Genomic DNA, 72,089 nt, shown 5'->3' on the forward strand with positions numbered 1-72,089 from the left:
ACACATGAATCAAATGTGGCTCACTGAATCCACAAGAGTCTCAGCTTTCCAGTCAAACCCAATTTATGCAACTCCAAGATTGTTTAGGCCCCAGTCTGCACAAATAAACCATTTTAGAACAGGAGAAAAAAACACATTTGGACTGCAGGCAAAAAACTGCATGGTTTGGGCCCAAAACTGCACAGGATGAGCATAAGGCAGGCCAGTCTGCAAAGGGCAGACTCATGGGTACCCACAGAACCTATTTTCATTCAGATATCTTGAGGTCAGAGGTCAATGGACCCCTTTGAAAATGACCATGCCAGTTTTTCCCTCACCGAAATTTAGTCTAACTTTGGGGCAACAATTAGCAATGTATTCCTAAGGTTGTCTAGTTTCATATGACACCAATATCTTCACTCTAGCTTTAAAACCTGCTGCAGCCTCTGAAAAACCACATGTCAGCCGTGGACACTGGCATTCCATTGTTAATCAGCTACCCTTAAAATATTGCACCTTCACAGGCTTCCATGAACTGGCCTAGGCTGGATAATGCACTCCTCCTGGGTAAAATTTACACAGCCACAGCTCCGGCAAACATGATAAGGGGGCACCTGGCCTGCTGAACGACGTACGTTATCTCAACATAATGGGAGACTATGTGTGGTGTCAAACTGCCAAGGTGAAATATTTGATAGTTAATGTGTATGCTTTACATTACATGGTGTTTGCACAGTCATTTCTTAAGCAGGAATCTGACCCCAACTTAAATTACAGCTAACTGGGCTTTCTATTTGATAAAAAAAAAAAAAAAAAAAGAGAGAGAAGATGTATTATTCAGATTCTCTTGAGCAATTACACTTCTTTCTGTAGAGTCTTATATATTTAGTAGCACAAGGACACACTGCCCCATAGTCTACTCCTGTCACCTCTGGTGTTGTTGGACAAACCAGCTTTAGCGCATAATCCTGAATGAATAGGATCCTATCTAAGCTAAATATTTACTGTTCCACTGTGTTTCAGATGCTGTGCCCGCGCTTGTGATGTGAATGTTGTGATGTCTGGCATGATGACTCATCAACTGAGTTTCCTGGATAAACAGCCAGCTGAATTCACGCAGGGGGCACCGAGGAATGAGCAGATTCGTTTCAAAATGCTGCACATCCATTGTGGAAAAAGGATTGCTAGGATTATGTGCATTGTTCAATATTTGATGTGAATTGCTGTATTATTGCTTTGTTTTATTTGTCTTGTTTTTTTTTAGCGCTGCTTTCACAAGCCCCCAGGGGTTTTGGGGGTAGAGTGTGCCAAACATTTGATACACCAACTCAGTATTCCCAAATTAGATAGCTCTATTGCAGGTGAGCATGCTTGGAATGCATAAGGTTGCAGGTTTGAAGCCTGCCTGGACTGTATGCTGCAATATAAGCAGTATAACATTTGAGACATGATGTCACCCTCCCTTTGGTATTGAAATGGCATTTCAGACTTTACCTCATGTGCTGGGAGGGAAAGGTATGGCGACTCATGAGAATTTTGTCACCATAACAACATTGTGAGAAAGACATATAAGTCACTGACTTGCACTTGAAAATGTTTTTTTTTTTTTTTTTAGCCCTGCAAGGGGAAATAGATCAACAGAAACATTTCTATATTTTTACATACTGCACTCTGAACATGAGAGATGAAGCAAAAGACACACAGAGAGAAAGAAAACTGACAGGAGATAATTGTGATGTAATGATTTTATTTGTTAAGCCATCATCCTGACTTGAACATGTCAGATCCATTCTACTGCAGGCTATAAAACCGGGGCTAACAGTATGACATTGTTTGAAAAGCCTGCTCGCGCCAGGCCAATGAGGTCTCTCTCCTGTGCACAAACACACACACACACACACACACACACACACACTCACACAAATTAGCCTGGCTTAGACTTTCTTAGGCTTATCCTGTCCTTAATACAGCAGAGGGAAAGGGAGCAAAAGTCATTGCATGTTTTACATACACTATATTATATAGATGCTGATTATTAGACATTATTGTACAATATATTATATGGACACTGATTATTATAGATTATTGTATATAGATTACTATACATATATTCAGAGGGAGAAAATGAATGAATGAGAAAATGAAAGAATAAAAAGACAGAATAAGAAAAACAAATGTTGCAGCCAGACAGAGGACACGATGTCTAATATCAAGCTTTAAATCAGCCACCAAACAGCACACTTCACCACATTGTCATCTATTTCAGGTCCCTGCCATCTTTTCCTGTCTGCATGCTCTAACTGAGATGTAGAAAACTGTGTGACATTTCAGTCCCTGAATCCATTTTTAAGCATCACTCTCTACAATGTTGAGCATGATGCTTAAAATGGATTTTTTTTTTTTGTAGATGTAGAGTCTAGATCTACAAACAAAAATGTCTGAAGCCGTCTATTGATAGCTCACTCTGCATCTTCCAGGGCACTTTTCATGTCTATTCTAGGCACCTGATCTGGATGAACACCACTGAGTGTATGTGTGTGTGTGTGTGTGTGTGTGTGTGTCTGAGACGTGTGTGATGACTTGTGTCCCTGCCTCTGTTTTAAACTCGGCTGATGAGCCACAGTTGTAGAGACAGTGGAAAACTTGGTATGGTGGAATGCTGTCCTGCAATGCTGGGCTTGTACTGACACACCTGTAACACATACACACACACACACCAGGCTATCCCTCGCATTGAGAAATAAGGACATGCACTTACTTGTGCAATAAGCCTGCACTTCTTATTCTCTACGCCTGGCCACCACAGCCTTTCTGCGCCAAAAAGAATGACTCAAGATGACAAGAACCTGATTTATCTGAGAGGATTGTTCAGAATGCAATGGCTTAAAGAAAATTCACAATGACCAAGGAGGGAATGATTTTGTTGACATACATCTTAGAATAGTATTACTCTAATTTCAGTCTTTGAGCTGATCATTATGGCTGTTAGGGTCAAGTCATCTACCCCTTATTAAAAAGCAACATACACAGAGATTTTACTGGTCTGCATTGTTAAATTCTCTTACTGTTCCCGCAGTCTGCATGCAGATTCATGCAGGACATTTGTAAGCTCTTGTACACCCTAATCCCTTGGTTGCAGATCAGTATAGGACATAGGTAATAACAGGTACAGGTTGGGAAAAAAAATGTTTCACTTAGTTATTGTGATTCTTTTTATTTTATTGATTTATTTTTACTGGTACCACTTGTACCAAGCATGTCATGCTAGATTGTTGGCAAGGGAGCTCTAAATATTGCCCCAAAGTAGGCCAAAATGTTTGTGCATATCCGAGTCTAAGCAGTCTTGGAGTTGCATAAAGTGGGTTTGACTGAAAAGCTGAGACTATTGTGGATTCTGTGAGCCACATTTTATTCATGTGTGATGATGTTAGCCCCCGTATAACCATTTCATTATAGTGAGACCATTTTTGGAACTTGACATTGTATAAAATGACCCTTGTATATCGCAATAGAAGACAAAATGAACTTAATCAGTTGGATAAAATGACCTACTGTGACCTCTTGGGTAATCACAGCCTCATGACACTTTATAACCACAAACCAGAGGATTATCCCAAACACAAAACTCACAGTACATCGTAATATTGAATCGCAATACTTATCGAATCGGTACCCAAGTGTTGTGATGGTATTAAACTGGGAGACAGGCATGAATGCCGTCCCAGCCCTAGTCACAGGCCCACCCTGTTGCATGTCACCTATTTCCAAAACCTTGGATGATCTGTCACACCACCCCATGTATCAACAGGAATCCGATTGTATACGGCACTCTGACTCAGAAGACTTGCTCAATTCGTTTACAATTGTAGGACGTGCCCAGTGACATGAATGAACATTTCTCCAGGGAAGGGAGAGAAGTCTTTTTGTCCTCTCGGCGAGTCGAGCCGCCTTCGGTCACACCCTTCCCCGCCTGGCCCCCTCCCGCTCTGCCCGCCATGTTCTGGAGGAGGGGAGCTCGGTGTTAGCTGGCTTAGCATAGCAACACATAGCTACGCGGAGGCGCAACAAGCTCGTCCCGACGCCAAAATAAGTACATTGTGTTAACATTTTCCTTGGAATCGCAGATTCTCACATATGGGTTTACAGCTCGGGATACACAGGAGACCATAAAGTAACGCGAAAGAAGTGGTAAGTTGCCGTCGGCTACCAGGATAGCAGAGTTGTTTTGTTTTTCCAGGGAGTCCTGTCTCCAGCTCCGGTGATGTCTCCGCCAAGTACTCGTCTTGGCTGGCTAGCTAAAGCTTTGCTATATAGCTTAGCATGCTAGTTGGCTTACAGACCTTAATATTGGCTAGCTGAGCAAAGTCATTGTGTGTCTAACTAAACGGGTCATTTTTTAAATTTCCCACGAAACAAGATAAACTTTTATCGCCGCTGTTGGTCAGGGTGATCAACAGTTGACTGTTTAACGCTAGCTGAACTAGGGATGGCGACAAGCTCCGCGGCTGGCTAACCTAACATAAGCTTAGCTCGCCTTGGTTAACTTTTTCTTTAAACCAAGTTTTGATCTCGCACTAGTAAGCTGGTAATCGGTTGATATCACAATTTGAACACCAGAGTCATTGGTAAATCTGACTCTCTCCCAATGATTGCTTGAATAAGCGTGATTGTGATTGCAAGTTTGGTCGCAAGCTGACTTAATTCGCATCGATGTAAGCAAGTTAACGTTGGCTAGCCTAGTTAGCTAGTCGTTAGTTGTCACAAGTTTGAACTCAACTAGCAGGCGTTAACCGTTAACGCTGGTAAGTTAGCTCGCTAGTTTGTATGGCACGGTTAGGTATTCCGCCGGCTGTATTCAAGCGACTTCACCCAAACCCAGACCATTGCCACAACACTAGAGATGATTAAGTAAATAATGTGGACTTGCAGCATTGTTTAATAGATTAAAATATAGTTTGAGTTATCCTGTTTAATTTACATTTAGCACGGTTGCTAACATTAGCTAAAAGCTAAGTTAGCCGACCATCTATCAGTCACATCAGTTAAAGGAAGCGCAGTGATTTATTTTCCCCCCACATCAATTACCGTGGTACTGTGCCAGCATTGGAGTTCCCAAACAAGGCAACAAAATGTGAATTAACTAGGCAAACGGGTTTATTTATTGCTAACTACTTTAAGGACACCGTCTCACGTTGCTCGGGTGCTGTCTGTTTACTCGTCCGGTCCCTTGTTACCGGTGCATGAGGCTAGCTAAGTAAAACTAGTCTTCACTTGGGGCATTGGCAGTGCTTTTCGGTTTTGTGAGACATAAGTATTGATGTCGACCCACTAATGAAAGCTAGTGTATTCCTGGGCAGCGCCGAAGCCGTATAAACGTGGCCTGGAAGAGGGGCAGGGCTTTGTCCATTGTCAGGATGATCAGTCAGTCACAGTGGGTGACAGATGCATCATCACCGTCCTCCTCCCGTTCCTGGCTTGCTTTGTCTCCCTCTCTCTGGGCCAGGGAGGACAAAAGGCCGGATGACGTGTCGATCAGAAGAGGATGTCTTGTCTTGTCTCCTCTCCCTTGCTCCCTCCCAAGCTAGATGCTCAGCATAGTTTAAATAGACTCACAGTCACTGCAGGGGCTTTGCAGACACGTGTTAGTGGCTTGTTTGTGTTTTGGTCAGGCTTGATAAGATTCTTAGTTTGCACTTGTAGAAACTTAATCCTTGCACTGTGCAGTCATTTAGGATTGTTTACACGTTGCAGGCGGGCACCGATGCTTCACTTGTACTGGTGAGAGCATAAAATAATGAAATGGATGCATGACCTTTTTGCCTATTGCAGATGTAGTCAGAGTCCTGGGAAAGAACCGGCTGGATGACTTTGTCATGCTCTCTTGCACATTGATTCTCTTTTTCTGTCTCTCACTCACTCTCTCTCTCTCTCTCTCTCTCTCTCACACACACACACACACACACACAGGTAGTTGGTTGCACAAGCTTTGTATCTCTACATCAGCTTTACCCTTGCAGTGTAAGCCTGGCAAGGTAGACCTGTTCTCAGGGTACTGCTTCTCAACCCTTAATGCTAATCACAGTTTACCTGCACTCTGCCAAGACACACACAGACACTCACGCAGCCACACACATGAGCAGTTTGGCTTGGCGCTGTGCTGTGCATTGGACAGCTGACTTCGTCCTCTTTTTGTTGGACCTGAAGGAACACTAACTTTGTGGAGGTAAAGTTCCTTTGAAAATGCCGAGCTGGGAAAATCATACAAAACCCCTTAATTTAATGGCCTAATCAAGGCGGATCCACTGGGTCAAAAGTCCGGCTGGACCAGGATCCTTGGTCTGGTTATGTAGCAGCTTTTCAGGTGTTTGTGTTTTATAGAAAGCCTTTAGGTTGCAGCCCAGCATGCCCCAAGTATTTTGAAATGTATGCCATTAGATTGTTTAAACTCTTACTCATTTTTCATAATTTTTCAAGGTGTCAAATGTAGCTTGAAATGAACTTCTTTGCTGTTCCAGCTGACAAAGATGCCCCAAATCAGAAGACAGAGATTTGACAATAATGTTTGTAAAGCGACATGTTTTTGAGGGATTATTTCCCAGCTCCAAGTTCCATTTCTTTCTGTGGGTGTCAGGTGATTGACAGTAAGCAGAGTGTAGTAATGCGCGCACTGACATGAAAACGCTCAAGTCGAGAAGAAATAATGACAAAAGAGAAACTTTGACTAAAGACAGAAAAAAAACAAAACAAAACCAAGTCATGGTTTGTATTTACTGTGGGGGGATTAAACAGCTCTGTCAAAATTACATATGTGCAACTTGTTTTCCATACTTAATAATAATTAGACAAATGGCTTCTTCTGAAGGTAGGAAGACAGGCCTTGATATCTTCAACAACATATGATTTGTGTGCAGACCTTAGGAAGAACAACAGAAAGGAAAGGGGTAACACCCACAATCAGAACACAATTTAAAAACAGTCATTCTTTAAAGGCCATGTGCGTCAATAATGTTTTGAAGATGCAGCCTACTCTACCTGTTTAATATTACTGAAACAGACCACAACTAGGTTTTTCAGTATGATGACTGAAAGATTAATAATGTGACACCTTATTCATTCCCTCAGGAAATTTTTATTTTTGCTTTCCAGCCCCCACAGGGAAGTTAGAGGTCACTGATAAGGATTCAGTGCCTTGATCAAGGACACTTCATCAGAGTAGATGCTTGCTTTTACCTGGGTCCTGAACGAAGTGAGGTCTCTGCTAACTGCACCACTCTACTGCCACTAAGCCTAAGCCGGTACCTCTGACCTACAATTGAAAGTTGAAAAGAAAATTCGATTGCTAGCAATAAGCACAGCGTTTTGAGTTAAGTGTTGAATGGCAAACAGTAGCACATTTGATCCTTAAGCATGTGGTTTGGTTAAACAAGCTTCTTTTGAAATAGGTAGGGCTAATTTGGATTCCCTTTCTTTGCATGAAACTGAGCTCACTGCATGCTGCTTTTTTGTTGGTCTTGTCCCCTTTGGAGGAGGTGTGGTGAGGTTTTGGTTATGAACAACATTCACAGGCTACTTTCTCTTTTCTTAGCCATTTAAACAACTCCACGGCTGAAGAGACATTCAGTGACTGTAGATACACTCAGGCCATCTGTGAATTTGCTGGGTGCAGCTTATTTGCCAGTGTTGTTACCATTCTCTCTACACCTCTTATCAGCAAATGAATTCTTCACCGTTTTACCGCCTGTTGACAGTGGAGACAGCCGAGCATATCTAACACCATAAGAGACAAACACGAATACAAAGTGAATGTTAAGATCCGCACACTGTCTGTATCTAACTCTTAGATGCAGACAGCCAGAAAGAGGATGAGACAGACGGGGTGGCAGCAGCAGATAAGGGTGTGAGTTCAAGGACTGAAGCTGCAGGAAGCAGAGCCTGGTCTCCCTGCTGTAAGTTCATTAGGCAAAGGCTCTGGCCTTCTGTGGCTCTGTGTCACCTGGTTTTTGTGTGTAAACCAGCAAAACAGCTTGTAAGTTATGAATGGCATGCATGCCTTAGTAGCTGTTGCATATATGAGTAGTGTTCTGTGCTTCAGTGGTGACCAAGTCAGACATTGCTTACATCACTCTGAATCCACATGTATTTTTTATTTGGGGTTGTCAGGCTGTTTGTTAACAAGAAAATGAATCCAGCAAAATCTGGTTGAACTTGTAGGCATCAAAACTGCTTGGAACCATGCAAGTATATGTTTTTTTGATACTTAATGTGAAGTAATGGGATTCTGGAAGTGTCTTTCTGTCAGTTTGCTTTCCCTCACAGGAATCATCACAGTTGAATGTTATTTTAATAGCGATAACAGTAAGAGCAATAGTGACCCAAGATTTAGGTGAATATATTGGAACCTTTGCAAAGAGTGCGCTGTGAGAGCCCCGGTGGCCTCTTACTTCATTTGGCTAAAGTGAAATTAGCTGCAAATAAGAGATCTGAATTTTGTGTTTTTGACATTGGAGCCACAGGGATAGTTAATGTGAGGTCCCGTTTATTGGGCATTGTATTTAAAAATGCTGGGAACAGTACGCTTTTGATTTGCAATCCACCAGCCACCAGTAACATGGCCTTCTTACGTGTATATATGGGTGTTTGTTATAGTTACACTGTCAGTCATGTCTAATCATATATTGCAGTTGCAGTTTCTTAAATAGTAGTGTAAATTGGTGTCAGGAAAATTTAAAATTCAGTCATTACATTTAGCACCTGAAAATAGTTAACTTTGTTTATCAATTATGATTAACATGACAAAATGATTGGGGTAATCTTTTTAAACATAACTGTGCAGCTGTAGTGTGTTGTATAGAGTGCGTGTAAATATTGGATCCTCCTGTGGTGAAGGCAGGTTCAGCTGCCAGTCAGCAGCAGTGAGTTCAGCATCAGGTCATGTTCAGGCAGGGAGCGGTATTACCTCTTTGGGGTCTGTACTGAACTGATGCACCTTTTCATTTATATGCTTTTGGCACCTACCAAAATTAGGACTGATATGGAATATGCAATGATTTTGACAGATACTGTGATAGCGATATGATACACAATTGCTAATTTTTGCATCATAATTCTAATTTTCACTGAAAAAAGTATTAGAATGATGATGATGGTGTGATTTTTTTTTTTTTTTTTTTTTTTTTTTTTTTTTTTTTTTTTGCTGGGGTCTGCACCAAACAAACATATTTTCTGATGTCTGGAGAATGCAGTTTGTAGGCTAGGGCATCTCTGTAGTGCCACAAATATTTCCTCTAAATCATAAAGTTGCAGCTAATATGATTTAGATATTGCACTCATTCATATTGCAGATTCAATAGTATTTCAGTTAATTGTTCAGCCATCACTGAAGTGGTGTTTCTTTGGGAAGCATAACTGTAGATTTGTCTTTTTTTCCTTCATATAGCCTAGTCGTTTTTGTGTGTGATTTTCTGGTTGCACTGCCATACTAATGGGGTGGAGGGAGACTGGCTATTTGACAGGGATATTGAGGGGCTCAGGACTCTCTGTCATTTGGTACATGATTAACTTGCATTGACACATGATTATGCATGCTCACACACACACACACACACACACACACACACACACACACACAGTCTCTGCCCTGTGTGCTGTCTTCTATGGCTTGGGGCTTGGGTGATATAAACGGGAGGAGGATTGAAGGAAAAGGGGCTGGGGGGAGGGTTTGTTCCGGGGGGAGGGTTGGCTGGGTGGCCTAGCGGGGTAGGGGGGTGGACAGGACAGACTCTTCTCTCTTCTTCCTGTCTACCATGGGTGAATAGGTGATTATAGCAGCAGATGTGTCATTAGGTCTGAGCTGTATTCATGCGGATGCAGGGAGGAGGAGGAGGGGGCCAGTGCTCCACAGGAATCACATTTCACCGGCGTTAAGTGAATTTACGGGATGTGCCAAGTTGTTTGCTTACCCCTTTTGCCACCCCCTGCAATCCCCCCCCCCCCAGCTGTCATTCCACTGCACGGTTAAGCAGGAAGCTCCATAAGCTACACACACAGACAGAGTGTGCACACACAGGGACACTTGCTGCTGTGGAAATCAAAAAATTGTAATTGTTGCGTTTAAAGATAGAGGCTACATACACAGACACCCAAACGGTTTTAACACTCTCCCTGAGTTGTGAAAGTACTTGGTTGTGGGGCATGTCAGTGCATGCTTTGTGCTGGGATCAGATTTCTGAATAGGATAAGTCATCATGGGCCAGGCAGGGAAGCAGTGGGCGAGATAGCTCTGAGAAAACATAAGCTGCCTTTTTTTATTTCCAAGGACAACCATTTCAAAGCTAAGAGATTTGGTAAGTTATTGGTTTATGTGTGAATGTGTGCAGTTCTCTAGATGTGACACACGATGGTTACGGGGGTAAAGGAGTGTGCACGCTCAACAAGCTTTGTCTGGATAAATAAAGGTTAAAAATTAGATCAGCATCTGGGCTAATCTGGCTGAATGGTCGGTGCAAGGAGACGCTGTTGTGGTGTGTTTGCATCGCAGCCTTAACACTACTGTAATATCAGATTTCGCCGAAATTGATCTTGTTCTCTAAGAAGACCCATTTCACGTGATAATGGGGCTCTTGGACTGTAGGAAAAAATTGTTTTAGAAACATTTTGGCTGTGTATAGTATGTCAGTCTGACATTGGTCCTTTTAATGTGTGCACCTTTAAGTCAGATCTCATATGAAACTTTTAGTGACGTATGTTAGACAGCTGTAACGGTCTGCACCCTTTTATGTGATGTGATGTGTGTGTGTGTGTGTGTGTGTGTGTGTGTGTGTGTGTGTGTGTGTGTCAGGAAGTGAGTACCAGCTGGGCTACTGATTTGTTAGAGGCAGGACAGAGTAGTCATCAGTCTCCTCGTCATCATCAGACTGGAAATTGTTTGACTCCCCTGCTGCCCATCAAAGGGTGGAAACACCTTTTTACTCACTCAGTGCCCTGATGTCTCACAGGGATATCTTGGCCAACAACATATTGAATCTGCTGCTGGGAAAGAATACAAACAGCGTGACCTGAGTATGTTTTTCCCCTTTTTCCTTGTTCGATCATTAGTTGCACTTAAAATGTGGCTCTTATTTTGACATACAATGACATAAGGTGCACAGAGAACTGGTATGAGTACTTTATTAAGCAGACTGGCAGGTAAAGGTCCATCTCAGTATTAGTCAGTTTACTGTCATTGGTGCCAGACAGCACTGAACAGGTGCATCAGTAGCATTCAGTGTCATAATTAAATATGTACATATTGCATAAACATCAACCATCAAATAAAACCATGACATGAGCAAGTTGACATAATTCTCTTCTTTTTTGCCACTTGTTCAGAATGGGTCACCAGATAATAAACAGTGTAGGAGGGGCCTAATAAAACAGAGCCTCTTCCGAAACAATAGGTGCTGTACTTCCACAACTGGCAGCATTTCACATGTCAGGTGATATTTTCCTCCTGTTGGACAAGTTTTATATTGTGTTGTCATTAATACTGAATGAAGTGATGGCAAACACTTGTGTAGACATAGTTGGCTCCAACTTTTGTTTTCTTTATTCATTTGTTTATTTTAGATTTATTTTTTGACCACCAAGTATTGTGGGAAATGTACACCAGTCACTGGTAAAGGTTTGACTGTTGCTGGTTTGTCCACTCAGTAAGCATTTTGGGAGGTAAACCGCTATTATTCATACTTCAAGCTTGACTGTAATTGTTTCCTAAAGTCCATTTGCATTGTGAAATACTGAAAATGACAATGAATAATTCAGCCAGTAGATTGAAAAGTTTAGTTTCCTCCCCTATCACCTAGTACGTGACCTAAATATTCCCACATATTATGTAAAGTGTTTTGTATTTCCTCTTCACAAGCTTGTGAATGAGTTCTTTGAATGTTTTTTTTCCATGCATACAAGCACTGATTGGTTTCCAATAACCTTGCTGTGTTCTTAAATGTTTTGTGTTTTCGTAAGAGGTCACATTTGTCTTTTTTCACTGTACTCAGAGCCCACCCAACAAGCAACTTCACCACCTTATACTGTGGCTCCACAGACTCTTACTGCCCTGACATGATTCACTCTCATCGCCCTGCCTTGTAATTTGCAGTTGAGTCAGGTTACTGTAAACTCAACTAAGATTATCAAAGTGGAAACAGCTCTTAGTCACACCACCCTGGCCTTGTATAATATGTGGGAGGCCGGCTTTCTTTAACACAGCAAAACTGAGATGTTTGAGTGAGAAACTATGAAACATCTTGTGCTGTCTAGTTTGTAAAAGGAAGACTCTGCAGTGGATGCAATAAATACAGATTGTTCTACATGAACCTATCATTCAGGTGTGGAGACTGAGATGACAGTGACAGTTGTCTGTCACACCCCAGATATGACCATCTTTCTAGTTAAGGTTAGATTAAAATTAAAGGTCACAAAGGTATTCTGGAAAAGATGGATCTTGAATATTTTTTTTTCTTCTTCATAAGTGCCTGTAATATAAGGTGGGCTGAATTAAATATGGCAGACATTGGTGGTGGATTAATCGATAAATAATTTCTGTCAGATGAAGTGACTTATTTAGAAACTGATTACAGTGTAGAGGTGCTACACCCTTTTGGAAATGTCATAATTTTTTCCAACTATGCTTTGTCTTTTAAGTGTATTTGTTGTTCCTTCCTGCCAGTAACCTGTTATTTCTCCATCTGTCCTAGGTGATGGCGTGGTGTTGTGTGCAGCCAGCACTTTGTGTGTGGAGATGGTTTTAACAGACGCTGTTGTGGAGGACTCACGAACACCACTCTGGGCTGGAGAAGCCTCATAACCACAGAACACACATATTCAAAGAACACACACCTTCACACATACGCCCATTTACACGTATGCACGCCACTGCCGTGCCGTGAAAACGGACACAGACGCACGGACAAAAATCAGAAGCCTCATCTGAAACACACACACATTTACACCCTTTGTGTGTGTGTGTGTGTTAGACTCTCTACCCGAACTCTCGGGAGTCCTAACTCCTCTGCTGTGTGAGAGTTTACAGAGTGTTTCTTCCCTGTGTCTCATCGCCACACTGCCACCATGGCAAGCTCCACCATCCGCCGCCAGATGAAAAACATGGTCAACAACTACTCGGACGCCGAGAAGAAGGTGCGGGAGGCCACTTCCAATGACCCCTGGGGCCCTTCGTCCTCGCTCATGTCCGAGATCGCCGACCTTACCTACAATGTGGTAGCCTTCAGTGAGATCATGAGTATGATCTGGAAACGGCTCAACGATCACGGCAAGAACTGGCGCCATGTCTACAAGGCGCTCACCTTGCTTGACTACTTGATCAAGACAGGCTCGGAGCGTGTGGCGCTGCAGTGCAAGGAGAACATCTTCGCCATCCAGACACTAAAGGACTTCCAGTACATTGACCGAGACGGCAAGGACCAGGGCATCAACGTCAGGGAGAAGAGCAAGCAGCTGGTTGTCCTGCTCAAAGACGAGGATCGGCTCAAAGGAGAGAGGTCAGGCATTTCTAATAAGATTACAAATCGGATTTTAAATAGTTGAAATGACAAGTGTAGATAAAACTTTGGAGTCATCATGTATTTATGCATTTTAGGAGTGCTTTGTGGTAGAAGCTGAAACCTGCTATCATGTACTGCCAAATATCAACTATAGTAGAAAGTTGGACTTTTTCTTTTGTTCTTTCCGGTCTCAGTCTCGAACAGTTAATCAGATGTGTTTTGACCTTTTTAGTTTCAACCTTGAAGATTGTTAACCTTGTATTGTGTTCAACTGAGAACCTGTATTGGGGGAAAAAACAGTGGCATCTGCATTAAGAAGTGATGCAGTGCAAATGTTTATACAGAACCAGTGCTTTATATTCTAGTGATTCATTTTACTTTTAGAAATATTACACCAGGGAATATTTATCCTCTAGTAGCACACACAGATTCGAGGGACGGTTCACCTCGAACGTGTGCAATCACTCGTGCTGGTATCCCTTGATTCAGTCATGAAAGCACACTTTTGAATCATTTCCAACATTTTGCAAACATTCATCTTTAAGAAGACTCAGCCGACTCAAAAACCTTTGCTATCTGTTTAATGTCATGGTTTTATTCATGAGTTGAATATGGTTAGTGCAAAATTTGGGCGGGAGGAAGTATGAAGGTTTATTTTGATTATGTTCTATTTCCAATATGGACCTTTTCCATCACTAAGTGATTGCATGGCTTAATGAGATATTGATAATGCTGCATGAAACTCTGTTTGTTGTAGGAAACAGGAAACCTGTCTACTCTCAAGGAGATAAGTAATTAATGAAAATTTAGCCTTTGCTTTAAGCTTCCTGTTTTTTTTTTTTTTTTTTTTTTTTTTAATAGAAAATTATGCTGCTGTGTGTTGCCAGCAGGGTTATGTGCCAGCAAAATATGTATTTCTTATTAGAAAATTATATAGTTATTTACAGTGTGCCAACATGAACAACACCAGGACCCTGGCTCTGTTAGATCTAAATGGAACAGAACCTTCTTTAATGTCAATAGTAACTCCTGGGTTTACCTGCTATTATGTCACCAAGGCTCCTGTGAAAACAGTCTGTTACCTCAATGATATCTGGGTTGGACCTGTTTATTTGTCCGCCCACCTATCTTTTTACCACATTTGATACCTCAGACACTGAGTGGGAACTGGGTGGCCCTTCCATTTCAGGTCAGAGCAAGTTAGCAAAGTTGTCACTAACCAGTCGTGGGCGGACTGCATCATTCGTAGGGGTACATCACACTTACTGTTACCATGTTGTTATTCACTCTAATATTTTTTCCTGTGGTGTTTTCAAATCAAAACTATGATGCATCTCATCCCCTTACAGGCTACAGGTATGATAAAGTATTGTTTTGCCCATTTAGTTGTGGCTGTGAACCACATGTTTCTTTACCATAAACACTGAGAATCTTCTCATGCACCTTATGGTATGATTCTGTGGCAGTTGATTTTTTGGGTTTGTTTTTCCATCCTACCAGGTCTCAGGCTCTGAAGACCAAAGAGCGCATGGCCCAGGTGTCCACTGGGGGCAGTCAGATGGGATTCGGACGTGGCTCGTCCCAACCTAACCTCTCCACCTCCTACAGTGAAGAGTACGGCCGGTCAGAGGGCTCACCTGCTTCCTACCACGGCTGTGAGTATTGGCTCTGCCAAACATAAACACACACCAATGCTTGTTTTATATGTTAATGCAACACACAGTCCGTTCCTCTCTGCCTGTCCCACTTGGTGAAACTTTGGCCTACATCCCGAAGCCAGCCCCTCCCCCTGCTCCATCTCTGGCTTGCAGGCCTGCAGTAGGGCCACATTCCTCAGCGCACACACACACACACACACACACACACAGAGAAGAGGAAGTTGAATTCACCCCATCCCCCATTGCTTTGACATGACAGAAGAATCTGCTCCTCTTCCCAGAGATACACTCATCCTGAGAGAGAGAGATGTGGAAACAGAGAGGAGGAGAGACAAATTAGAGAGCCATGGGGAGAGGGAGACAGCTGAAAGAGAGAGGAGAGACCATGCTGAGACAGAAAGATGGAAAGGGATTTAAAACCTTTGAGGAAGAAAGGTTTATGAAAGACTGATTTCTATCTGTTAATGAACTATGTACATCCTTTCATGAATTTATCAGTAATGTAGGAATATGCTGAGACTTGTGGTACTGATTTCCTACAAAAGCTCACTACTTTAGCATTTAAGTATTCTTAAAGTAGGCAGCATGGTTGATTGATAGATCACTGACATTTTTGATATTTCAAGAAGAGGCTCATGTATTATGCCACGTTGGAGTCCATATAACAAATGCAACTTTAAAAGAACTATCAAAGACATAGTATTTCTTGGAAAAATCTTTGTTGCAAAGAAAAACACCACACTGTTGTTGTATTTCTACACTGTGCTTCCTAGAGATGACCTGTCAAACAAACTGTGGGCGATACTGTAATGTCTTTTTCCTTGGATTTTCTGTTGATGGAGTTTGAGTTTCTGCAGGTGATAACCCAACTCTTGGCGCAAAACACATCACTACCAGTATAACTGACCTATATTTATTTGAAAATGTCACAAATTATTTCTTAAAGGATCACACATTACAGCTCCTTAGCTTGTTTCTGTTGCAATTCACTATTGAAACATCTTAAAGCAGAGACCTTGAAGTTTCACACTAAACAGAAGTTGAAATGGAATAAGAGAATGATGACATGAGAGGAGGGTGGAGTTGAAAAGAAGCAGAAGTTACGGACTACGGTTAGGAAATGGGGTAAAAGATACAGGGAAAGAGTCGGAAGAACAGAGAGGGGAGGAGGAGAGGTTGAAATGAGAGAGTGAACCCTGTGCGCCTTTCCTTTTTATCCTCACACAGACCCACACTGACCTTTGACCTCCCACCTTTAGTGCACAGCGGGGTGGCTGTGTGTGAGTGAACGTGTGTATATCTGAGATGTCTGCTTGTAAGTTTGGTGTGTGTGTGTGTGTGTGTGTTTTTTCAGCCTGTGTGTTCATGTTTCAGTTTGTGTGTGTGGCCCGCATTCCTGCGTATGAAAATGATGTTTGAGCGTGTGGCTCTGAGGAGGAAGCTCCAGCAGCTGAGTCATCAGTTGAGAAAAGGGAAGAAGAGACCGGTCAAATCAGAGCAGGGCTGGCCCGTCGCTGGGGGCGTTGTTGCAGGGATTGTTGGGATTCCAGTGGAACTTTCCGGGTATTGTTGCTCAGCATGGGTGTGAATGAACGGCCATCCAAGTGTGACTGTCGCTGCTCAACCAGAAGTCTGAAAAGTTCTGATTTTTTGAATCTTAGACTTTCAAAAATAATAAAGCATCTTAAGTGCAGTTGTTAGAAGTCTTAGTTTTTTCAGCACTTGTTGGAAACAGGGTTTGTCAGCTTCATTTCAGTTTTTCAGTGGTATCAAATTCAATTTTAATTCTAAGTTTATTCTTTTCTAAACAGAAACAGGATGGAAAATTTTCACTATCTATTGATGGATCTGCTCTTGAGAGGGTATCTGAATTTAGATTTTTGGGTGTGATTAGGGACGAAAACCTTACATGGAAATCTCACATAAAATATATTAAAACAAAGGTGTCCAAGAATATTTTTGTTCTGAACAAAGTAAAGCAGGTAGAGGCAGTGCGAATTCTGCATTGTTCACTTATTTTGCCTTATTTGAGTTATTGTATTGAAGTCTTGGGAAACACGTACACCACTAATATCAAGCCATTGTTTATTTTACAGAAAAGAGCAGTACAAATTATACATAAAGTGGATGCAAGAGAACACACCAATGGATTATTTGTTAAGTCAGGATTAAGAAAACTTAAGGACATTGCTGAGTTACAGACTTTGTTAGTTATGTTCAAGGCAAAAAACAGAGCATTGCCAGAAAATATACAAAAAAAAAAAAAAAAAAAAAAAAAAATTCAGAGAAGCAGGAGGACCATAGAAGGAAATTTGATTTTAAACATCCATATGCACCAACAAATGTCTATATCTGTATGTGGTGTCAAATTGTGGAACTCTTTAAAAGTTGATTTAAAAGTATGTACTAACATCCATCTGTTCAAGAAAATGTGTAAAGAAAAAATAATTAGACAATACAAAATTGACAGGTAAAAGATCTGTGGTTGTTTTTGATTTAATTTATTTATTTTTTTTATTATTATTATTATTTTTTTGTTAATGGTGAGTTGTTGTGTATGGTTTTTTTTCTTACTCTTGTATTTTCTATAAGTAAGGACTATTAAATGACTGGCGGAGAGACCATCCATTTATTTTACTGCTTTATTTTTTTGAGATAGGGGCTGGTAAGATAAGACTTTCTTCTTCCTGCCCCTTTTCGATCATAGATTGGAACAAATGTAACAAACTTGTGATTGATTATGAGCTATTGTTTCCATGATACGGAATTAAAAAAAATTAAATGAAATGAAATTTGATGTCTCAGATTTCTCTGAAATCTGCAGATATCCCGTCACCCCACACACACCCTGTATGTGTGTGTCTAACTATTTTTAGGCTGTAGTTTCCCAGAGGTTAACCAGCCTATGCCAAAGGCAGCTTTCCCTCGAGTTCCTCGGTCTCAAGTTTAATGATGGCTTGTTGTTTTGGTGGTTCGGTTCAGTTCAGTGGCTATAAACCTCAGTGTATCTCTCTCAAGACTTCAACAGAGACAAGCACAAGTGACAAATCAGAAAATAAACAGACTTTATTTACATTTTGTATGGAAGCAGTGCCTGTTGCATGCATAATATACAAATACAGAACAAAAAGGTCTCAGCATTCATGACCCCTTAAAGTGAAACTAGAACCCCCCCACCCCACCCCCCATGTACGCACACAGCCGCACACACTCAAACACACACTGCACTGCTTTTGAGTGGTGAAAAAGTTTAACCAGAAAATGACTTTAACTCTTCAGGTTGTCATTTCATTATTAGAGGGGGTTTGGGAGCTTAAAACTGTTGAACATTTCACAGCGAAAAAGCAGAAATTGGACAATAATCAGAAATTATTTGTATAGTAGACCTCCAGGTTGAGAAACTCTGCTGTAGTCAACCAGCCTGCAAATCTCATGCTTGCCAGTCTTTTCCCCATTGCACACCAAGGGGTGAGTCTAGAGCTTCAACTAATGATTATTTTCATCATCAGTCAACCTGTTAGGTACTGTCTTGATTAACTGATTAGTCGTTTGGCCCATAAAATGTCAGAAAATGGTGAAAAATGTTGACACAGTTTCCCACAGCCTAAGGTGCTGTCCTCAAATGTCTTGTTTTATCCCAACCAGCAGTCCACAACCCAAAGACATTTAGTTTATTGTCCTAGAGGCCTAAAGAAACCAGAATATATTCACATTTTACAGGGAGAGAATTTATTTTTTTTTCCGTAAAAATGACTCTGAATGATCAATTGATTATCAAAGTAGCAGCAGTTAATTTAATAGTTGGCAACTAATTGATTATTTGAGTAATAGTTGTAGCTCTTTGTAAATGCATGAGAAGGTTTTGGTTGTTTCATCAGGGTGCTCACGGTGTCTCTCCTCCCCCTGAACATCCCTAGGCATAGCGCCTGCCCTTACTTGCAACACCTAAACATTCCCACGTATGTCTGGGTAAAGTATACATTTTCCTTTTTAGCTAAATGTCTGGAAAATGTATTTGAAGTGCAGTCGGAAATCCCACGAGAATTCAGCATGCTCGTGTAAGAACCGGCCTCAACTCACTCCCCAGACTTCTAGCAGCCGCTTAATTCTCCATTTAGAGAGACAAGAGACTGAGTGTCTGTGACTATGGTGGTAGTTAGTGGTTGACACCCTGAGATAAAAATCTAATGCATTATTATCACCTTGTAAATCTGCTAAACATGACACTAGCGATCCTCAGCCCACTTCACTTTCTCCAAAGCAAAATTTTCACAGCTTAGTGTAGTGATTTATGTTGCATGTTAGCGGAGGCCTAGGCTTGGCTTAAGGCTTTTGTACGCAGACGTTTTAGTTTTTAATTCATTTACACAATCATCAGACTTAGCATTGGTATGAAACACTCTGTAAGGGCTCATTAAAATATCTTCACAAAAAATATATATTGGCCAAAAAATCAAGATGACAAGCTAAGAAACAAGTAGACTGAATATCAGAAACAGAAACTGTGTGGTGGGAAATGGCTGAACAGTAAGGCCCATAAAATATCAAAGGTAAAATGACATAAGCTTTTCTAGCAGGAGGCATAGTTGTTGTGTCTGTGTGTGTGTAATGCCAGCAAATAGCGAACATCCATATATGGCAGATTCCCACGGCGGTAGGCAAGATACTGGTCTGCCTCCGTTGGCTTTGACTTGTGTTTATTTGCCTCTCTGCTTCCAGCTAATATCAAGTGTTGCACTGTATATTATCGTGCTGCCAATTTAGTCTCTGTTTAGGCTTAGTGGCTGTGAAGCCTGGTTGTTGTATAAGCTGTCTGTCGCTCTGCAGTTGACATGGGAGAGGTTTAAGGAGAGCTCAAGGAGGATAAGATTCTGTTTGATAAAAGAACCTGTTACATGCATCCCACATGTTAATTATAGCCGTGGGTGAAAACGTAAAGGAAAGCAGCAATTTATGTGACCATCATAAAGGAAAACAGCAATTTATCCACCCATGATTCCGTGTTGTTAAATGTGAAGAAATCACCTCCTGCTGCTAAGTAGACGTTTTGTGCCCTTGTGTTTTGAGTTTTGAGAAATTGAGTGTTTTGAGTTTCTCACACCACGGGGCAAAACTAATGTACCTTTATGATTTAAACAAACATTTTCAAAAATTTGTAAAAAATCAGAAACATTGAGAGGCGTGTTTGTACAGTCCCATTATATGAATTATTATGTATTATCCAAAAACACCACATGGAACCTTATTACTTGAACATGTTGTGTGGACTGGCACTGGTCCGTGTCCAGTGTCCATTTAAGGCAAGCACGGTGGAATGTAGGCGATGTGCAGACCGTGGTTCATGTCCCAGCAGCTAACCAAACACACCTCTACCCCGGGTCATCCTCCCTAGAGACACACAGCCAGGGAAGCAGAGAGTGACTGAAGACCTGGAGATGAGGAGAGGCTGGAGTTGCAAGGCAGATCCTCTCCAGTTACAATGATCTTCAGTCCTAAGACATTAGTTTTGATTATGCTGAGTAAATTGATGTGAGTTATGGGAAGGCTGAGCCACAGGTTTTTGTGCGTGGGTGCGTCACTTCAAGAGTGTGCCCATACATATGCGTGTTTTTGTGTTTGTGTACATTGTGATGCATGGTCATTATCATGGATCAAGACTAGGCAATGGGCTTCTATTGCACCGTGCCCTATGCTGAAAATTGTGCACCTTTTTTGCTGTCATAAAATGAATTAGTCAATTTGGTCCAAGTATGAATTGTGTAGACCAGGGCTTCTCAAAGTTTTGATGATTGAGAGCCAATTTAGTGACCCAACATTGGATTGAGGGCCGTCCAAGAAAAATGGAACACAAAATAATTCCCGAACAAATCTTTTCTCTCATAATGTATTCTAGCATTGGAATTGTGATAGCTGAATTTTCCATTTTGAGCGATATCGTGCTCGGCGTTTTACCAGACCCATAAATAATGTTTTTGACGGTCCAAGTCAATTATTCTCCATTATGGAACACTTATAAGTGACGTGTAATGTATATTTAACACTGATTATATCTGAAACACATAGTTTGCTGACAAATAAGGGCTACTGTCATATTCTAGCTGTCTAGGCTAAATTCTGTCAGGGCTCACATATCCTTCGACATATCTTGCGAGTGATGTGCAGTCAGCCACGTCAATTTAAAAAAAAAAAAAAAAAAAAAAATGAATGTGGCGGACACATAGAGCTAAATCTGTTTTACAGATCTGCTGATGAAAGCCTATTCAAAGACTTCCTCAGAAGCGGATATTAGTCAGAGTGAGAGGTTTTAAGGGTATCAATGTCTAATAGTGAAACTACTTGCTGGTGTTTCCCCAAGTCGTCATCATGTCAGTGAGGTTTCTTGGGTTGTTTGGTCTCTGTGCGACTGTCTTTACATATGTCTCTCCGGTTGACATTTTACATTTTAATGGCAATCATAATGTAAAATTATACACTATATTTTCTTATTTTGTAGGAAATAGGTGATGATAGCCAAGTAATTCTAAATATAGAGAAAGGGAGTAAATCAAAATGCCAATAGAAAAAAAGGTCACGGGACCTACACAATGTGGAACCAAAGTTTGTAATTGAGCACAACCTCTTCCACAAAGATAAAGAACATCCTCAGTGAGTCACTGGTACCTTTTATGCATTTTAACATAGACCAGGCTGCTCTCTTGACATACCCAGGTGGGGATTAGCCCCAAGATAATACGTTGTTTCCTACAGGTTCATATGTCATATTAGTCCTGGAAGGGATGTTGCCGAGTCGGCTTACAAAATACTTAGCGGCTGTTATCTCCCCCTGCTTGTGTTGTGGTGTGTGTGTGTGTGTCTTTGGGAGTGTTTGGGAGTGTCCACGCCATCAGAAGAGCATGTCATGACTAGTCTTTTTTTTTTCTTCTATGGAGCAAAAAACATACAAGAGTAGAGACGGGCAGAGAAAAAAATACAGATGAAGAATATATGGAAGGAGAACTGGAAAGGTGTCGTCGAGGCGGCTAAAAAGTGCAAGAGTCGCTGGCCGTGAGAAGATTTGAATTGCAAAAGACATGTATTGAAAACAAACCACGGGAAAGCGGCTTTGTAATTGAGGTGTACCATATTCAAAAAGCATGCTTTAGATTTAAATGAGGCCCATGCAAACCCCACTCAGCCACCACGGAAAGCCCTTTGCTTCCTCTCCCAGCACTCTGTTCATTTACTTACATTAGCTGGTTAGTTAGAAATAAAAACAAGCAAAGGAGTGAGGCAACAGAAAGGAGATTATATACAGAGAATACAGATGGGACGGGAAGCATGAAGTGATGATGTCACTGCGCTTTGTCATCACCTCCCCCACCACGGTTCCCACGGAAACAACAAAGTCCCTGTTTCCAGACGCAAAAGACGCGCACAAACACACACACACACAGTCATACTCTGAATGAAAGAAAACACTTGAGGCTGCCTTTGTGATTGCCTCTTTGACATCCACTCGCTACGATGTGTGAACTCCTTCCCCATGGCTGCATTGCCTCTGTGTGTGTGTGTGTGTGTGTGTGTACATGCTCCTACCCACAGGCCACATGGCTAGTGAGTGTGTGTATTTCTGTGCTGCCACATGGCCTGATCTAATCCAATAAGCTGAAGGGAAATGTTCCCCTTCACAGGCTCACCAAAGGCCCGTAATCGCACACATGCACACACACACACATATAGGCTGTGTTTGAGTATCAGCAGAAATGTAACTCACACTCTTGACAGGCTTTCACTGTCCTCACCAAGTTCCTTGCCCTCTTGTTCTTGTGTGTATTGAACAGTATTTAATTGCAGGCCATTATATTTCATCAGAAAGGCCTATAATGTGATTTGTGTATCTGTTACACCGGTTTGCACCTAATGGATCCATTGTTATGTCTAATCTTGTTGTGTGTTGTAGAATCCCATGTGGCAGTGATGCTAACATGCTCTTGGTGTGTGTGTGTGTGTGTTCCAGCCACGTCTCCCAATGCGGGCTCAGAGCTGGAGCAGGCCAGACCTCAGACCAGTGGAGAGGAGGAGCTACAGCTGCAACTGGCCCTTGCCATGAGCAGAGAGGCTGCAGAGCAGGTACACACACTTGTACCCAAGATAAGCTATGCCTACATGGAGATGGATTTTTTTTGTATGTTTGTTTGAAAACACAACCTTTTCTTTCTGTTTCAAACTTGTGTTCACACGGAAATGATGTTTCTGGCACAGAAAATGCATCTTTAGGAAAACGCTCTCCAGAGTGAAAACAGCCTTTTCCTTTTGTCATGTGGACAGGTGAAAATGAAACAATGTCACTGGTGTGACTTTACTACTTTGCACATGCTCACAGCGGGGATGCTGAGCTTGCACAGGTGCCACTTTGACCGTGCAGTTAATTTCAACAACTTGTATTCATTTTTGATTTTGAGGAGGACTTCAACCTCCTTCTCTGTCCATACAAATGAGTCACCTTTTTTTTTATCATTCCACTTTGTTTTAATTGTATTTGCACTCGCATTTGCAGTTAACTCTGGGATGTCAACAAACAGCTCCAGTCCCCAGCTTCCTTGTACAGCTCGTATTGCAAAAACATATGCATTTTTGTGCATTTTATAATGCTTCGTTTTCAAAACATCCCACCCTCGTTTGAACAGCCTAATACTAACATAGTAGAGCATTAAACCATATCAAGTCAGAACAGAGCAGTTCAAATTTGCAAAACCCTGGAAATATCAGTAAGAACATCATAAATAAGAGTGTAGACATTGATAGAATGTGAGCTGTCTATTTGCTCTTGGTGATTTAAAACAGTGATATTCATTGTTGTCCAAGACACACTGAAGTGATTTGCTTGGACAGTGAAGCACTTCTGGCTCAGTCAACAGGACACCCATTTTGTATCATCATTATTCAGATTTGTGTGCATTCAATATTGTGTTTTTAATAGTTGAGTTTGTTCAAGACCAACACCTACTCCAAAGATGTATGAATTTACATGTTATTAGCTTTGCCAGCTGTCATTAGTTGACCAGCTAAATGGATTTGTAGAAGACATGTCCTCTTACCTGACAGACTCTAGATAAACAGACTTAATGGTTAAACTGAGCTATAAACCATCCCTGGATAAATAAAGGATTAAAGAAACACCCTGCACAAGTGCATTGGATGCATTAGATCAATCTGCAGATGTCATCATACCAGTAAGTGTAAGGCAAATCTAAACATTTCAATGACCCTCTCTAGGCTCCACAGTGACATTTTTTTTCCCCAAGGAACACACTTAATCCTAAAAATTAGTTATAAGTTTCATCACTGGGGTCCTGAGTTTGGAGTTAAGTTTGTGAACATGTGGAAAGTAGAAAACAACCATCGCAGCAATGATTCTCAGTTGCTGCTGTCTCTGATGATCTAAGCGACTTGAATTTACTTTTAGGATTTCCGCAGCTAAGATGGCAGCAATGTCCTGATCTTCAAATATCTGCTCATCCAGTTCTTGTGCTAACCGATCTGTGTGTTCAGGATGAGTGCGGGTTTTACCACTGATGCTGATCTGCTTGTATGTTCAGGACGATCATGGGTTTTTCTGCTAACTTTGATCTGCTTGTATGTTGCACGTTGAGGATGTGAGTGGGTTTTACTGCTTATTTGAGTCTGATTGCTCAGGGTGAGTGTGGTTTTTTTGTGCTCATTGCGTTGTTGTGGTGTGTGCAGGAGGAGCGTATGCGCAGAGGAGACGACCTGAGACTACAGATGGCCCTAGAGGAGAGCAAGAAGGAGGGACCAGGCTCGGGGAAACTGGCCAAGAAGAAGAAAGAGGTAACACACAGACACTGGAGTGACTCAGTTGTTCCTTTATCATGACCGTAGTCTTGAAATAGTCTTGTCTCTCCCTATCCTGTCTGCCCGGTCAGTAGCAGTAATGAGACCGCTAACTGGCAATAGACTGCCTAGATTGCCCATCATTATCCTGCCTGAATAGCTGGCAGACTGGACTTGAGGGCACACAGAGCTAAACTGAAGCTTATGTGGGCCTGCATGATAATGGCTAAAACAATAATGCTGATTGCTTTGCTGAAAATCGGGATCAATAATTATTCTTGACAATTGCACTGCACTTAATGGTGCCTTATGGCATCTGCATTAGGTTTTCTTAATTAAATGTTTCAATATTGATGCAAACGTGTACTTAAAAATCAATTTGCACAAATACTAATGCATTTTAGTCATTCATTTCTTTTTGCATTTCATTCTGAATTGCTGTGACATTGAATTGTTTAAGAAGCCAGTTTCACGGACTAACACTACACACACGCCCATCCACCATAAGCAACAGCAGCATACCTCAGGCTTGCTAGCATGCACTGGCAAATGTTTATTGTTGCCTCAGCACATAATGGCATTTCCACCCTCAGTCTATTAAAACTAATTCTGCTCTACATCAAAACTAAGCGGTGTGGTCCTGCTGTGTAGCTCATCGGGCGGACCATGGCTCGAATACTGCCAGTCTCAAGGGTTTAATTTTCCCAGGAGTCACCCATATGCATTCAAACTCTTTGTTCTGTGGTGCTTTGGATAGAACACTGCAGTAGTATTATGTCATGTCAATAATGCAATACAGTCCATGGACTGCTCAGAAACACCTGCATCTGTCCCTAGATCTGGGTTTCATAATACTAGTATGTAGTATATTAGGACAGCTTTGATTCTGCAGAGTCTTTGTTACAGGATACTTGTGCTTGTTTTGCCATTTTCCACTATTTAGAGTGACTATCCTCTGAAGGCCAACGGGTTCACTGTTTAGAGATCATTGTTTATCAGTGTTTATCGACCTATTCCTACTTCCTGTGAAACAGAGGATCTTAAATGGTGACATCATCCTTCACTAGTGGTGTAAATTAAAATTGGTTTACACTTGAGAATAATCCTTTCCCTGCATGATGTCCTTGCCAAATATCCTGTTTCAACAGGAAATACCTCAAATCAGGAAATTTAAGAGTCTTTAAAAGACATCTGATTACTGTGCTTGTCTTTGCTCTCCAGTGCTGTTTTGGCTGTTGCAGTTTGGGGATGGCATACGTCTTGACCTTGAGAAAGCAGTGGGAAAATGGTCAAGATACTAGTTAGTTAGAATCAATCAATATGATGTTAAATCATGTAAATATACCGTAGAGGAAGATAATTAGCCAGCAGATAAATTGCTGGCCCTAAAAAGTTTTCCCCTCACCTACTCCCTCTGTTTATTTCCTCCACCCACTCTTCTTTTTTCTGTCTTCCTTTTTCTTTCCATGCTTCACCCCTCCTCCCTCCTTTACCTCCTCCACACTTGTCCTCCCACTCCCTCCTCCCTTCACACTCTCTCTTTCTTCTCTGTCCTCCCTTGTCTCTTTACCCTCCTCCTCTCTTCTGCCTTTCTTTCTCCAGCCTCAGTCCTCTCTGATGGATCTGATGGACGTTCCGGAGCCGGGCTCCGGGGCCGACCCCTGGGGTGCTGGGGCCGCTGCCGGCACAACAGACCCCTGGCAGTCTTATGGTACTCACACACACACACACACGCACATTAATGAAAACCAATGACCTTTATGTGGATGCAAGCACAGGGAAATGTCTGTGCATTGAGTCGACTGTTGGCTGCGTTCGTTTCTCTCTGTGTGCGAGTGAGTTTCCCGTATCTGCTCTCTCCACCTGCAGCTCAGCACTGTGACTCTTTGTTAAGTAGGAATGCTGCTCCACTGGCCCAGCAGCATTACTCCACACAGGAGAAGGGGTGGGGTGGAGGGGATATAGTGAAGAAATGGTGTGTGGAGACACAGGCAACGAGGGGAAGCAGGTGCTGGGGAGGAATGTGTTGAAACATTTAACATGAAATGAAATGAACACGGAGGGCCGTTGAATAGTAAATGTAGATTAGATCAGGCAGCCTTCAACCTTTATCATGTTCCATACCCCCGAGCTGACTTTAATTAAGACCCCCATATGAAGTGATTTTGCGGTCAGGACCTTGGTATGAAAAGATATTTTGGTTTGTGTTAAGTATTGAGTTGTTTAGATGTCAAATTCAAATTGGTGAGATGAAACTCTTCCTTGTTCCGCGCCCCACTTTGAAAACCACCACGATTAAATCGCATACCTGACATGCAGTGCAACACAACTGCTTTTTTATGCATGTTTTGTATCCTACGCATTCATTCTCTCTTCTTGTCCCATGTTTCCTTCTCCGTCCGCACATCTAACCCCACCTCTCCTCCTCCCTCCCAGGGGCTGCCCCTAAGCCAGCAGTGCCAGTGGATCCCTGGGGCGCTCCTCCTTCTGTTCCACCCATTAAGAACAATGATCCTTGGGGGTCCAACTCCACTCCTGCCTCTGATCCCTGGAGCTCCACAGCCACCCGCCCCAAGACCTCCAACACAGGTGACCACAAGGGCAGGGAGAAAAAAAGCTTCTTTGGTGTACAGTTGCTGGTTCATCCACAAAATCCACTATTCCTGGTTTGCCAGCTGTATTTACTTGCACCAGCTCTGTTAGTTAGTTTCTGTCACCAGGAAATCTCAATAGCTTGTGTCCATTAAATAAACCAGACAGATAGGCCTGGAGCCAAGGAACAATTGATTAGATTTTGGCAGTGATCTAGGATTTCTGCTATTAGATGATTATTGATTTTTAGCTATAGCCATAAAACTAGCTGCCGTACAGACTCGGAGCTCGGATCTTGAGGGTATATTTGCTGGGTCGGAAAATCAATTTAACAGTATTGCAGTGATAGGAATGATGTCTTTTGGTGTAACGGCAAGTTTGGAGAATTGTTCAGCAGAGATTTGCTCTCTCGAAGCACCTTGTAGTTTTAGAAGTGAAATAGACTTCAGATGATGGCTGGCTAACTGAACTGAGAAACACACACTCTGAAGGCCCAAACGCACTTTAACGCACGTCAAACCCACTTTCCAATCGAAATGCATTGTTTGCAGTTGCATGACACACACTGGCTTCAAAGCACCTTGACGCGTGGACTCGGTGTTTCAATTTAGAGACGTCAAAGCAGAAGCAGACAGACTGGATCTGCTGTTATTTTGCAACAGGCGACAAAGTTAATTGGAGAGGGGAGGCGAACAGCTGTCTGGTAAAAGCCTCTTCTTTCTGGTGGCTGGGTTGCCATGAATCTGTCACCTCCCCAGTGTCTCACATTATTAAAAAAAGTAAATACATTAACATTACCAGCTGATAACAGGGGAAAACAGCTGTTGGCCACAAGTCCCCTGCAACAAACTGGAGCATCAGGCAAAGATGGGATGACAATAGTAATAATAACAACAATAATAATAATAATTATTATGATAATTATCTCGTGGAAATACAGCATAATTGCACTCAGCTGGAGTTTTTTTTTTTTTTTTTTTTTGGTGGTCTCAATATGTCTTAAGGCCCAAAATTACTAATACTATATAAAGTCTAGAAACTTCCTCCTTAAATACTGCTGCTTCTGTGATGGTAGCATTTCAAATCATTGAATGCTACCATCAGTTATCGTTTTCAGTGCGTTTGGGCCTCGACAAGCACACATGAGTACACGCACATTAACATGCTTATTTAGATATGGATGCAAATACATATTCTTTTACATCAGTGCAGCTCTTCAAAATTGTGTTCACCTGTGTCAGAGTTTCCATGCTCAATCATACTCATGTTTGTCTGTTTCCATCTGTCTCCGTGTGTGTGTGTGTGTGTGTTCCTGTAAACATGTGTGCGGTGTGTGTATTTTTGTGTTCATATGTATGTATGTGCGTGCGTGTTGTCCCCCCTCCAGGTAGCTTTGACCTGTTCAGTGCGTCCAACGGTACGTCTAAAGAGGACTTCTCAGAGTTTGACAGCCTGCGCTCTTCCTCCTCTGTCCCCACTGGTACTCACCCTGTCTTCGTCTTTCTAATGATACATTACGGAGTCAGTGTGTCAGTGTCCTGCAAAAAGAAAACAATTTGCATTTTAAATGTTGAGCTTAACATTTTCATCCACAGTTACTTCAAAGTAGTCTTTAACAAATCAAATTGTTACATTTTTTCTTGGGTTTTCCTGAATTCCTGAAAAACAGATTTTTTTTTGAAGGTTTTTGCAGGACACAGACACACTGTTTGTCTTGTCTTTCTAGTCACATATCGCCAGACTTGAGCAAAGAACAAGTATTAAAACAACTGCAATGCTTTTTTTTTTTTTTTTTTTAATAAACGGTGGTGCTTTTCCACTGCAGATCAAATTAAATGCTGTTGTAATCATGTAAAATCACTTTGAACAAAAATAGGTTCTTGCTCTGGTCTGGTCCCATGTCACTGTGGTGTAGCCTAACGTTGCCTTTATGTATCGCTTTGAAGTGCTGGTCCTGGGTCAGCCAGCTTGTGAAACCTCTTTCAGATCTGTCGTCCATGCTTATTGTCTGGTTTATTACAACCTACAGATTCTCCTCCAGTGTTCTCCACCCTCTTTTCTGTGTATGAAAGGGTTTCTGGAAACAGTCTTACTCAGGTGTGAGTGTTGGTTGTTTTTTCCCATGTGGTTTGGCAGCCTCCGCTTTTTTTGGGGTGGGGGGGCTCCAGCTCAGTGCAAACACCTCTGATATGGCCAAGGGCAAGGGGACAGGGAACACAAACATGGGGATTCAAGTTTTCTTTTCCCAGAGACAAAAAGGACGCTTCTCCCAACCCAACGACAACCTCGCTCACTTTATTATCTGCCAAGGACAGAAGCTTCACCGAGGGCAAGGAAGCAGAACGCTGCTGAATGAGCTGCGGAAGAAGCATTACTGGTTGAGCTGGCACTGAAATTGGGCTGAAATGTGCAGGAGCCATTGGATTTTCAGGGACACTCAGTCTGTCTGATCCTGTCAGAAGCTTTTTCAGCTCCTGCATATTTCAAGCTCCTGTTCTGTGACAGTTTGCATCGCAAGATAGTTTCCATGTCTGGCATTTCCTACTTGTGAAATTGACCACCCGTGTCTTGGGCATGTGAGTGTTTGAGTGCACTTACAAACGTCTCCGCTGCAAAAATGGCTTGGCAGTCTGTCTCTGAGGTGCTCCCATAACAGCATCTTCTGGTTGTTTTATTGGAGTTAATTTGTATGTGTGTGTAAGTGCATTTGACAGAAACTGTAGACCTGTGAGAGGTTAGATTTGTGGATATTCTTACATTTTAGAAGATTATCTTGTGGATAAACTTGGTTTACGGGTGTATTTTGTGTGTGCACATAAGAATCTGCATCAAGCCTTACACTGTGAAATTCAAGATGACAGTAATTGCTTTCATTCTACAAAGAACTTTATTGTTCTTCCCTAAATCAAAACATCAGACATGGCATAATCTCTCCTTGTTGCGAGTGATATTCCATGGATTTTATCCCCCCCCCCCCCCCCCCCCCCCCCCCCCCCCCCCCCCAATGCACAGAGGAGGTCAGAGAATAGCATGATATACAACTACCAGTGCTCTCTGTTCCTCAGGTGATGTGGGCGTAGCGTCGTCTGTCCCCTCCCAGGCCAGTTTAGCCAGCAGCAGCAGCCTGGACCTGTTTGACCCCTTGCCCACCTCCAGCAGCACCACCAACCCCACCAGAAAGACCCCCGAGTCCTTCCTCGGTCCCAACGCAGCCCTGGTCAATCTGGACTCTCTGGTTACCAAACCAGCCCAGCCCGCACCGGCAGTCAACCCTTTCTTGGCGTCAACAGGTAGGGGGAGAAGTGGAGGGTGTGCAAAATACGAGATATGTCATTTGGTGAAATTTGGTGTCCTTACTCTCTGTTTATGACACGTGTTTGCATGTTTATAGACTGTCATCTATATTTCTAGAGGTTTATAGAGATACTGAATGATGAGACTGAAGCAGTGTTTCAGTCTCATCATTTTAGTGTTTTAGTGCATATGCTCAGGAAATTGACTTTTAATAAGTATGTACAAACACATACTTATATAAGCAGGCAGCCAAATTAACATCAGCTATAACTATTCAATATTACATTCCTAGCTTCAGCACTGAGAGAGGGGTCATACACACAGTCAGGCATAGAGTCTGTACTCTGCTAATCTGTAGTGATTAGACGGCAGCTCTGACCAGCCAAGGCCTGCAGTTAACTCCTTCCTGGCTTCATCTCAGCGCCAGCAACCACTCACATATACATACGGCCAAGAACACACACACTTCCATCACTCATACCCTCTTCCACCAGCAACCCTAGTGCTAGTTTGGATTAGAGCTAGTGCCACTTCACACTTGGCTCAGTTTATGAACCTTGAAGTCATTATGTCACTGCATGTATGTCACCTCTCCGCTTTCCCAGCCACTCACATTTACATTAGGCATTAGCATCAGGCTAGTGTTGCCGGTTAGGCGCGTTTCTCTGAGACAGTAGATCGCGGCGCCGCTCACTCGTCGGTCTTGTCGGCCAACGAGTTCACATTCCCCAGCACCGCCGTGACAATAGATGGCTTACATATCCTGTGTTTCCAGTAGCCTAGCCTTTAGCTTTAGTGCTGGCTCTGCTTCCGCTGTACCTGACAATCTGCTTCCTGTTTACAGCGGCATGTGCATGCCCAGTGTACGTGAATGGTCTTGTGATGTGCAATTTTGGCATGTTAGTATGGATGGAGATTATTTCTGATGCAGTGCCGAAACACTCATGCAGACATGGATTGTTTTAGTTTTAAAATGCCATTTTAAAAGATTCATCAGTGTGGATGTATTCTCACTTGTCACCACCCCTGCCCCGCCCATCCTAGCTATGAACTCCTGTCTGGACTTGAATGGGGAAAGAATGGCATAATAGATATTCAGGCCTTGGTATTCCCTTAAACCAAAACCACAAGAGTCAGTAGTCAAGATAAGGGCAAGGGAAAGTTGTAAAACTGCTGAATTCAGTGTTTTGGGCCATATTCGCTGAAGCAGTGCCAAAAATGGAACAAATGTTACAAAAGGCTAACAGTGTAAGCAGTTGGCCCTCAGCAGTCATGCTTCCAGAAGAGTCATGGTGTAAAGTAAAGCCTGTTGTGGCTTATTGCTAGCATAACATGGCAGTAACACACCATAGTGATATATATAAATAAACAAAATTGAAACGTTTCTTCTTTCATTAAGCGGTGTGGTTCTTCAACTGTTTATGGTCCCCAACGCATCATCAATTATGCTGATTTCATTCTGTGAATTTTCATCTCTGAATGTCATCTCTCTGTGTGTTTGTTTATTTCCTACCATGTCATTCTTCCACTGGCAGCCCCCAGATAAGGTCAGAGTCCCTGGTATGAATGGGGATTTCCAGGTGGTGTGTTTTAAACGTTCAGATGTCCTGTTGCTGGGTTGCAGGTGTGACTGCACTGGGTATTTTACACAGGCTTTAACAAGTGACTCAGAATCAGAGGTGAAGACCGGAACTGTCAAACGTATGATTTCAGTTTACGCTGGAAGATGTTAGGCTGTGTTTCTGTCAGAGCCTCAGCTGCAGACAGCTTCCTCACGCCGTCCTCGTTCTTGCTGTTCTCACTCACATTTCCTCTCTGTCTGTCTCTCTCTCTCTATCCAGGCAGCTCAGCTCCAGCAGCCCAGGCCAACCCCTTCCAGGTGAGCCAGCCGGCTCCCCCCACCCTGAACCAGATGCGGGTCAGCCCCATGCCCTCAGGCTTCATGTCCTCCATGGCCGACCCCATGCCGCTTGCCTCCATGCCCCCGCAGCCCATCACCGTGGTCCCACTGGCAGGGCTGGCCCCCATGGGCCGCATGATGCCCGGCATGGGGGTCAGTGCCACAGGAGGGATGGGAATGGGTGTGGGCATCCCGGCCTCCATGCCCCAGCCGCTGGTCAGCACCGCCATGCCCCCCCAGGCTGGGACGCAGCCCCCCGGAACCACCAACCCTTTCCTGTTGTGAGGGGCTGAGTAGAGGGACGACTTGCCCCGCCGTTCTCCCCCTTTCTCTCTCTCTCTCTCTCTCTCTCTCTCTCTTTCACTCTCTCTCTTCCACTGTGGCTCCCGAAAGAAGAAGCTCTAAGACAAACAGGGAGACGTCTTTCCTGTTCCTCCTTTTATAACCGACCCCCAGCCAGGCTGTAGTCCCGAACTGGCCTCCCCTTCCTCCTCCTCCTCCTCCTCTCTCTCTTTCTATGCTATAAGCTGCCTAGTCCTGTGTGTTCCATATCGATCTGATGATGATCTTGTTCTCGACGACCACAAAGAACGTTTGCGTCTCTCTACAGACTTACCGGAGTAGCAGTGGTGTTTACAGTTTTTACATGGAGGCAGCACGGGACCTACTCTCCTGCCCACCCCCCCCTCATTCCCTAACCTCCTCTCCTTTGCTCTTTCTCACCTCCTCCTCCTACTCTTCCTCCGGTCCTTTAGAATTGCTCCTTTCTTTTTCTATGGAGGAGTGTAGACATTTGTGACAGGAGAGTCTGACTCTACTAACGCCAGGAACTTTATCTCTTCACTAGAGCTAACCTTTTATAAGCCCTGTCAGCTGGTGTGTGTGTGAGAGTGTGTGTTTGTGTGTGAGCGCGTATCTGAGTACTTTGACACTGTGTATATTCCAGCGGGTTTCACTTAACCTGCACTGGAGTAAGGACGAGAGAGACGGTCAGATACGCGTGTGTGTCTGCTTTGTGTGTGTGTGTGTGTGAGTGTGTGTGTGTGTCACAAAGCAGGGATTTTGCACACTTGGCTTTTTTTCTCTCTTTTTTTTTTTTTCTTTCTGTGACTGTTGGGCTCACCATTAGACCTTAGCTTTGGGGAGAGAGGCTCGCCGAGACGCCACGTGCCACCCGCCGCCTCGGTTCTCGGTACCACTTAGTCACAACTCTTCGTCAGGTCGCCTCCCTTTCACCCTTTGACCTTCTCCGGGCCCCCCCCCACGTGAACTTTGACCTTCAGGGGTCGCGGGATGAACTCTGGTCAAAGGCGAGACCGCTGTCCTTTAGAGGATGTGTGTATGCAACTTCAGTGTGTGGGTGCGAGTGTGTGTTTGCTGATAATATCTGTCAGTCTCTCGTCTCTCCCTTTGAGAGTGTTTTGAGAAGACAACACATTGGCCAGAATTTTTTTTTTTTTTTTTTTAAGGTTCAAAGGGAAGAGGGAGGGGTTGGGGTGTGTGTGTGTGTGTGTGTGTGTGTGTGTGTGTGAGAGAGAGAGAGTGAGTGATACATTTAGCTTCCAAGTGTACTTTAAATTTCTCCTACAGCAAAGTGGAAGAGAGAGTTAGAGAAGACACTGTTTCACTGGCACACACACACACACACACACACACACACACACACACACACACACACACACACAAATCACAGGGGTAGTGTAGGTATTTGAAACCTTGAGTGTATGTGTGCGCGCAGCCACATATTGAGGGCCGTTACCACGGCGACAGGGTTGCAAAGAAAGCTTGCGGTTTAAAGGGCACGTCAGCCCGTCAGCATCATGGGAGAGATTTCTGCTCCTGGTGGATTTACTGTGGCTAATCTGCCTGCAAGAACATTAGCCAGCGGACACACACACACTCACACACACACACACACACACACACACACACGGAGTGAGTTGCTTTGAATTGGTCTATTGATAGCACAGGGAATCCCACAGCAAACAACCTGGCATCATGTAAACAAACATTTGTTTTTTTTTTGTTTATTATTATTATTATTATTTTTTTTGGTTGATATTTTACTCCTTAGATGTAAATCCATAGCCGAGCCCTTTTCTGAGTTTTGGAGCTGTGTACTAGCTAAACCATGTATCACCTTCACCCTCTGTCTTTGTTACGTTTTTCTAGTTGTTTCTCCCTATGGGTAGCCTTTCTATTTCTCTCATCTAGAAGCACAACTGTTACCAAAGTCATAGCGACTGTGAGTTCTGAGACGTCGTTCTGCGATGAGGTCACACTGAAATAAAACTTGTCAAGGTTTTTAGGTGCTCTTCATATCAAAGAGTCGCCTTTGGGTTTTTTTTTTTTTTGTTTGTTTGTTTTTTTTCCAGCTATTTCGCAGTTGCTTGGGGGTTCATGTAAGGTAAAGCGAGGCTCGTTTTGGCTGAACATCAGAACGGCGGTGGCACCAAGCTGAGCATTTCTGTCTGGTCTGTGAGTCGATAAAAGTGGAATGATGTAAGTCACGCTGCTTCTGATGATGAAATGGCCCCGGCTGATAGACCCTCACCTTGTTCTCTCCCCCTCTTCCGTTCATATCACTGCCAATGTTGTAACTGTGGAAAAGGGTGTGTGTGAAATCAATGTTTCCCTCTTTTGGTGTGAGCTGGCGCCCTCTCCTGGTCTGTTGTGGTATGATAGCTGCGCCGCAGGACCCTTCATATTTCCGTTTCTCTCAGGCAAAGGGAGGGGCAGCTTGAACTGTGTGTATGATGATGATGATGATGCTGAGGATGATGATGATGATGATTCTGTGTGGGGTCCTGAACGAATGGATGCAACACTTCCTCGCAGACCAGCAAACATTTTATTCTTACCTGAATATATGCAAAAATTGGAGTTTGGAAAAGCAAAGGAAAACGATAAAAAAAAAGACTTTAACGCTTGACGTGTGTTGTTGTGCAAACTTAGTTTTGCTGATACAGAGTCTTGTTTATTGAGATGCTACTATGATATCCTAGCTAAGACAGTGTGTCTGTTACTTCCTCACTGGCCTTGATTTCACTGCGGCCTCACATCCCAGTTTCACTCCAGCGGTTGTGGAACAGCTCATGTTGCCACCCAAGTAGCAGAAAAACAGATGACTAAAAACAACTACCTTACAAACTCAGCCAACTCTAAGCACTCTGAAACTGTTCGGAGGACACTTCACTTGAAGCCTCACTCCTGGTCCCGGGGCAGCAGTTTCACAACCGTGGCATCTGGTGCAGTGAAAACGTGGCCTGTGTGTAGCTAGCTCCTCTCCGTGTTACTATGTATTCACTATGCTTTTATCAAGAGGACTAACTGACATTATGGACTGTCTCTGTCTCTTCATATGCATAAACAGCCTCCTTTATTTTTTTTTTTTTCATGTTTCTGTCTATTTACCCTTCTCATAGTACTGGGAGCAGGCTGCTTTTTTTTTATTGGATATGTGCTCAACTCGTTGGCATTATAACTGTATAATATAATTTATCATTTGTACTATTGTAACATACTGTTCTTCTGTATACCTTATTATTCTGTGTAATGGGTTTTTGTAGGAAATTCACCGTGGTATTTTAACAGCATCTAAAAAAACCGAGCGCAGCGGGCCACAAACAGCGATGGATGACTATGACAACTGTAGCTGCATTGGTTCAAAATAAAATGTGTATCACTTCAGCTCTGTTACTCCTGTCTAACTGCTCATGCTTTTGTTTGTATGCTGTGGTGTATTTTTTTGACCAAATGTTAACCAGTTTGGATTATACAGTAATTACAATTATTGAAAAATTAGTCACATAGTGTGTAAGGTGTGTATTTAAATTAAGCCTGCCCACAGTGCAGATTACAATAAGACAAGTAAGGAAAACCATTTGAGGTTAGGTACAAATTTATTAAAAAAAAAAAAAAAAAAGTAAAAATATCGTAAAAAATACAAAAATTACAGCACATCAGCCCTTGCCAGTGCATCAAATTCAGAGGAAGTCAGTGATGATTTTCCATCTTACGCAGTCGGTGTGTGTCGCTCATGTTTTTAGCGGGGACCAGCTGTCCTCACAGGACAGAAATGAGGAGAGTCCTCCTGACCAGCACATTCTGCGGTGTGGTTTCCTGAAGGGCCTCGGGCGTGTGTGTGTGTGTGTGTGTGTGAGACAGTCTGTTAGGCCGCTACGTGCAGAAGGGCTGCTCGTCCAGTGTGAGGCCGGACGAGGCCGAGTGTGACAGCGTGTTCCCGGGCTCCGACGGCATCGTTTCATAGCCCAGTTTCCTCATGTCTTTGGTCACAATGTTGAAGGAGAGAGTGACGAAGCCCTGGGAGCAAACCCGCGTCACTGAAAGAGGAGGGGGAAAAAAATCAGACCTGGTGTATAGGGCTGCACCTACCCAGTATTATTGCATATTCATCTATTTTTTTGATTAATCATCTACAAAATATTAAAACTGATAACCAATGCCTAGTGGCCCAAAGTGATGTCTTCCAGTTGCTTTTTCATTCTGACCAGCAAAATGACATTTCAGCTATTTTTGCTCCTGTACACCTGCAGTAAGAGTCAGACGTGCAGATGGTGTTTGCATTTTGTAATATTAAACAGAGAAAACCAAATATGATTCTTGAGCATTTGGGAAACTATAACCAGCAAATGTTTGGGATGTTTCTAAATGACTAAAATGATTACTCTTACCAAAAAAAATTGATTAATAATCAGTTAACTGTTCTAGATCGACTGGTGTGAAACAAGCTCGGATTATTTATTACATCTGACAATGCGTGCTTTCTCCTGCAACCGTGTAGCAAAATACAATGTAATACCAGTCATTGTTAATAACTTAAAATAATAATTAAAATGTTACGCACTGACGGACACTGTAACTTCCTTAAACTGCTGTTTTATTTTTCCCCTAATATTATACATTATTACAGTCACTAGTGATTACTGTATCTTTGAGATGTTCAAGAAGACCAAAGATCTGCTGTTTGGATGCTCGTTTTTTATCAAAGTGTGTTTCTTGTGCTGAAAATTACTGTCTGTGGAGGCAATAATCAAGTAAATAAACAACAAACAAATAAACAACAGACCGTCTCTCCCCTCGCCCTGGGCCACAACTTTGGGATCTGTGTACTCGGGTCGACGTCCCAACAACCAGCTGAAGGAAGAGAGACGAAATATAAATCTTAAAGCTGTACAGAAATACAAGAACACAGACACGAGATCAAAAACAATGAAGATCTTGCAATACTGTTTATTGTTGCTATAGAAATGATTCAATGTATGACATATCAGAGGGAGCTGGTGTGTGTGTGTGTGTGTCTGCATACTGATGACAGCAGCCAACAGATAATGATGGGAATCAGAAGAATATTCTCATTGTGAATCACTAAGTCTGCATTCTCAACAGCCCAGACACACACACTCACACAGACAGCTGCAGTAAATATTTGATAATGTTGGAAATCAGCGGCTTCGCCGGCCGCTCCTCTTCATCTTTCTCTCCGCAGCTACAGAGAGAAATCGACACACACCGGCTATCAAAGGCCGCTCATGCGTCTCACCTCGTGAATTTTTGAAGTCTGGACGTGGATTCAGGAACAAACATGGGGATGGTTCTTGTATGTCTGGCAGGAAAAAAAAAGCAAATCAAGGATTCCTTTATGTTTTTGTTTGTTCGGCACCACAAACAGCATATAGTAAGAGACAAAGGTGTTTTAGTTGGAGAGGTGGTTGAGGATGGAGAAAGGAAAGTAAAGATTTAATGCCTGTCTGAGTATGGAAGGGTGAAGGGAAAAACTCTTGAATTTGACAGTTTATGGTGCAAGCAAAACACTAGGATCAGGGTTTAATTTCTATTTGGAAAACATGTTTGAAATAAAGAATTTGCTCAGTGATGAAAAACTGCTTTAAATGAAAATGAAGGGCAAATGATGGCAAAATACATAAGAAAAAAAAACTTATGCCCTGGGTAAAGGATGACAGTGACAGCGAGTCAAATTTAGTGACATAGTGAATAAGATAAAGAATCAAATCACTCAAAATGAACCGCTCAAATCTCATAACGTGCATCTACATTAAAAAGCTTCACCACATTCAAAAAAGTTGGCTGTAGATGAAGGTGATACTGACTGTCCGGGCGTGAACGGGATGTGTGTGGCTCCGTAGCCCCTCACCACATCGTTTCCAAATGTGTCCGGACCGTACACACTCACCACAATCTGGGGCCCTGGAACACACACACGAGACACTTGTCAGCATCTGCTTCTTAATATATGAATCTGAATTTCAGTGGTTCCCTCAAAGGGCTCCAAAAGGTTGTGTTTGAACCTCAAGGATTATTTAGCAAATCCATAACGGGATAAATGATTGTGTGTGAGTGTGTGCACGGCTCACATCCAGACGGGTTGGTGCTCTTGAAGGTGATTTCCAGCGGGAAGTTCCATATTAATTTATGAGACGACTGTCTGCCTTTTGAAGTGATCTGAGAGATTCCTTCCTCCAGACCCTGGAGTTAGAGAGAGAGAGAGGAGAGAGAGAAGGACACTGGCTCACAGGATGTCGACTAGACACCATTTCAGTTGTTCCATGCTATCACTTAATGAGGAAAATAATCAATTGTTTGATTGATCGAAACAGAGTAAAGTTGCGGGAATCTTAATCATCACCTGGAGAACACGTCCTGCTAGGTTGTTGGCAAGGGGGATAAATATCACTCCAAACCTAGGCAAAATTTTGGCAGGGGGAAATCTGGTGAGGGGATTTTCAGAGGGTTCCTTGACCTCTGACCTCAAGATATCTGAATGAAAGTGGGTTCTATGGGCACCCACAGGTCTCCCCTTTGCAGACATGCCCACCTTATGCTATTCCAATGCAGCTCTTTGCATGCAGTACAAATGTGTTGTGCCTACTGGGGTCCTAAACAGTCTTGGAGTTGCATAAATTGGCTTTGACTGGAAAGCTGAGACTTTTGTGGATTCAGCGAGCCACATTTGATTCGTGTGTGATGACGTTAGCCCCCATAGGAGCCATTTCATTGCAGTAAGACAACTTTTTGAAAGTTAACATCTCTGTATAAAATGACCTACAGTGACCTCTTGGGTAATCACAACCTCATGAAACTTTACATCCACAAACTAGAAATCCAAGCCATTCAGAGGCAATCAACAATAAAGGGGAGTTTAAGTGCAATGTCCAGAAAAAAAATTCCCAATAAAATGTAATACCGAATCGCAATACTTGTAGAATCACAATACATATGAAATGTGAGCCCTGAGGCCTGTACCATAAAGCTGGATTTCGGCTTAGCGAGCTAACTTCAGGCTTAACCCTGGCTTTTCTGTACCATAAAGGTGGCTTACTTTTTATCGGGCTACGTTGCCGTGGTAACGTATGCTGAACACCTAACCTGCTCCGGAGCAGGTTAAGTTCAGGATAAGAGCTCAGCAGGTAGAAAAGCCCCACCTACTGACCAATCAGCTCTCTTGGAAAATGGCCTGCCCATTTTCCCTTTCTTCTTCTTTTATAAAATTAAAATTAATACATTTTACAATTCTTCTTGTAGGCTATTTTTTTTTTTTTTTTTTTTTTTTTTTTGTTACTCATGACTGCACTGTCCAACCAAAAATTTATCTTGTAGACTGATGTAGCCTAATTTTTTTTTTTTTTTTTTTTTTTAATGTTTATGAAAATAAATTAGGGGAATTTAATTCAGAGGGTTAAATAAAAGTTTAATAAAATACACGCCAGCCTCTGGGCTCCTATAGGTTTCCATTAGTTTGCTCATATTTAGTATTTAGGGAGTCTGCCCTGAAAAGTCCACATGGGAGTTGATGCTAAATGTTTTACTGTCTTTAAGTGACAGTGAAATAATATTTTAACCAGCAGAATAATCACGAGGCGTCAGATGCTTTATAAAATGAAATATCAGAATCAGTTGAATCAAAGTGACGATTCTGACGAAACTCAAACTGAAGGCAGCGGTCCAGCGAGGGTCGACCCTCACTGTTAGAGAGGGCCAGTTCCTCTGCGGGAGTGTACGGCTGAGTGGGAGACACATTAATTTACTGAACACACACGTTACTGTAGTCACTTCTACTCGTGCCGTCATGGTGGGGAAGTAATATTATAATCGCACTAATTTACGCATTGACACAGTCGGCGATTTTTTGCCACCATTCCTTGCGGCTTTTGGCAGCTGCAACTGTGTTGCTTTGTGCCTGGATTATTGATTTATATTTCTCGTATTTATTAATGATTATTGTCTACTCCTCGGTTGTGACGTATGTGGCTCGGGTAGATTTTTCCATGTCTGCGATTGGTCGCATGCAGCAAACTCCGCCCTTTTTATGTGAGCGCGCACAGATCTAGATTGGAAAGCCTGGGTTGAATTAGTGAGTTGATAGCCGGCTTTATGGTACCGAAAATCCTGAGTGCTGATGTCTCGTTAAGTGAAGCCAGATAAGTAAGAGAAAGCCTGACTATGTTCATCCAGCTTTATGGTACAGGCCTCAGGTGTGGTGACAGTATCCAACTGGGAGATAAACATATTGTCCCAGCCCTTCTATCATTCATTATGGCCCTGAAAATGTTTGCAAAGTGCTATAACTTCCTGACAGTATGCCATGAAGTGTTTGTATTCTGTGAATGTTTGGCTGTTCATAATGATGCACACAAGACAAGTAAGTATGGTAAGTGTACACGTGTACAATTGGATTTAATGTTGACAGCTACGTCCAGATTAGCCTTGCGTGAAGGACCCACAATAATCCTACAGTATACTACAGAGGGATAATGATAATGATAATGATAATGATATACAAAACCTGCGGAACTATACCACAGAAAAGCCTTCAGTGATACAAATAGGATTCTGCAAATGGGGAACGCAGCTTCTTGTGTGTCGCTGATAAAGTCAAAACGTGTTATAGCAATATTACAGTGATTTTATTCAGCAGGTTAAGACCTTTAGCTACTCACCGACGTCGGAGCCCAGTCGTGGCCGTAAACGAAACAGTATTTACAATACAGGTCGTCGTATTCTGGAAACTGAAACACAACACAGTGCAGCAAGACAGTAAAGCGGTTAGTTATGTGAATCTCAGACACAAGAGCTCCGGGTAAACACAGTAAACACGGTACCGGACCCTGCTGCTGCTAACGCCAGCTAGCATCACAGCTAACATCACAGCTCCACTCACATGCGCTCCCTCTATTTGTCCGTTGACCATGAGGAGAAACACGGACGGGCTGTTCGTCGCCATTAAAGCCGCATGTAGGAAACAAAGAGTCAAAGGCGCCGGTTGCTATTCGACGAAGTCAATCCACTTTACGTTGCTTTTCTGCTTTCGATAAGAAAAACCGCCGCTAAGAAGTGGCTTGTGCGGCTAAACCTTTCTCGTTGCTAGGGCGACGCTTGGTCTTCTCTACGGCTCCTCGCGGAGTCCAAAACAGAACGTAACGCGCTGATGAAATGTGGCGTGTAATCCACACGATGGCGCCAGTGATCTTGGACCAACAATTCAAAGTTAACGGCGATTAACTGCTGGCTGCCACCTTAATGTGCTGTTCTCTTAATAATGATTTATGGCGTCGTTATGTGATTTTAACCGAAAATAATATCGACATGAGCCGCATGAGAGAGTATTTCTGAGAGGCCTTTTTAAAATCACTTGCTTAAATAACACTTTACTAATCAATTGTTTAAAAAAAATCTTCTTCTTCTTCTTCTTCTTCTTCTTCTTCTTCTTCTTCTTCTTCTTCTTCTTCTTCTTCTTGCCATGCAAATACTGATGTTTTAAGTACTGTTTCGGTCAAATATGTACACATAAAGATAATGAGCACAGGACCGTACAACATTTTTGGTTAACTGTCAATTACCAGTGATAATAAATCCCTTCTACCCTGTGTTGTTGACATGCCTCCTCTGATCTGCCTGGGAAAGTCACTTCCATCAGCTTCACGGGTCTGTCACGCATGTCCTGCCCATGATTAAAATATTTGCAAGCACACTTGAGGGCCAGCTTTACACTGAAAACCTTACAAATGTCATTCCCAATTAAACCCGTGACGAGCAGCCAATTAAGGAAGCTGGATTGCAGCTATTTCCCACCGGATAGCTGTGTTCCTGATGTGTGCAGCCATATCTTTAGGGCCACTTAACGTGACATGTTGGAACAAACAGTAATTACGGCATGCGTGAAGTGGCCTACAACAGAGCATGGAGCCTAATAATAAAGGACTCGGGTTCATCACAGCGTAGACTTTAATTATGTGGCTGCTGATCATTAGCTGTCTTTGTTCAGAATATTATGTTTCAGTATTAGCCGTGAAACCGTGACTTGTTTTATTTCGTGATCTATTCCTGTCTGTTACCCATTCTCTCTCTCGCTCTCTCTGTGTCTCTCTCTCTCTCTCTGTCGCTCACTCTCTTTTTTTTCTCTCTGTCTGTCTATCTGTCTCTCTGATAGGTTGCATGTCCTGCTGTCAGACAGGACCAGGCCCCTGGAGTCTCTGACCTTTACCACAGCTCAAACACCAACTCTCACCCCGTCCTGCATCCTTTTCTCTCTGCATCCCCCCGCCTCTCTCTCTCTCTCTCTCTCTCTCTCTCTCTCTCTCTCTCTCTCCCTCTCTGGCCAAGCCTGTCTATAAATTTGCCTTGGTGTCTGTCTGTTAGTCTGCATCTCTGATCTGTTTCCTTCCTCTACTCTCTCCGTCTCCCTCTCTAATGAAGTGATGGAAGCAATAACTTGTTATTAGTAAACAGGCCACCGCTGCACAGGCAGCAGACAGACAGCCGTCCCACGGGTGCCAGCGACGTGAAAGTAAATAGCAATCAACTACCAGAAAATGAGAACTTTCAGCCAAGTGTATATGTGAGGTTGACACTGCATGGGACAACACAGAAACATACAACCGCAGATTTAAAAAAAAATGTCATGGTTAAAGAATGTGACTCAGAAGAACACCGTGCCCAACTGTTCAATGAGACAGGTGCGTAGGAGAGGGACAAATGGATGGAAATTTGGATTCTGCCGTTGCCAGTTGGGAGCCGTCAGATTGAACAACTTGACTGACTCTTCATCCTGATAAAACAAGCATCTGGACACACTTACTGCATCCTGTCACTTAACACAGCAGCCACAGCAGAGAGACACCAGTCACTACCGGACTAGCTCAGTCAGGTGACATTAAAGGGATCATAAAAAAAAAAAAAAAAAATTAAAAAAAATACCATCATTGGGTGTAGAAAACATCATGAAACAGAGAATCCTGAGAAGTCCTTTCTATGCAGAGAGATCTATCAGCTGGGCTCTCATGTGTCTAACCAGCATTGTCTTTGGGCATTAAAAGCTATTTTCACATGTAAGAATGCAGCGATCTGATCAGCTGTCTCAGCTCCAACAAGCAGGATATTTTCACTTTGCTGGACAGCTGGTTGATCTTAACAGAGTCCAGACAATATTGTTACCCGACAAGAGGAACCAAAGCCCGCCCTGCCCTGCTTGAATGGATTACTGCTGAAAACGAAGCTCCTAAAACTTTTATTATATTGATTGAGGAAGTCTGAACTCTTGGTGGATGATGGAGATAGTGCTTGAGAATAATATTACATAAGAAAATGTGTTTTTGACTGGGTTAAAGCTGCTGCTTTCAAAACCCTCAAATACAAGAGCCACAAAGGTTATTCTTTGCTCAAATTCTTGGAGTTTTGTGGATCTTCAACAAGCTCGCTGCCTTCGAATGACACAACTGTCGGTGAGGGGAACCGTTCAGAAATACACCGACCTGCCGTGAACCAAAGGCGCCGTGCCAGATCTGTTCAGTTCCATTTCTATGACAGCATCAGCCTGGAGCAGCGCCGCTCCCTCTGCAGGTTCCCCTGGCGAAATTAGTGTCTGCCACTGAATTAGCGTGGTGTTTTTACATCTGTTTCCCTCGTAATGCATTTTGCCATCCACACCTTGCGCCATGCCTTCTCCTACCTGCTGTCCATTTTTCCTCTCCCTCTCCTCCTCCTACCAACCCCTGATTCACTTCTTAGCTTCCTCCCCTCTCCCTCCCCTCTCCTCCTCCTCCTGCTTCATCACCATGCCACCATCACTGTCTCCAACCACCTCCCTATGCCTTATTTTCCTCCTGTCCCTCTCTCTCTCTCTCCTCCTCAGCTCCCACCACATCCCCACCCCTGTTTTTTTTTTCATCTCCTCGTCTTGTTCCTGTTTTTCCTCCTTTTCCTCCTGCATGTCACCCTAATCCCTTTCTCATTCCATTTCCCCATTCCGTCCGCTTTTCCTCCAATCTCACTCCATCTCCTGCTCCATCTATCTCCCTGTCCCTTATTCTCTACCTCCCACCCACCTTCCTATCTCCCTTTCTCCTCCTCCTCGATCTCTCTACTCCACTTTGCTCCCAGCCAAGTCCCTGATTTAGAGGCGGACAGCCCCTTGGCCCGCGGCCCATTTAAAGCAGAGAACGTGAGAGAGAGAGAGAGAGAGAGAAAGAGGGGTCATCAGGGCCATATGGACTCCATGGACGCCGATTTCATATTTTTTTAGCTGAAAATCTGTGGAAAAAAAAAAAAAAAGAAAAAAGTGTAAACGGCACTGATTCCCTTTCATTTCCACAACTAGTATACGTGCACATGATAACACATTTTCGGAGTGCACGGAGATTGGGCTTCATCCCAGCACCTTAGATGTTTTTCTCCATTGAAAACCTGCCTGGGAAGCAGCTAAGAGAGGCAGAAAACACATAATAGCAGTGTTTCGAATCATATTAGACACTTTCTCGGCTTCCCAGAGGCTTTGGCAGTGTCCTTCACAGGTCCCAGTGGTTGGAGTTGACTCGCTATATGTGTTATCTATATGTCTCCCATCTTTTTAAATCGTCGGGCGCATGCATATCTGATGCCAGGGGGCTGCAGCATTGTGGAGAAAATGTCTCGCTTCAGAGGCCTTCGCAGCTCTCTATTGGCTGACTGTAATAGATATAGATATAGTATGGAAATGAGAGGAAGATTGAGAATGAGATAGGTAGCTTGATAGATCGAGCAAGCGAGAGAGAAAGAGAGCGAGAGAGCGAGGGAGAGAGGACAGGTATATCACTCTCCAGTCTCATAGCTTAAACACACACACATACACACTCAGTTTGCACTCACTAACAAACAACTGTCGCAAGACATTAGGAATGACAAGCATAATTCAGTGACTCATATTTATCTAATTTACAAATGGGTACATACACACACACACACACGCACACACACACACACACACACACACACACACACAGAGGACTGAGGCTGCAGAAGTGAGGGATGCTGATGGAAGTTTGTGTTACAAACTGCCTGGGACTAATGAACTATGACCACTGGATCACTAGCCCTGCTCACGAGGAGCCCAAACACTTAACCTGACACACACACACACACACACACACACAAACAGGTATCCACACATAGGCAAAGACAGGAAAGATGACGGTGGGTGATGACAGGGAGGGAAGGAAGACTGTAGGGGGATGAAGAGAAAGGAGGAAAACAAAGAGGAATAAAGAGTGAAGACTGTGGGTGAGCAGGTGGGGACGGAGGGAGTGTGGAGGGGAGGGGGAGAGGAAACAGTAAGGAAGGGAAGAGTGAGGAAGGATGAAAGTGAAGGGGATGAGAGGGGGAAGGAGTGGGAGATGCAGAGGATAGAGGAAGAGGGGACGAGGATGAGGGAAAGGGTTTAAAGAAGAGGGAGAACAAGAAGAGGTGAAGAGGAAACAGACGGTAAAGAAGGAGGAAAAGAAATACTGAGGGAAGGAAGGTAGGGAGGGAAAGAGAGAGAGAGGAGTAGGGGGAAGACGGAGGAGGAGAAGACAACACAAGAGAGGAAAGAAGGAGGATAGAAATAATGAGAAGGGAAGGAGCGAGAAAAGAGGAAGGGAGCGAGGAGGAGGGATAGAAGGAGGTGATTTTAGAGGATTAGCAGAAATGTTTGCTGACTGTCTGGTTGTTCTGGATGCTGCTCGGCTACTGACGCCTTCATGCCAGAGCATCTCACACTGCCTCTGACAACAGCAGCACACCCTCTCTCTCTCTCTCTCTCTCCCTCTCTCTCTCTCTCCCTCTCTCCCTCTCTCTCTCTCTCTCTCTCTCTCCTCTCCCTGCCAAGCATGTGTTTTGGGGTTAGTAGTGATATTATAGATACACTGTAACCGTAACAAAGGAGCTCTGTATCCAGTCCTCGCATTGTGATTGGACGGCTGATAAATAAAAAGCAAGTGATGTCACATGACATTTTTCCGAAAAGTTGTTTGAACATGAGCATCTAATTTATATTTGTTTGTTTGTTTTTTAGAGCAGCTGCTTTCTGACTTTCTAACAGCCGCGTCCCATAGGATTCTATGTAAAGAAAGAAACTGAAAAACTAACAGTCATCATTATTCAGGACAGAACCATGAAAAAAAAAAACAAAAAAAAAAAAACAATAGAATCTGGACTAGAACCCAGGACTTTCGTGATGTGAGCTGACAGAGCTGACACAGGTCATGCTACCACCCTCAATAAATTATTACCGCTTTCATTTTTTTCATTTTTAGACATTACTATAATTATCATTAACGAATAAGACCATACCACTTTGAACTCATTAATAAACAATGCTAAAACTGGCCTCTTTACGCTGCATTTCACATTGTGTGCCACCCAGTCAGAGTCTGGAGGTTTTGTTGCTTTATGGCACAAAGGATAATTGCCATAAAGCAACTTCCCTGTTCTCCCTTGCCACCAACGTTCAGACGTTCTTGCAATAGCAACTGGACCAAGAGAAACCCCAACAGAAAAATCACTTCACTTCTCTTGTATCGAACATTGTACAGTCCAAAGTATCAAAATGAATTCTCAAGATGTTACAGATTATTGATGAATGAAAATGTCACAGCGCTTTTAGTAATCCACTGAATCTGCAGAGAAAATGACTTGCTCAAAGACACTTCAGCAGGCCTGATGCTTGTTGACACAGGGACTGAAACCTGAAACCATCCCCTGGTGGGAGGGCAATGCCACTATATCCACTGTACCCCCCGCTGCCCCGTACTGCGGTGTCTGCCTGATTTATTATAGGAGGGAGTGCAAGTTCATTAGCTGATCCATAAAGCCTTTGCCTCAGTTTGCTGGCTGTGAAATTGGAAACTATTGCTGGTTGTTTTTTTTTTGTTTGTTTTGTTTTTTTCCCTTAGCTGACTTTGTTAAGAAATGGAAACTGTTGGGAAGGTGGTACATGTCATTTTGAAACTGCAACAACAGTGTCAACAAAACCTCTGCCTCCACCAACTTTAACTACTGAAATACCTAAATAGCTACCTAACTAACTAACTAACTAACTAACTAATTAACTGACTGACTGGTACTTGAACAGACAGACAGATTGTATTCTTGCTGTTTAAGCACATGGAGGGAGAGATCTCTCCACTAATACTAAATCAGCTTTTCTCAGATACTTAACTAACTGTGTAATGATAGCTGCTATAGTTAATGCCGTCTGCCTGTCTAACAAAAACCCCTCACAACTGTCTGGTGCCGCACTTCACATTCAGTTTAATGAGCATTTTCCTCTGGCTCTTCTCTCCCCTGTCTTGCCTCTATATGTCTCTCCCTCTCGGCTAGACTGTCACCAGAGGTTTCTTGTCTAACTTTTCTTCCAGTCTACCTCTCTTGGACTGCTTTTTAGCATGGTTAACTTCCACAGTTTGATGTGTGTGTGTGTGTGTGTGTGTGTGTGTGTGTGTACGAGTGAGAGAGGGGTATGCCTGTGTGCGTGCATGCATGTCGTCAAGTGTGTGTGGTCCGTCTTTGTCCCAGTTTGAATCTTGTCTTCCCTCTGGGAGAAGCACCATAACTCCACATCTTATTTTTGCTCTCCTTTCCTTTCCTTTCCTTTCTTTTCCTCTCCTCCACCAAACGCCTGTCTTCCTCAATCTTCACAATCTTCAAGTCCTCTTGGATCCCAAGGGCCCATCTGTCCAGAATCACGGTGGCCAGTTTAGGTCAGTAGCAGCGTTTCAGCTGTCGGGTGCACAGCTTCATTGCATTCGGTTTCCTGTTGAAGAACACACTTCATTAACACTTTTAGCCTTTAAGCCTTTGTGGGGGGGGGGGGGGGGGGGGGGGGGGGGGGGGGGGGGGGGGGGGGGGGGGGGGGGTCACTTAGGTCATCATGTTTTAATAAAACAGTCACAAAACCAGAAAAAAAACACTTGCAGGCATTTCGCTGACACTATCGGACATTTTGACAGGACCTATCATAATGAAAGCGCTCAGTGGGCTTGTGCACAGATCAGACCTGCCACCTTTTGAGTTCATAGTCGGGCCCTCTGCCACCCCTGCCAAAAATAAATAAATAAAATAAAATAAAATAAAATAAAAAATCAGTCCACAGCTGTGTGACAGTGAAATCAGCTGTTCAAGCTCAGTGACGAGGAGGCCGGCGAGAAAGGTATCAGAGTTTGCAGACAGCACCGGCCGTCTTCCTTGCTCTGCCCGCTGGCTACCAAGCAGCTCCGTAACCTCCACCGTCCTTCACTGATGAGGGGAAGGAGAAGGAGAGGGAGGAGGGGGGGAGAAAATAGAGGAGAAGACAGGAATGTATTCAGACAGAGAGGTCACGGGAGGGAGAGAAGTCACTGAGAGAGAGCAGGACAGCAAATGAGGCCAGGGTAAGAGCATTTTAAAGGAGTGGGAGACGGACGATGTCTTGGATTTGAGCGGTGCGAAGTTCAGAGAAGAAGAAAAGTACGGGGTTATTTAAGGCCCTGTTCACATCACAGCTAAACAGTGTTGTCACTCCTCATTTTAGCGCGTAATCAAGTCAAGTTCACACTGGCTTGGACTCTGGTTACTGTGTAGATGAGCCCGGCTGTGCGAGCTTGAGAATGCTCCCTGAATGCAACACCAGAAACACACAAAAGTAGAATAATCCTCAAAGCAGTGATTTCGCTGCGACGAAATCCTTTTCAGCATTGTTAATGACCCTTTGCAGCTGACTATATCTCAAAGGGGGAAAAAATAAATGGGAATAAATGAAAGAGGTATTTGTGTTTTTTGTCTGAAAGGATGTGTAAGCAGTGCTAGACAAAGCCGAACAACTTAATTTTTTTAAAGTTTCTTTGATGATTATGCATATGTTGAGTCCATCCTAAGATGCCATTGTTTTATGGCTGCACCGTCACACTGAATAGAAAATATCTACAAAGACAGAACTTGAGGGAGTTTGATTAATAACTTCAGTCGAGCCACAAGATGGTAATGTGAGCAAGATAGGGTTTTAAACTGGCATTTCAAGAGAGCGAGTGGTGGTGTTTGATAGAAGAAGAGCAGAGGAAGGCGAGCAGACAGTATGGAAATGTCATAAAGAGAGGAATAGGAGCAGGAGAGAGAGATGTGAGGAGGCCGGGGAGGGGTTATTCAGATATTCATGAGTGCAGTGGCTCTTTCTGAGGTCAGTCTGGTTGAGCTCGGCTCCCTAATGGCAGAGTGCTCAGGCAACATGCTGCTGGCCCCGGCTGAGGAAAGCTGCTAAGAAGAGCCCGCTGCCATGTCCTGACCTCGGCGCGGTCACCAGGAAAAAAAAAAAACGTTGGTATTTTATCTTTCTGCAAATGAAGGATACATTGAAATGTCACATTTTAAAGTTTTGTGAAGTAGTATAAAACGACCAAAAAAAGCTGTGTTAGCAAGTGTTGGATGGCATAATCAACGAGACTTTGCTTCTGCAGACTGAGGTTCGAGTCTCCTGTCAAGCAAGAGCTGTGGTTGTTTTTAGCGAACGTTAGCTGACATTCCATAATGTTAACCATGACCTCTTCCTAACCTTAGCCATGACGAGGAACATTTTCCTAAACTCAACCATGACGACGAATCTTAACCTAAACGCAGCCATGACAAACATTTTCCTAACCTTAACCATGACAGTGAACATTTTTCCTAAACTTAACCATGACGATGTAGATTTTCCTAACTTTAACCATGATGATGAACATTATCCTAACCTTAAACACAATGACAAACATTTTCCTAAACTTAACCATGACACCAAACCTTTTCACACTGATGCAGGCTCCACCACATTGACTGTACATCCAAATGTTAATATGCAATGAATTTTTGTTTTAGATATGTTGCAATTTCAACATCTTTGTTGGTTTGCAGAGACATAAAATGGCAACAGTTTGTGTTGCAGCAGCCAACCTGACCTACATGGGGCTCAAGACTTAAGAAAAAAATGACATCTCTTTAATTCTTTGACTCGCACTTGTCTTATCATCAGGGGCGCCACCAGGAATTTTGGGCCCCATGAAAAAAAATATACATATGTATATTTACTCGATGATGGTTTAATAATTCTATATTAGTTTTTACCTATTTTTTGGGGCCCCTGTCAGGCAAGGGCCCTTGGAATTGTCCTAACTTTTCCCCGATATACAGCGCCCATGCTTATCATACCTGATTATTCAACAGCCACAGGAACATTTATCAGCTGTCCTGGCGCTGCAGCTTTGACCCTTTTGCCAGTTAACTTTTCACATCAGTTAGTGGAAGTCACTCTTGATAACAGTGTCAGCCAAACGCCTGCAGTGTAAAATATAAATACAAAACAAGGGAGTGCAGGGAGGGTTATTTTGAAAATCTAATCTGTTCCAGTTCACTCGTTTATTTCTTATAACTATGATCTGGAATGGAATCCGCTTAAGGGTGTTTTGAGTCATATTGCAGACAAAACACATTATAATTTGCACACTATAATCTTATTGTTACTTGTACAATCACTGTCTCACTTACTTTCAAACATATTTTTTGTCAAATCCAGTAACTCAGTACTATTCAAAGGTATCTTTAATCTGATTACTGTGGCGTATGGTGAGAATGACAGATTACCTTTGCTGTTTTTGTGATGATGTTGCTGCATATCCATCATGTGTATAAATTTACCAATTTAAGATAAAACAATCTCAAATTATCAGGATTAAATGATTTCTATTTTTGAGTAAGGCAGGCCTATAAATATGTATTTGTGATTTGTGATATTTGTAGTCTCTGCTGTTCATACTGAGACAAAGAAGCAGACAACAAAGAATACCAAAAAAAAAAAAAAGAAAAAAAAAGTGATTTGTCTAGAGTGGACATCAGCTTTTTTTATGTAATTTTTTTTCCACTATATTATTTTCAGAGTATTGCAATTCTCCATTATCAGACTAGGCATTTTGTGTGTATATAAACATATACACTGCATCTTTTGTATTGTATTTAAAAAAGTAAAGATACAATGAAAGAAAGAGTCATCCAGCCTCCTAGACTCGTCTTCCTTTTTTTCTACTTCCATCTCTTTATTTGCTGTCAGTGGCAGGACTGCCAGGCTGTGATCTACTTGTATATTTTCACCTAGTAAACTCCCACATCTGTTCCAACACCTGGCATTTCTGAGATTGAGGTGAAGCCATCGATGGAGCCGACGCACAGGCAGTCAACTGTGGACAAAATAAATGAAACGCCACATCAAAAGGCAAATTAACTTTGAAGGAATTAAATCAAAATGACATAGGCAGCTACACGGGCGAGTCGCGGTAAGTGGAATGCCAATTAATAGCATGTGTCAGCTTTAAAAGAGGTTTGACACTTTACATGCAGCCGATCAAAACAACACAGCTTGTCGAGCTCCAGAGAGGCCGAATAGATGTCCAAGTGACCGGGGCACAACAACACCAGCATTTTTAATGGCGGTAAGGGCAAAAGTCACGGCAACAAATGATTTAGTTTGCCAAACTTCGACAAATTACACTGAAACAGAGGAACGGGAGTTAGGACTCACTGACAGGGTGGACAGACATCACAGAGCTAACTACTTCAAAACTGACTACAGAATCAAGTCAATATTTCTTTGACCCAGTGGGAACAAAAGCTATCATCTGTGAGCTTTACATTCATGGGATTTGGAAACCACAAGGCCAACCTGCCAAAACACATAATCCAGTCTGAGAAAAAAACAAAACCTGGATCTCTGAGCAGTGGTGAAACCCAAATGACACAATGAGTTGCCTTTCGCCTTTTTTTACTAATTCCAGACGTGTTTAAATTTGGAGAAAGGAAGCTTTCTAGTCAGCAGCCGTCTTGTGGGAATCATTCAATCCAATTATTGCTCTGCGCGGCCAAATAAAGGCCGAAAAATATGAGGCCATTTTACAGAAGCAGGTGCACCATGTGGTGCAAACGCCTCTCCCTCATGATGTTCCCGTATTTCAAGATGATAATGCCCTCATGCTCGCTGCTAAACAAGTTCGGCAATGGCTTCACGAACGCTGCGGTCGAGTCAGAAATGTTCTGCATGGGCTCCCAAATCACCAAATCTGAGCATTGCTGAATGTTTATGGGACAGTCCGGTGCCTAAGGTGCTTTTCTTGTGTTATTTTTCCTCATCTGCTACATATGTCCTCAGAGGTTTTTATTTAAAGTAAATGTGTGCAGGAGTTCCAACTTTTATTTAACCAGCAAAGTTGTCCAAAAGTGAGTTTGCACAGCAGCAGCCTGGAGGAGGAGAGGTTTGGGAGGGGGGGTTGGATACATTTACACACAGCACAGCCTCACAGATGGAAATTCAGCAACTTGCTCAAAGGCACCTTTTAAAACTTTCTTCCCAGATTTCCCCAGCCTGTCTGTGGAATTGAACCAGCAACTCTTCTGGCCACTGTCCCCCCCCCAAAAAAACTCTCATTGTGTGTATGAAGTTTTCTTCTTATGAATATATCATTGTCAAGCCAATTCCAGTGACAACTTCTGGCACTACATTCATTTTCCATGAGCTACTTTTTTTTCAGAATAATTCATTATCTCCCTTTCCTTTTCATTCTGATGCATAAATTGCCTGTCTGATCTAACAGAGTGATTTTTTTATTTTTTATTTTTGGGGTTTTTTGAGACAATCAGGGCAGCACGTTCCTTCACTGCACCAAATGAAAGGAGGAAGCGGATCATGAGGGTAATTTGTCACTCTGACAGCTGTATTTTCCCCTCATATTAAAGTGTGCCATCCCACGTTATTAAACGCGTAACAGTTAGCCATTTACCTGGCACTCATGTCCAAGGCGATTTGCAGTGATTGAGCCGGCATGGCTTTAGTGTCTCACTTGAGGACCTCTGATCATTTTTTGATGGATTTATGACTGCTGAGGGGAATCGTGACCTTTAGGTTAACAAGGAGTAATCAACCTCAACCTCCTGCCCCCGCAAGCAATATAATCATAAAAAACATCCAGCATGTAACAAGTAATGTCTTTAATAAATTATGATGACAGGTGAATGATAATTTTTGTGCAACTCCAACACAGGAACTCATCATTTTCACCTAAAAAGCACATAAATCAGAATTGAAACACACAGTGTGATCATAAATCTGAAAAAAAAAAAAAAAAAAAGTTTGACTTTGTTGCAAAGTCAAACGTTTTCAGGCAGGTCTCAGGTGTGTGAGTGTGTAATTGTATGATGAGAAAACCTATTACCTAGATAAAGGTTAGCCTATGACCCAACCCCCCCACCGCCATCACTACACGCACACACACACACACACACACACACACACACACACACCACCCCCCAGAAAGCTCTACATGGCCCTTTCCCCTCATCTCTCTGTCATCCATCCATCTCAGTGGCATGTCTTTTCCACTGACATCTCTCACTCCACACTCCGCATTATCATCACACACACTCGCTTACCACATGTACACACACACACACACACACACACAAACAAACACAGTTGCTGTTTACTGTCATTGCTTTGCTCGTTAGCATGCCTGGTAGCATGACAAATATGAAATCATGATCCGGTTGACAATTATTTCCATCTGCTCTGTTTGCATGTGTGTGTGAGTGTGTGTGTGAGTGAGTCACAGATCATGTCTGCATTTTGCTTCACGCCATAGGAGGACAACTCATCTCGATAAAACTTCAATCAGTGGATGAAATGACTCCAGTAAAGAGGCCCGGTGTGTCTGAGTTGGCGTGATCCTGTCTGAGTGTGTTTCGGTAAATGAGTAAAAGAATGCAGGTCAGGTAAGAGTGTCATCGATTTATGGCTGGCGTCTGTGGAAAGAGGACGCCATTTGTTGTAGAGGCCCATTAGTAATGTATGCATATCTGTAGTGTAGTGTGTGTGAGAGAAACACGGGGGGCAGAGCATCATCATTAATATGGCTCCTCCATTAGCCTGAGTGCTCGCCGTGACAACATAATGGCCGTTTTCCAGACAACGGGGTCATTGTAGTTACACGAACACGCCCGGCAACCGATGATGTCAGCGCGGCGAAGTGGCTCCCGAATTCCCAACTCGTCTGAATGCAAACGCTCGCGCACAAGTGCACATGTGCGAGCGCGCACACGGCATGGGAAGGGCATCTCTTGAGGATTTGAAAGGTTTTTGAGCTAATCAATAATGAAACAGGGGATGATGGAGAGTGACAGAGAGAGCGGTGAGTGAATGAGGAAGAGTTGGAGGGGGAGGGGGGGGCACTGAGTGGTTGAAAATGAGAGACGGCGAAATGGAGGGTCTTCCCTTGGGAGCTGCTTCCAGTACAGAGCAGTTACAGTGGAGTTTTATAGGCCCAGTTTCCCAAAAAGCATCTCAGTGGTAAGATTATCTGTTCCATTATGAACTGAAGGAATAAGATGTGCTGAGTACTGAGATGCTTTTGACTGGGATGTAGGGCCTATTTGCTGTAAAACAGACAGGTCAAATGGTCAAGTGGGGAGGGGGCTGAAAGAAGAAGATGGAATGGGCTAAGAGGTAAAATATAGTAAAAAATAAGTATAGGAACGGGCATGGAAGGGAGTGGGAAAGTGGGTTTGTCGTTTCTCAATGAGAAAATGTATCCTGGGCTTCAGGCACAATCTACCACAACTAGATAACAGTTATGTTTCAGAAGTGGAATTGCTCCTGGATCAGCCTGTGATGTGAGGATAAATGTGGATTCAAAGGTTGCAGTGGTTTCGACGATGTATTACGACTGTGGTCCATTTTCACAAAACACATACCCCTTTGCCCGCAAAGGTCCTGGACATCAAGAAAAATCCAGTGATCTGACCCTCAAAATAATTAAAATTCCTCCGCATGTCCTGTCTTGTAATGATTTTCGCCCGTTTGAGAACTTTTCATTCCATCCTTAAAGACAGACCATAAAGCTGAGGTGCTTATAACGTCAAGTAGCTTGCTAGCCAGCAAACAGTTGAAAAAATGAAGATAAAAATATCATTTGAGACAGATTGTGAGAACAATTCTTATTGTAAGATTGCATTACAAAGCATAGCCAGATCCAGGGATCGATGGCAAACCACAAATCTCTGGAGACAGTGAGTTTCAAAACGTGGAAGTGGCAACATGAACAGGGACATACACTTTCCAAAACCTGGGACTTATGCACCTTCCTTTGATATTCTGAGCTGGCATGCAGGGAGTCTGGGTGATAAATGTGTAGGAAGAGCTGTTTTGAAATCCTTGGAATGGTTGGAAAAATGGGAAGCGAATGGGTAACATTCCCTTCTCACTCAGCTACTGGGCTCAGGTTCAGGGTCCTGCTCACCTACCCAAGAGCGAGACGCTGGACTTTACACTGCTCCATAGTCCTGATTCTCAGCAGCCATTTTGTTATGACATAGCAGGGTAAACACAGGTGTTCATGTCATCAGTAACACCTGTGTTTACCCTGCTATTTCATGTCAAAATGGCTGCTGTGAAAATAGTGGTGTTGGGGTTCACAAATTTGACCCAACCACAATACAGTGTGAGAAATAAAAGTTCCACGACAACAAAGTATAACTGTGCATTATTATGTCTATTTTTTAAGAAAAAAAAAATCTGGTCCGGGAGCTGGCTTGCTGGCATGTCTGCAGTTAAAAATGCCAAACAATATAGTTTCAACGGTGAGCTTGTGAAATTATGATGGACAGCCCATCACGTTTGTGGTCACTGGCAGAATAAAATGTAACTAATGTCACGATTATATGCACATTTGTCACATCTTTGCATCATAATACACTGAATTTCAATACACCGTCCAGTCCCTTGACACAAGTGTGCACATGTGACTTTCCCAGGTTAACCTAACCTAACCCTAACCCAGGAAGAAACGCTGACAAAATGAAGGAGAGAGGTGAGGAAAATCCTGGCTCCCACATTGTGGTATGCCCTAAACCTAACCTCCACATCACCACCTCCATAGTGTCAATACCTAAAAACCCTGCCAAATCCGAAAGATCTTGCTGTGGTCCTGATTGAAAAAGCATTCCCCAATATTGCCCTCTCTGCAGAGGTGAATTTCACCTCACTTTTCTCGCATGAGTTTGATCGCCTAACTTGAAAGAAGAAGCGGCAAAAGTGACGTGACAGCGTGCAAGCCCGTTTGACACCGCTTACCACGGTGGGAAGCAGCCGGGGCGACAGTCACACCCATTAGGATTAGAGGTTTTGGATGACACGTTTTATTACTTCTTTATTTTTTTTTATTTTGTTACAGTGAGGAGTGATGACATGAAGTCCGTTACTTGATTACTTTTCAGTCAGTCTTGCTTACATTTGGACTTTTTTGGAGTTGGAGCAGTGTCCTCTTCAAATGATCCAGCTTTTATAGACTTTTTGTGCAGATGTTCTTGACCACAAATGCCTAGAGGACATTTTGCACCCAGTGGTGGAGGGAGAAATGAAGCGGTACACCAGACTGAGATTGATTTATCCATATCGCATAGATTCCCATCGAATCCCAGAGTTTTTTACAGAGTTGGAGGTGGAAACACATTTATGGGGTACACCTAGATAAACGAATCATATTGGTGATTTTTGTCTGATATATTTGGCTGTAAAACGGTAAGAAACGATAACAGCATCATAAGAAACTTAGCTACGGGGAGATGATTACACATTATGATCTAGATAGAGGGGTTGTAAGAGAGCAAATAGAGAAAGGCATAAGGAGGTAGAGAGAGAGAAAGAAGTTAGTAAAGCTCAGCCCATTCCCTCTATCATATCACTGAATCGCTGCCGGACCAAGAACATTATTACAGCCGAACAACATAGAGAGCAACAGAAAACTAGTCTGGAGAAATGAAAGCTGTAAGTGTCAGTGTGTATGTCAGAGAAATTGAGAAACAGTGTGTTTGTGTGTGTGTGTGTGTGTGTGCGCGCGCCTGTGTGTTATAATGTAAGCAGCAGCAGCAGTCAGGGTCCCACAGGCAATAAAATCTATATTTCAGAAGCTGCAGAGCTGGTGTAGACTCCTTGCCTGCTGCTTTGAAGAGCAGCACTGGAAGTGGTGTGGGGTGAGTGCGAGTGTGTCGGAGGGGAGTGAAGCAGGGTAGGAGGGACAGGCCAAGGGCTTGTGGGAAAGAGAGGGAGTTGGGGGGGGGCAAGAGCAGGGATACGCAGCAAAGTTTAATGAACGGAGAAAGAGACGGGAGATGGAAAAGAGGGCAAGGAGAGGAGAGCTCAGCAGGAACAAGCGGTCCTGCAAGGTTTGCCACGCTGTAACATAACTCAGCACACGATAGACCAGATCAGACAGCACTGCTCAGCAAAATTCATAAAAAAAAAAAAAGAGGACACCGAAATCATTATTAACTCATCCAACTGGCCGTCACGTAAAATTTTTAACAAATCGGCCCGTTCATGTACCCCACTTGGCTCTATTTCTGCATCTGGAACAGCACATACAGCACAGACCCATCTTAGGATTTCAACTCCGTGTATTTTGCATCCAGAACATTATTTATTACAGAGGAGATTGGCTTCCAACGCCATGTGACTCACGCTGAGCAGCACAAGCTACCCATCAAGCAGGAGTATATTCAATTATGGGAATTAATAGAATAAGGCAGGGCTACAAATTGATGCGGTTTTGTGATAGAGAATTCCTAGAAGCCAGTTATCGGCCAAGATTTATGACCACTGACTGAATCACCGGGTGAAGCAACACGCAGTGCGCAGTCGAGATGTGAGTGTTTCTATATCATCTATATCATCTACTATATTGTCGTCTATACAAATCCTGTGTATCGATTTTGGAAACTGATATTTAATGTTATCACTCAGTGTTTTCGTATAAGACTCTTAGGGCCACGCACGCTCATTATGTGAGATTTTCATGGTACTGTTTGTTTCCCAGTGTCCCTTTTTTATGCTGTGTCATGGTTTTTACGCTGTGTCATGGGTTGCAAAATGTTGGAGGCCAGTTTAATCACAGCGGTGTCTAATCATAAAGAGGTTTATTTTTTAAGATTTAAAAAAAAAAGAGCCTGTAAAGAGAGAGATAAGGTTCGATTTTGCTTATTGCCTGTAAGTATGTTGAACTCAAAGCCATGTGTTGTTATGGCAACAGTGAAACACTCCATTTACTCCTTGCTTTTAGATAACATCGGCCCAACTAGCCTACAGCTGGCATTTTTTTTTTTCCTGCAAGCATGCTAACTGAGTGCACGACCTCTTATTCTGTCAACAGGACTACTATCACACAATTTGCTTAAAAAAAAAAAAAAAAAAAAGGAACATAATCTGATACAAATCTCATTTTGGAAATATTCTTAATATCCTAAATATTCTTCATTTTCAAACCTGAGTGAAACCAGAAGATGTTTATATGGCCAAAAAAAAAAAAATTAAAGACTGAGACTGAGGAATTTTGGAGTGCAAACCAAGTTACGCTTTGTCCAGTTATGACCTCAAAGTAATGAAGCCACAAGGGGTTTTACATGAACAGCTGTTTTAGCTGGAACATGACTCTAATCGAGTAAAAAGCGGCCAGCCAAAGTCAACAACTACAAGACGGGACCTGCACAATTTCACCGACAGAATGTGGAATAAATAGCAGCTACTTCACATTAGTTCAGAGTCCTGCCGATGGGAACACACTCAGCTGGGTAAATTTGAAAAAGCATCTTTTTTTTTTTTGGAAAAATGAAAATAGATTTGTTAACACAAACCTGGCAAAGTCAGTTTTAATAAGCTGGCCTATAGGTTTGTAGTGTTGATGAGAATTTTGTAAATGCTTACCTACGCGATTGTCATATGATCATACTCAGATGGTGTAGCCAGCATCCAAAGTTGTGCTCATTGGCTGCTTATAGTAAAGGCAAATCAGCTTCAAGTGTTTTACCTTGCTTTTGTCCAATTTCTGTCTTGATTTTGACACTGTGCTGGCGCTGCATGCATTCAGCGAAATTACTGTGGCTATCCAAAAACATCAGGGGCTAAACGCAGCTCTGACAGCTCTTATGTAAATGACAGAAACATCACACACGCCTGATGGGGTTGATGACGATCGGTTCGTGTGGTGTGGATCGATGGTGTGGACATTACCGCAAAAAAGACAATTACACTGTTTTCAGATGGACTCCTCATTTCACTGCGTCTCATCTCAGCTCTGTTTGACTTTTCCCCCTTCCTTGCGTCCGTGGTCAGATGTTGCCCGTGGTAACTGAGACGCGGTGACCAAATTTTCAGTGCTTATCCGGTGTATTTTATTCCGTCTCCACATTGCAATAAACAGTAAGTCTGTCTTTTTTCCGCCCTCAGCCGCTGCTGCAGTCCGTTAGTCCTTGAGGGGGGATCCCTCTCTGTGAAGCTCCTCCAAGGTTTCCGCCTTTGTTTTTCCTAATGAGGTTTTCGAGGGAGTTTCTCTTTGTTCTCGCTGAGGATCTGAGGTTTGAGGGGTGTTACTCTCATTTACTGTTTCATAAAGGGGGCGTCGGGAAGCCCGTTGAGACTGTGACTGTGGGCTACGCAAACAGATTTGACATGACCTGACAGATTGCTCAGACTAAGAAATTTACATTAAAATACTAATATTGGCTTAACATCAGATTATCAGTGTGGGCGTAAACAAATATTGCTGAAGTTCAAAATTGGCACAACTGTTCATGAGGCCTTAAAGCCACTATTCTGGCTTTACAGTTAAGAAGCAGACAACCCACATAATTAATAATTGCTATTTATATATTTATATAAGAACTTCATTATGTTTGGATTCATGTGTATGCTTTATAGCAGTGAATATATATTTCTTTCTTTAAGCTTGCAAGAAACACATTTCTGTTAATTAATCAGTTGTCTTATTATCCTATATATTGTCCTGACTAAAAAGGTTTCATGTAGCTAAATTTAACCCCCTGAACCCCAAACCCGCCGGCGGGATAGAAAGACATGTATTTTTTAAAAAATCGCCAAAATTCAACCGTTTATCATAGCTGGAAGCTTTAAAAACCTATTTTCTCGTCGGAATTTGAATTTTCCGACGGTCCCTGAATGCAACATGTCCGACTTCAGTTTAGCGGTAGAAAAAAGGACGAAACTAAGCCTAAAAAAGTGATTTTTCATCCAAATCATTTTATTATACATGCTTCATTCAAAAATTCGCCAAAAAATAGTCGTTTACTCAATCCAGATCATACAAAAAACAAAAAATTCTGTGGCCTTCAGCGGATCTGAGACATCTTGATTGATTCAGGTGAGCCCAACGGTCGCGTGACTAAAATTCACTGAATGTCAGTGTGTAGGCAGCAGTAGTAACATGGAAGGGCACAAGGCAGTAAAAACGCCTAAGTTTATACAGGTTGGAAAAATCTTAATATTTCAGGAAATACATCATGTGAGGCCCTACTTTTTTTTTCCTGGATCAGTGACACTTGTGGGCACCTGAAAAAATGTTCTGTATATTTATTCCAATGTTTCTCGATTTTTGTAAAATAAATTATCAAAAAAAATCAGTTTGCCTTTTTTATTTTTTTAGTATTTATGGAACTATAACTCTTTCATACTGTGTGAAAGACATTTTTGAATGGCTTCAGGTGATAGCCACAGCTGTGCTGTTTCCATAGAGGTGCAGCACTTGTAATTGCAGTGAAAAACAAGCCCACAGTGAGCCAAAATGTGAGGGGAGCAGAAAACGCCCCAAAACTGCTTGGGGTTCAGAGGGTTAAACCCTGCTCTAATCTAATAACCTCACCAGTCCTAATCCTTTATTTAAACCTGGCCTACAAATACACAGAGAGGAATTTGAGAAGATGTACTTGACAATCAGCTTTAGGTTGCTGACATGAATTACATAGCCTGTTGAACATCTGCTGAGAGCAAACTAAAAATACCTTACAGATAATCTGGTCAAACAATCATTGACAGTCAGCTGAATATCTATTTATACACAGGACTGTCATCAAATGAGGTGATACAGAATAGGGAACAGGAATCGTCATAGATAAATGAAAGAAAATAGGACTAAGTAGAAAAAAACTTGCATTTTCTCCTCCATGCTGCCAAAGTCCTCTAGGTCACGTAAGCAAATTTTTAAAAAATGTCAGATTTTTCATGCTGGGCTGTCTCTCTTGTCCAACTCCATAAAACCATATGAATCAATAACTGCAGCAGTGTTAGTGAGTTAGTTGTACCCTGCAGGTGCCAGGAGGCCTGTGAGCCTTTTTGGTATGAAATATGTTCAGATGATCTCCCTGCTGACTACGGGACGCTTTGAAACACGCAGATACAAAGTGTTGGTATGGCTGGCAGACAGCGTCACAGGACAGGGAGTTGATATGGAAATGAATAATAGAGCTATTCATACTTTGGTGTGATTTGGTCCTGGTGGGCCGCATGAGACCAGCCTGACACTCGGGCAGAATTCACAATACGCTCCGGGTCATTATTCTGTCTCCAAGAGTCATCTCTGGAGGAAAATTCCATCACGACAGGGAAGAGGACATTACTCCCGTCGCCTACAGATGGGAGTGGATCCTCGGTAACCAATCAGGGAATCATAGCTTTTAATACACATGGCTGAGAGAGAGAGAGAGAGAGGAAGAGAGAAAGAGAGAGAGAGGAAGAGAGACAGAGAGAGAGAGAGATTCCAGCGTAGATATGCACAGGGCAAATGTTTTGATGAATATGAACACTTGGTAGGAATCAGTGTTTCCGTGCTCGTCTGGGTGGATTTCCAGAGTTGTGCGTGGGTGCATGTGTGCGCATGTGCATGAATGTGTGTGTGTGTGTGTGTGTGTGTGTGTGTGTGTCTGAGAGAGAGAGAAAGAGAGAGAGCGTGCATTAACTCATTGCAGAGTGGATGGTTATGCTCTCAAACGGCACAGTCTCGTTGCATAGCAACAAACTCCAACCCCTCCACCACCACCACTTCCCTCCATCCCCTCTTCTCTTTCTTCCTTCTTCTTCTCCTTCTTCTGTGTGAGCGTTTGAACTAAAGTGTAACCTGAAAACATTCTTAACAAGTGACGCTTTCACACACTCACCTTTAAGTGCGCCGACTCGGTTAAATGCAGCGTGTGTGCATGTGTGTGTTTCTCCGTACGTGTGTGTGTGTGTATGTGTGTGTTATGTATGCCTGTTATGTATGGGGGCGACAGAGCTGAACACATCAAAGAGAAAGAGAGAGAGACAGAAGTCCTCCACCCAGCGCTGCAGTATCAGCAGGAGAGAGAGAGAGACACGCAGAGAGAGAGAGAGAGAGAGAGAGAGAGAGAGAACTATCTGTATGAAGCCTGCAGTTCGGCTTTAGACTGTGGGTGAATATTGATGTTGTTTACTCTTAATATCGATGAGTACTTCAGAGTCTGCCCGGCTCTTACACAGTGCCTTACTTGTTTCATCTCCCTCTTCCTTTATCCTGTCTCTCCCTCTCTCCCTTGTCCTGTCTCTCTCTCTCTCTCACACACACACACACCACAGCCTCAGATCGCACGGCAAAGCGGGAATTCTTAACAATCACATTACCCCCCCCCCCCCCCCCCCCCCCCCAAAAGCCTCCTCCGCCCCGCCGTGCTCTCTCCCCACCTGCCCTGTGGCCTAGTTAGAGAAATATCCATAACTTCCCCATTTACCAGTGTGGTGTAGTACACTGGATCCCTCACTGTACCAGCAGATGCTGCAGAGCCGGGCTCTATCAGCCACTTGACTGCTGCGATAGTCTTGCAACATCACGGCTGTCACTGGATAAGATACTGCTCTGATGTGTTGTGTGTATGTGTCTGTGTGTGTGTGCGTGTGAGTGTGTGTCCTTCCAGTACAACACAACCTAGAGGCATCATTTCCATACTGAACTGTAATCATGCAATCTCATGCAGTCATGTATGCAGTGCAAGTCCCAAAACACTAAACCCACACAGTTACAGATTCAGAGTGTGTGTAAGTCTGTTGCATTGGTGCTATGTGTGTGTGTGTTTGTGTCAGATCGGTGTGTATTCTGCGCTTTAATACTGTATGAGAGGGGAGCGCTGAGGAGTGGGATGCCCTGCACTGGCTGTGGCAGAGTAGGCACAGTATTCTGCATCTGGTAATATGATGACACGGGGTTTGGATAAACATGATTGCGATGTGAAGCTAGCGGAGAGGTTGTTATGACCTGGTAATCCAAACATTAATAAAAAGATAAATCCCACCACAGAGGGGGGAAAAAACACTGGCAAAGTGCTGTAATGCTGTTGGCAACAGTGGAGTAGCTCCAGCTTAAAGTCTGTCAATAACATCAATAATAACAATAATGATAAAATGGGATGCCACCACAGAAAAATAAATAACCAAATACTATCCGTGCAGCACATACAGGTCAACACCCCGGCTGCAACAGTGCATGTGTCTCATTTGCAAGGAGTTTCCTAATTAGGTAGCAAATGTGGTGGCTTAGGATTGTCTCATTACTGTAGGAAGCACTAGACACTTCATTCATCCTCATGAAGACTAACTGGTAGCTTAACTTACCTAACACTTATCGATATCCATGTTTAAAGTTGAATTTCTCAGACTGAATTTGGGCTTTTAGCATCAGCACAGGTAGGATTTTCACATCATGACAAACCCATGTTACCTGCTACTTTTTCACTCTCATCATTACGTCATTTGTGAAACCACAAATTATTTTTCTGCACAGGATGACTTTACAGATTGGCAGATGATTCCAGTAATATCTGTGACCACTCCTGTAAGTTTAGTTCTCTGAGTTTGAAGAACTGAGGGCAGAAGCATGAAGTATTGACCCAAACTGAACATCATATTGTCCTCTCCACAGACGGACAAACAGCGGACCACCAGGCTTGTCAGCCAGCTGAGCGCGGCACGTCAGGAGATGCAGGATCAGGACAGGACAGGATTCCTGATATCTGCTCAAAATGAGCCCGACTGTGAGTTTCTTGTAAAATAAAGCATTCCCCTCCTCTGTCAGGTGGCAGATCAGGCACATAGAGCAGCTTTTCACCAGATGAATGACCTCATGAGATTAGCTATGATTTTCTCTCATTGGCTGAAGCTCCAGTTGGACAGCTGGTTCCATATCGCCACACGTCCAGACCACTGACCACCTCTGTAAGCTCTCACCTGTTTTAGTTTCAAATATTTAAGGTACATGCAGTAGTGATTATTGAAACACTCAATGTCTCCATCCCATCCCTCCTCCAACAGGCCAGGCCTGTTTAGCAGGTGACCCCAAGTGTGTCAAGACATGAGCTACCTCCTCCTTTTTTTTCGTCTTTTTTAGCATATTTTTTTTGTAGCAAGCTAAGCTATTTACAGGGCGCAGGCAGTGTAGTGCGCTCTGTGCAAGTGTGACGAGGGAGTTTCCATTTTGCCCACCTCAGCGTGATGTGTCACAGTGTCATTTGATTACACTTGACAGTGAAACTTTATGTTGTTGCGAAAGCAGTGACAGAACAATGCAGCACTAATTCACGGGTAAAGGGATAAAATGAATAAGGCCCGTTGAGAGAGCTTAATGATTATTAATATGGGAAACTAATGAGAGAAAAATGGTTATGCAAGGTGAATCTCAAGTGTGATTTATGCTTGTATAGTACTTATAATGATTTTAATGACCATGCTGAATATTTTGTTGGCTTTTGATCTACCTATTTTGGGTGTTATGACCCTGTTTAGGGGTGACCGGGGATACAACATGAAATGTGCATCTTCCTCCGCTCCCAAGCCGAGTAACACTGAACTGACACAACGATGGCAAGTGAATCACACTTTTAATTTACAGTTGTGAAGTGAACTATATACAGTGCCAGGTACTAAAGGAGGATAGCTTTGGGGTGGACCTTGGCCAAAATAACAAACAAAACAACACTAACTCAGAGACGGGAGGTAACCTTCAAAATAAAGAGAAAAGAATATACAATGTAACTAACCTCCCTAACTTACCAAAACCAGGAGAAAAGGACACACAAACAACAGCAGCCAACCCCTACTGTTACTTACTCACGATAGTCAAGTCAAGTCAAGTCAAGTTTATTTGTTTCGTACATGGTATGAGTTTCCAAAAGAAAATTTACAGCATTGAGACTATTTACATATGGCCATGCCGAAAAGGAGCAGAATGAAGATAAATCTTATGTTTTCTGCCCCCCTTACACATAAATAAACAACAAACAAATAGAAGGATGCCTCCCATCTGCAGCAACGAAACAAAACAATAACAGAAAAATACCCTGCTTTTTCTCTTTCTATGAGTGCTCATACAACTTCATCGTTCTCTCTTTGAATGTTTTTTTTTAACTGAAATATATTTTTACAATGCTTTAACTCATTATGGAGGGAGTTCCAGAGTTTCACTCCCACCACTGAAGTACACATTTGTTTTAATGTTGTCCTGATGCTTAAAATGACCCTTCCTTCTCCTTTCATTCTCTATAAGGGTAAACATTTTTTGTAGATTTGTTGGTAGTACTTTATTATCTGCCTTGAACATAACCACTAGCATCTGTAACTCAACGAGTTCATTAAATTTTGAGAGTCTGGAGTTAAAAAATAAGATATTTGTGTGCTCTCTATAACCTGTTTTATGTATGATTCTGATGGCTCTCTTCTGTAGGAGGTATAATGACTTTGTGTTCCTTTGGTATGTGTTTCCCCACACCTCCACACAGTAGTTGATAGAGCACAATACAAAGTTCTCAATGCATTATATTCTAGCACATGTTCTACCTAATTTAATACAAAGATACTCTTGGACATCTTTTTTTGTACATGTGAGATATGCGATTTCCAAGTCAACCCTATGTGTTTTAAACAAGAACAATATCTAACACTACAGCGCCCACACACACACACACACCACACATGCAGGCAGACAGTCGGCTTTAGAGTTGGGAGCGGAAGAAGGGTGCCCCCTTCCTCCACCTCTGGTCTCCCTGTATAGTGTCCGCCCCGCTGGCTGGTCCAATCCCGGCCGTCCTTGAGCAGTTCAGCCAATCAGGCACCAAATCACTGCACAGACACATACATTAGACAGCAATACAACCACGGGTCGTAACAGGGTTCTTTTTATCGTGTAAAATGGTGCATGGTTTATTATGGGCCGCAATAATAACTTGTCCCACCGATGGGAGGACTTTATCTGGGCTTGTATCTACGAGTCTACATGAACAATTAAATAGCTTGGGGTGACATTTTCTCCACGCGTCTCAAGCCAAGCATTATTCACAATTCGTTTTACATTTACAGAACCAACCAAATGTCAGCGGGTGTACCTTATTCGCCAAATGGCTTATGGAAGCCCCCAATTATACAGTGCAGTGTCCAAAAGGGGAGAGACTCACCCAAATCAAGGTGGCGTGGTACCAAGGATGTGGGATGCCTGGTGTTACGGGGCTGGTTGGTGGCTCTCTGTTTCCTACCTCTACCGAAAGAGGTATGAGAAAAGTCGTGCTGGTTTCTAGTTCACAAACACAAAAATTCATTTGTTTGATTGAGAAGGATTTCCTTACCTGAGATAAGAGAAAGCAAGATCGCATAACACTCCTAAAGTAAGGATTTCATTCTGTAATATGAAATAGGGAAAAATCCTATCTTACATTTTTCTTACATTAAGATTTTAGCAAGGAAGTTTGTGTAATATGGCCCCAGTGTCATATTTCAGTGCTGCATGCAAGAGGTTTCATTTCAGTGGTGTTATAAAATATTTCAGGAGTGTTTATGACAACACTCCAGTGGCTACTATGAATGGTTTTACTGAGGTGTGTGTTAACGTTTTCTGTTTTAAAAGTATATGTGAGTGGTTTAGCAGGGAATTTCAGAGGTTTTTAATGCAGTGTGTGAGTGTTTCAATCAGAGGTTTGCACCATACGTGTGTGTGGGAGATAAAGTAGTTTTACATGCATGTTTGGATTTTGTCCCCACATATTATATACATCATATAACCACAATGTAACCATCATTAGCGTTAACAAACCGTCACCACTTGGTTTCAGCATTACTCTCGTTGCACATCTGACTGAACTTTATGTATCTGCATGCCTCATATAACCAGGATATTGCCACCTCTGGTATTAACACTAAGGCACCTCAAAGGGATTCGTACACAGGACCACCTTATGTCTGCTGACACACACACACACACACATAAAAACTCTTCATCAAGTCCACCCACGCAGGTCCACAATTTTGTGTTGTAAGTACATACACAGCACACATTACACATGCACAATATACACAGAAGACAAACTCTTAAATAATTAAATATACTTACGCATGCACATGGCACTTATGCATATGTGCCATGCATGCACACACTGAGACACACACACACACACACACACACACACACACACTCAATGGACAGGACAAGAGTAAAGAGCTTTGAGTGCAATGGAATGTCCTCTCTCTCTCTCTCTCTCTCTCACACACACACACCCAAACACACACTCCCTCCTTCTCTCAGACATACAGAGGAGAACATCAACCTCGACACACGCCGTGCATCTGCCAAAACCACACACACTCACCTACACATCAAGGTGGAGTGTGTTGCACTTGGAAGAGCCACTCGGATCGCACACGGTGTCCCGGCTCAGGGGAAGAGGGGGCGGGTGAGGGTGAGGAAGGGCAGGCAAGGTGATGGGAGGGAGCGAGAGGGAGGAAGAGAAGGGTGAGGCAGTGAGACGAGGATCACTTCAGTCACTCCCCTGAAACCTTATTGAGCTGGATTAAAGAATCAGTTATCTTTCTCTGTCCTCTCGGTGTCCTCAGCCACCGCTGGTCTTACAGGCCAACCCGAGAATAAATTACAAGTTACGGTTTAAATCTGACATGGAAGCCGGATGGGGCAAAAACCGTCAACACAGCCATTTATGACCTCTGAAGATGACAGAAAAATGCACCCTGAAGCCCCACTTTTGCCAATCATCACTTCTTCTTACACTGCATTGGTTATGTAAGCACCTGCATGTACTTCAGAGCATGTTATAACACTATTAATCAGCAAGGGATGTAGCTGGTAGCTCCAGCCACGATGTCATATGGACGTCCGATGCAGCATGCTACCTAACACATTGCAAATCCAAGAAACATTGGCTGAAGTACTTGAAGACGCAATGACACGGGCAAGAGTGCCGCTTCAGCACAACCTTTGCTCTTAATGGAGAGAATTAAGGAGCAAAAGTGTACACACACTGGAGTCTCGACTATTAGGCTACTTTACGCGTTTTTGCTGAGGTTCTCTTCCAGAGTTAATGGCAGTAAATGTAAGTGCAAACAGGCAAAGAGATTCAAACACCACACCTGGAGAAACTGAGTGGTGCTGTGTATCCCTTAAGTTCAGGCACTTATCAGTGCATTAGGCTGCACTCAGACCAAATCCGGCAATGCGGCACCTTCCCACAGGGTTGTGCGGAGGTGTGGTCGTGTTTATTTGTTCTCTAGAAAGTGGTCACCATGCTAAATTCAGAAAATAATGGTATATGGTAACACTTTACAATAAGAGTACAACAATTAACGTCACTTAACGTTAGTTAATGCCATAATGGTTAATTAACTGTTAGTTAATGATTATTATGGCATTTACTAATGTTAATAATATCTACAATAACCCTTAAATAAGTACTTAAATTAGTAAATGATTCTTAGACACATTAATTAATGGTTAGTTAACTGTTACTTAATGTTTATTACGGCATTAACTAACGTTAATTGTTGTACTCTTATTGTAAAGTGTTACCTGTTTTATTTATCTGATTCACTGCTTTGCTCTCGTGCCCGTTGTTCCCTCTCTTCATTCACTCTCTTGCTCGCTCGCCCACCGCTGCTCTCTTTCTCTCTCTCTCTCTCTCCTAGTGATGTCTCTGCACTCCCTCATGCTACGGTGCTACATGGTGGACGGTCTTCTCTGGCATCTTCAGTCTGATCGCCGGCTTACGTGATTGGCCACTGCAGCGTGACAGCAGGCCGCGTTGAGGCAAAAGTTGATTCTGGTTCAACTTCTTGCACCTGCATTTTTTTCACTGAGCCCCATGTGGCACTTCTGCAACGTAAACACACCTCCCGTCATTCAAAAGAATAGGAGGTCTGGCGTTGTTCCTGCATTGCCAGATTTGGTCTGAATGCAGCCTTAGACAGCAAAGTATGCTCCCCTCTCCTTTTTATGTGTTTAAACAGCAAAAAAGCTGGAAACATTATTGTCAAAGTCAAACTGAACAACACACTTTACAATGTGCCAAATGTTTTGGGCATAATTTGTTTTTGTCAGATCTGCAGTGGATCACACAATAACTCTAATCACATTAATCTTGGTATTCATTTGCACAAGACATCTAACGGACGATTTGTGACACAAGATAAAAATAAATAACATCTGCTAGTACTGTAGATAAGATTTGTTGGTACAGATCAATCTCTGCAGCCGGGATTTGGTCCTAACTCATGCTTGCATTGATGGCTTTTTTTTTTTTTTTTGCAGCAAATCGTGCCAGCATCGCTTTGTTCCCTGCTATAGACTCACATCCTGTCCACAGGATATATGAAGCTGTCTGATGTTAAAGATATAGAAAATATCACGGGGAGAGAGGGAACATTTTGAACATAGTGCTTGGTATTCTTACTCAAAGCTGGTATACCAGCGACTCAGAGTTATCTGTTTGTATGGATGTGTGTCTCTGTGAGAATGATTTCCCATTTCATAAACTATGTTTTGATCCATATTCATCAGCCACGGTCTAATCCAGGCAGAGTGATGGCGTCTCATGAATCTAACAGCCAAACTGGGCCACATACAGCTGAGCGCTAGCCCATGTTTGCTTTGACAAACCAGATTTAGTCCTCTAGATTCTCACTGCCCTGCAGCTACTGTTTGGCACACACACACACTGCTGTAGTCATTCTGCTGTGCTCTTATGTATGTGTGTTTCGGTATGGGTGCACATTATGTATGTGTGTGTGTCTCCTATTTAAGACATTAAAAACATTAGGGAAATCACTTTTCACTGCTTATTGATTTGCTTACCGTCTAATTGATTGTCACTTGCTCGATTGGATTTTTTTTTTTTTTTTTTGAAGTACAACATGTATGTTGCATATGTGTAGAAATGTGCCAGTGGCTGAGCATATGTTGTGCAAGTGTCTGCATGTCGTGGAATTTATGACATGTATTTGTGTGCATGTGCATGTGTGTGTGTGTGTGTGTGTGTGTGTGTGTGTGTGTGTGTGTGTGTGTGTGCTGGGTTAAGTGATATTAGCATTGGCAGCTGTCAGAGCAGAATCTAAAGAACTCAGAGGCTGGATGGGTAACAGGATACAAGGCTGGATTTGGGGGTGAATTAGTATATAATACTCTGGCAGCCTGGCCGGTTTGATTGTTGTATTGTGAGGCCTTGTCTGTGTGTGTGTGTGTGTGTGTGTGTGTGTGTTGGAGGTCTTTGCAGTGAGAAGTTGTTTTGGCTTAGCCTCAATTACTCAAGAAATTATGCTGCATTAATTTCAACTCGGACGTCATTGAAAACAAGCTCAGACTTGTGAGAAAAAAAAAAAAAAAAAAAAAAAAAAAAAACAGAGTGGTCATCCAACTACATTACCGGTTGCAAATTCGGGCATTTCAGACCTCTGGTTTATAGCTCTAATTATATCCGTGTAGGTTGTCAGTCATCTAGGTCATGGTTATCCACGTAGGTAGATCCTTCACTCCATAAGAAGCTTCTTGGATGAGAGGTAAAACGTCTTCAAGAACCTAAACACAGTCCAGTTGACCTCCACTCAACTCTACGTCGCCCTGAGTCTAGTATGGGTGACATCAAAATGTGTAAAACTGGCAGAAAAAGAAGAAAAGAACTGTAAGAACTGAATCAATATAAGTGTGTTTATTTTGTACTCAAGCAAGTACTGCCGCATAAACTTCCCAAAATACAAAATCCACTTACCCCTGGAGGAAAATAATGAGTTTCTTCCTTTTGTTGGCATCCGTCTTGTCCTGAGCTGTCACTGTGAATTCAATGTTGTGCAGCTCACAAATTCACAAGTCC

The 72,089-nt window shown here is 42.8% G+C and overlaps 2 protein-coding genes across 3 annotated transcripts; one reads left to right on the forward strand and one right to left on the reverse strand.

The window, feature by feature from the left end:
• Positions 1-3,873: 3,873 nt before the first annotated feature.
• On the forward strand, positions 3,874-36,491 carry epn2 (epsin 2). 2 transcript variants are annotated; one of them, XM_030057600.1, is made up of 10 exons: positions 3,874-4,167; positions 12,711-13,514; positions 15,018-15,172; positions 23,172-23,284; positions 24,899-25,003; positions 26,609-26,717; positions 27,443-27,595; positions 28,986-29,078; positions 30,664-30,888; positions 32,734-36,491. In XM_030057600.1, the coding sequence occupies exons 2-10, from the start codon at positions 13,084-13,086 to the stop codon at positions 33,075-33,077; spliced, it is 1,728 nt and encodes a 575-aa protein (XP_029913460.1). In that variant the 5' UTR covers positions 3,874-4,167; positions 12,711-13,083; the 3' UTR covers positions 33,078-36,491. The 2 variants fall into 2 exon arrangements, with proteins under 2 accessions (XP_029913460.1, XP_029913462.1); XM_030057602.1 differs by having other exon boundaries at positions 28,986-29,015.
• A 169-nt stretch (positions 36,492-36,660) lies between these two features.
• Positions 36,661-42,214, reverse strand: b9d1 (B9 protein domain 1). Its single transcript, XM_030057603.1, has 7 exons — positions 41,992-42,214; positions 41,771-41,839; positions 39,188-39,299; positions 38,924-39,020; positions 38,356-38,418; positions 37,882-37,949; positions 36,661-37,135 (listed from the first exon to the last, which is right to left on the reverse strand). Exons 1-7 carry the CDS (start codon positions 42,052-42,054, stop codon positions 36,972-36,974), a joined length of 636 nt encoding a protein of 211 aa, XP_029913463.1. The 5' UTR covers positions 42,055-42,214; the 3' UTR covers positions 36,661-36,971.
• Between the last annotated feature and the right edge of the window lie 29,875 nt (positions 42,215-72,089).

The sequence above is a fragment of the Myripristis murdjan genome, chromosome 8 (assembly GCF_902150065.1).
Source record: "Myripristis murdjan chromosome 8, fMyrMur1.1, whole genome shotgun sequence".
NCBI classification, from domain to species: Eukaryota; Metazoa; Chordata; class Actinopteri; order Holocentriformes; family Holocentridae; genus Myripristis; species Myripristis murdjan.

What these genes read in the sequence shown, in the direction of transcription:
- b9d1 (XM_030057603.1), bottom strand. Translation starts at nt 42,054, where the DNA reads ATGGCGACGAACAGCCCGTCCGTGTTTCTCCTCATGGTCAACGGACAA. An exon ending in GACAAATAGAGGGAGCGCAT is followed by an intron (nt 41,840 to 41,991) that starts GTGAGTGGAGCT and finishes GTTGTGTTTCAG; the next exon opens with TTTCCAGAATACGACGACCT. An exon ending in AGACTTCAAAAATTCACGAG is followed by an intron (nt 37,950 to 38,355) that starts GTGAGACGCATG and finishes CTCTTCCTTCAG; the next exon opens with CTGGTTGTTGGGACGTCGAC.
- epn2 (XM_030057600.1), top strand. Translation starts at nt 13,084, where the DNA reads ATGGCAAGCTCCACCATCCGCCGCCAGATGAAAAACATGGTCAACAAC. An exon ending in GATCGGCTCAAAGGAGAGAG is followed by an intron (nt 13,515 to 15,017) that starts GTCAGGCATTTC and finishes CCATCCTACCAG; the next exon opens with GTCTCAGGCTCTGAAGACCA. An exon ending in CCCCAAGACCTCCAACACAG is followed by an intron (nt 27,596 to 28,985) that starts GTGACCACAAGG and finishes TCCCCCCTCCAG; the next exon opens with GTAGCTTTGACCTGTTCAGT.